At 35.3% G+C, this 72,089-nt stretch overlaps 3 protein-coding genes across 3 annotated transcripts; all 3 read right to left on the bottom strand.

Annotated features, from left to right (window-relative positions):
* Positions 1-12,161: 12,161 nt before the first annotated feature.
* Positions 12,162-13,112, bottom strand: LOC308417536 (olfactory receptor 9I1-like; the record flags this gene model as incomplete). The annotated part of the gene is made up of 1 exon (XM_080912913.1): positions 12,162-13,112. One exon carries the CDS (start codon positions 13,110-13,112, stop codon positions 12,162-12,164), a length of 951 nt encoding a protein of 316 aa, XP_080769039.1.
* Positions 13,113-33,664: 20,552 nt separating this feature from the next.
* On the bottom strand, positions 33,665-34,600 carry OR9Q1 (olfactory receptor family 9 subfamily Q member 1; the record flags this gene model as incomplete). The annotated part of the gene is made up of 1 exon (XM_080911932.1): positions 33,665-34,600. The coding sequence occupies one exon, from the start codon at positions 34,598-34,600 to the stop codon at positions 33,665-33,667; it is 936 nt and encodes a 311-aa protein (XP_080768058.1).
* A 6,502-nt stretch (positions 34,601-41,102) lies between these two features.
* On the bottom strand, positions 41,103-42,050 carry LOC308416828 (olfactory receptor 9I1-like; the record flags this gene model as incomplete). Its single annotated transcript, XM_080911922.1, has 1 exon — positions 41,103-42,050. The coding sequence occupies one exon, from the start codon at positions 42,048-42,050 to the stop codon at positions 41,103-41,105; it is 948 nt and encodes a 315-aa protein (XP_080768048.1).
* Between the last annotated feature and the right edge of the window lie 30,039 nt (positions 42,051-72,089).

Raw genomic sequence — 72,089 nt, 5'->3', positions numbered from 1 at the left:
GAAAAGATAGATACCTTTGCTGATGAAGAATTCTCGAGAAAAATATACAAATGGAAGTAATTGATAGCTCTCAAAGAACTGTCGATTAATGTGGTAACTAGGATACTTAAATTCCAGACAGACTTAGGATTTATATCAAACATTTATTAAAAACAGTCAATATGGGAAATCATAAGATGAAGCCAAAGGACAATATTTTTGGTTATTGAAGCAAATTTCTCCGGAAGCTAATCACTTTAAATGTTATAGCAACATATGCTGATGAATTTCATGTTTTATTTTATGGTAGTATGAATAGAACAAACCACAAGTCCTAGAAAAATATCTAAGTGTCCATAAGAAGTTGTTCTAAGGTGAAGAAGGTATATCACTTAAGTCAGAGAAAAATTACATATTTGATATCTCATAATGGAGAGGTCAGTAAATATTTGGGGAAAGATATTTAAACAATACTTAACAGAATAAAAAACTAAATATATCCTCCTTCACCACATTCTTACCAACATGTGCTGTCACCTGAGGTTTTGATCTTAGCCACTCTAATTGTTGTAAGGTGGAATCTCGTGGACGTTTTGATTTGCATTTATCCCCAAGTTTTTAATTGGTTGTTTGGTTTTTTGGAGGTTAGATTCTCAAGTTCTTTATACATTTCTGATATTAGCCCTCTATCAGATTTTTGATTAGTGAAGTTTTCCCAATCTGTAGGGTGCCTAATTGTCCTCTTAACTATGTGCCTTCCCTTACAGAAGTTATTCAGTTTTATGAGGTCCCATTTATCAATTCTTGATCTTAGAGCCTAAACCATTTGAATTATGTTTAAGAAATGACCCCATACCAATAAATATGAGACTTTTTACATTTATTTTCTATTAGAGTCAGTGTATCTAGCTTTATGTTGAGGTCCTTGATTCATTTGGACTTGAGCTTTGTGCAAGGTGACAAATATGGATCTATTTTCATTTTGCTACATACCAACTTCCAGTTGGTTTAGCATCATTTATTAAAGATGTTTTCTTTTTTTCATTGTAATTTATTTACATCTTGATTAACAATAAAGTGTCCTTAAGTGTGTAGTTTTATTTCTGTATCTTCTACTCTACTCCACTGATTAACTGTGTCTGTCTCTAGAGCAATGCCATGCAGTTCTTACCACTCTTGCTCTGTAATATAGCTTGAGGTCATGGATGGTGATTCCCCATATGTTTTTGATTGCGAAGAATTGTTTCCTCTATTCTGGGTTTGGGGGGTTGATATAAAATTGAGAATTGTTGTTTTCAGGTCTTTGAAGGATTGTGTTGGAAATTTGATGGGGAATTCTTTGAACTCTTCTTTTTCTGGTGAAATTGCAAACTGGTAAAATCTCTCTGGAAATCAATCTGAAGGTTCCTCAGAAAACTGAAAATACATGTACCTGACCATTCTCAGGCATATACCCAAAAGATGCCACACCATACCTCAGTGGCATGTGTTCTACTATGTTCATAGAGGACTTATCTGTGATATCCAGAAACTAAAAATATCCTAGATGGTCCACAAAAGAGGAATGGATACAGAAGATGTGGTTCATTTACACAATAAAGACTGTTTAGCTAATAAAAACAAGGACACCCTGAGTTGTGCAGAAAAATGGCAGGAACTAGAAAATATCATCTTGAGAGAGGTAACTCAAAACCCAAAAGACATGAACGGTTTGTTCTTACTAGTAAGTAGATACTAGCCAAAAATTACAGAATACCTGGATACAACTTACATAATTCAAGATTAACAAGCAGAAGAGCCCAATTGAGGATGTGTCAATCCACTTAAGAGTGAGATAAACAATCACAGGAGTCAGAGATTGTGAGGGTTCAGGGAGGGAGAGGAGAAGGAAGGGGAAAATGGAAACATCATCAAGGCTCTGAGGGACAGCAGAATAAATGGAAATGTGTGACATAAGGGAGTAGGAGGGGTACCTTCTAGAAAGTACCAGAAACCAAGTAGGTAAAAGACTCTCATAACTCAAAGTGGGGGACCTTAGATAAAATGCCCAACAGCAGAGAGAGGAAAGGTTAAGAGTTCACCTGCAGTAGAAAGACATGGCATCAAGTGGACAAATGGGGTTGACATCCCACAGAGAAAAACTCCAACACAAAATTGTTCCTCTCTTTAAAAAAAAATGCAGGAAAAAAATGGAAAACAGATTGAGGAAAAGGCATTCCAGTAGCCAGACCAATTTGGAATCCATCTCAAGGGGAGGCCCCAAGACCTGACATTATTACTGATGCCATGGTATGTTTACAGAGAGGAGCCTAGTGTGGTTGTTCTTTAAGAGGCACAACAAGCAGATGAGTGAGACAGACACAGACACTACACACACCCATTGGACTGAACTTAGACATCACTGCAGTTGAATTAGGAAAAGTCTGGAATAAGCTGAGAAGAAGAGTGACCAGCAGTCTCAACTAACAGAGACCAATGAGATCTCTCAGACATTCAGCCACCAACCAGGCAGCATGTAGGAGCTGATCTGAGGTATCCCAACACATACAAAAAGAATACTGCCTTGTCTGGCTTTAGTGGGAGAAGATGAGCTTAATCCTTAAAAGATTGGAGGAACCAGGGAGTAGGGAGGCCTACCAGGGAAAGGGAGACATCCAAGGTGTAAAATAGCATATTCTCTATTCATTCTTGTCTTTTGAACCATTTGAGTTGTTCCAAGCTTCTGGCTATCACAGACAAGGCTGCTATGAACATAGAGGTATTGATACCCCTGTGGCATAGTGGGGCATCTGTTGGGTATATGTCAAAAAGTGGAATAGTTGGGTCTTCAGATAGATCTACTTCCAATTTTCTGAGAAACTTCCAGATTGATTTTCAGAGTGGTTTGACCAGTTTTTAATCCCACCATCAATAGAGGAGTGTTCCTCTTTCTTCACATCCTGGCCAACATGTGCTGTCTCCTGAGATTTTGAATTTCATTTTTCTGACTGGTGTAGGATCTCAAGGTTGTTTTGATTTGCATTTCCCTGATCATTAAGATTGATGAACTATGGACTGAAAAAACAATGATTAAAGAAAAATCTTTAAAAACATTAAAAAAAATATTTTACATACACCCACTTACCAAAACAGAGGGTGAAAGAAATGTTGATAATAGCTGAGTTACAAAGCAACCATGAGATAATGTCTTACACCTTCTCCTCACACATATGTTCATATCACACAACACCAATTTGAACACAAAAATATCATTTATTCATTCTCTGTACTTCATTCAGCTAAGCTAGAGTAAGAAACAGGGAAGAAACTTAGATTTATACCACTCAGCACATGATCAGTTGTCAGAAATTTACTCCAAAAAGTAATTAAAGTCAAAAAGACCAATACTGTTAATTCTATGGTATGATTTGTACATATTGGATATATTCAGAAGTTGTGCTTTATTTCACAGTTAATAATTTATTCTGCAAGCAATAGAAACTCTCTACAAGGCACCCTGCACTCCTGAACCAATAATAAAACTTCTAAACTATGTACCTCAACTTTCGGACATTCTAGCCCACCTGAATATTGAAACTATTTCAAAAAAAAATAAAGCAGCTGATTTAATACAGCAAGCAACAAAATAATATCACATTCAGAAATACCAGTTCTGTAATATAGGGAACATTCAAGTAATTCTTCTAACAATTCTTAATCCCACAGTAAAGAATTTTAATACAAAAGAAATAATAAATGAAATTCAAAACAAATAATCTAATATACACTCACATATACTAAGAAAGATAAATAATAAATACCAAAATGAGAAAACCAACTACATGAAATAAGCAAGTTGGTGTAAGAGCTGAAAAAGAAATTCAAAAAATATTAAACTAAAATATTTTATTTTATTTTTTTACATTGAACAATTTATTTTAAAAACAAAGATAAATGTACAGAATTTAAGAATTTTTACATAAAAGTATACAAATATATTTTTGTCAGTACTTGATTTGTTTTGAAGGTTTGATAGTATGCATTAAAATCTTACAGGTTACAATGAGCATAATGTACATGTAAAACAAGATGTAACCTGGAAATAGACAAAGTTTTCTTGGTGTGTAAAAATTAAGCATAATGGTTTTTCATTTTCTATTTTTTGTTTTGACCTTTGTTTTCTCTTAAACTTCATATATTCTGTGAGTTGTTTCTGAGGTGTTCAGAGCTGTTTTCTTAATTTTTGATCTTAGACATTCTGGTTGGTGTGAGATGGAATCTCAGGGTTGTTTTGATTTGAATTTCCCTAATGGCTAATGACATCAAGCACTTCCTTAGATGCTTCTCAGCCATTCAGTATTCCTCAATTAAGAACTTTTTGTTTAGTTCTGTACCCTGTTTTTTAATAGGGTTGTTTTATTCTCTGAGGTTTAACTACTTGAGTTCTTTGTATACCTTAGATATTATGCCTCTATCAGATGTAGGGTTGGTAAAGATCTTTTCCCAATCTGTTGACTGCCATTTTGTTTTCTTGGCACTGTCCTTAGCTTTACAAAATCTTTAAACTCTCATTAAGTCCCATTTGTCAATATTTGACCTTAGAGCGAGAGCCACTGGTGTTTTGTTCAGGAAATTTTCTCCTGTGCCTATGTGTTCTGAAGTTGCTAGTGTATGCTCTCTCCAGTTTCTTTTTGGAAGTACTCAGAGCTGTGAGTTTTCCTCTCAGTATTACTTTCATTGAATTCCAAAGATTGGGTATGTTGTGTTTTTGTTTTCATTAAATTCTAGAAAATCTTTTATTTTTTTTTTTATTTCTCATTTGACCATGCTATGGTTTAATAGAGCATTGTTTAGTTTCCATGTTTATATGGGCTTTTTGTTGTCTTTGTTATTATTAAAGACCAGCCTTACACCATGGTGATCAGATATGATGCATGGGAGTATTTCAATCTTCTTATATTTATTGACAATTGTTTTGTGACTGATTATATGGTCTATTTTGGAGAAGGTGCTTTTATGTACTGAGAAGAAGGTGTATTCTTGTGTTTGAGGATCATAAGTTTTGTAGATGTCTATTCATTCCAATTGGTTCATAACCTCTGCTAGTTTCACTGTGTCTTTGCTTAGTTTCTGTTTCCTTGAACTTTCCATTGACGACAGTGGGATGTTGAGGTCTCCAACTATTATTGTGTGGGGTGCAATGTTTTTGTTAGCATGAGTAGGGTTTCTTTTATGAATAAGGGAGCTCTAGTATTTGGAGCATATATATTAAGGATTGAGAGTTCCTCCTGATGATTTTTTCCTGTGCTGAGAAGAAAGTGTCTTTCCTTATATTTTTGATAACTTTTGGTTGAAAATCTACTTTATTCGGTATTAGAATAGCCACTCCAGCGTGCTTCTTGGGTGTTTGCTTGGAAGGTTTTTTTCCCAACCTTTTACTCTGAAATAGTGTCTGTCTTTGTCTCTGAAATGAGTTTCCTGTATGCAGCAGAATGCTGGATTCTCTTTACGTATCCAGTCTGATAGTCTATATTTTTTATTGGGGAATTGAATCCATTTATGTTAACAGATATTAAGGAATAATGGCTGCTGTTTCTTCCTATTTTTGCTTTTAGAGGTAAAATTGTGCCTGTATGTCTTTCTTCTTTTGGTTTCCTTGCTTAGGTATTTTCTTGTTTTTACTAGGATGTAGTTTCTCTCCTTGTATTGGGTTTTCCAACTATAATACATTTTAGTGCTGTGTTTGTGGTCAGATATTGTGAAAATTTAGTTTTCTCTTGGAATATCTTGGTCTCTGCATCTATGTTGATTGAGAGTTTTGCTTGGTATAGCAGCTTTGTCTGACACTGTGATCTCTTAAGGTCTGCATGATCTCTGCCCAGGATCTTCTAGATTTCATATTTTCTGTTATGAAGTCAAGTGTGATTTTGATTACTCTGCCTTTATATTTTACATGACCTTTTCCCCTTACTGCTTTTAGTATTTTTTCTTTGCTTTCGGCACTTGGTGTTTTGACTATTATGTGTTGGGAGGAATTTCTTTTCTGGTTCAATTTCTTTGGAGTTTTGTAGGCTTCTTTTATGCTCATGGTCATCTCCTTCTTAAGGGTAGGGAAGATTTCTTGTACAATTTTGTTGAAGATATTTATAGTGCCCCTTAGTTGATATTCTTCACCCTCTCCTATTTCTATTATCTTTAGGTTTGATCTTCTCATTGTGTCCTGCATCTCCTGGACATTTTGGGTTAGGAGCATTTTGGCTTTTGTGTCTTCTCTGACTGTTTTGTCTATGTTTTCATTGTTTTCTTCAGCCCCCGAGATTCTCTTTTCCATCTCTTGTAGTCTGTTGGAGATGCTTGCATTTGTGACACCTGATTTCTTTTTTTGGTTTTCTATCTCCAGAGTTGTCTCTTTTAGTGTTTTCTTTATGGTTTACATTTCCATTTTAAATTCCTTCTTCATTTCCTTCAACTCTTTGGTTCTGTTTTTCTCTAGTTCTTTGATTTCTTTGAGTATTTTCTTATTTCCTCTTTAAATGCTTCTATTTCTTTATGCTTTTCCTCATGTTCTTTTTTAATAATCTCTATCATCATCTTGAGGTATGATTTTGGGTCTCAGTTATCTTTTTCTGAAGTGTTTGGAATTCCACTGTTTGCTGTGATGAGAGAGCTGGGTTCTGGTGTTGCCATGTTGTCTAGGTTTCCATTGTGCAAGTTCTTTATTTTCTTCTTGCCATCTTGTTGTCTGTGATTAGACACAATCCTGTTGTCAGTGATTTGTTCGTGTCTCTCCCGTGTACCTGGATCTCCGCTCTTCCTGTTGGCAGATGGCCTGTGTGCCTGTCCTGCACACAAGGGCCCACCAGTTGAAAAATGAAACCCTATAGCAGTATTCTTTCCCCCACTGAACTAATTGGGGATGGTGCACTTTTTGGATGCTAGGCCCAGACCTCTCTGTGCCCCAGCTACTGACAGATCATTCTCATCTGGCCTGGGTCCATTGATATCAGCTGTGCCTGGTGGCAGATAGCCTGAGTGCCTGTTCTGCGTGCAAGGGCCTGCCAGGTGGAAACTGAGACCCTATGGCAGAGTAATTGGTCCCCTGAACAAATCAGTGGGGGTGCTTTGGGCGCTCATTTCAGACCTCTCTGCACTCCAGCTACTCACAGCACAGTTTCACCAGCCCTCTGTCCCTGGATCTCAGCTCTTCCTCAAAATATTTTAAATATAAATTATACAATGTCAAAAAATAGAGAATATAGAAAGACACACCAGAAGAACATACAGAGAAAATTATAGGAAATATGACCTAAAAGACAAAATAAAAGAATAAAAACAATCCAATGGTGACAGTGGGACAATATAAATACAAAAAGTTGGGTCAGCAAAATGGTTCAATGGGTTAAGGAGATTGGTACAGAACATTACCTACCTGATTTAATTCTCCACAATCCACATGGTAGAAGAAAAAATACATCTTTTTGCAAATTTTTCTCTGACCTCAACAAATATTGTTAACATATGCTTGTAAATTTAAAATTCTTCAAAGAAACTATACAAGATATAGCACAACTATGGGAATACTACACCTGATAATGATGGTTCTTAAAATGGATTATTTTATTCTAAAAAGGCATAAAAATGTTTTAAAACATTCTGAAAAATTATCCAAAGTTATGGAAAGTTATACAATCTAAATAAAAGAAGCATTTAGAACACAAACAGATAAGACCTAAAAGAATCAAGATTCCATATCAGGTAATAATTAAACTACTACATAAAGAGCAAAAGAAAATATATGTTAAATGATAAGAGAGAAATACCAAGTAACACATAAAGGCTTATTTATAAATTTCTCAATAGAAACTTTAAATACCAGAGGTTAGAACGATATATATCAAGTTCTAAAACACACCTGTCAATCAAAACTATTACAAGTAATAAATCAACATCATCATTAAAAAATAAACTAAAAAAGGCCATGATCAAAATAACTTAAATATGTTTAGTACCACTAAGCTAGGTGTTCAATAGTTAAAAGAAACCATTGAGTGGCCAAAAAGAAATAAAACATAAAAGTTTAGGAGACTATAAGAAATAAGAAACCACATTGGAATAAAACCTATATTACAGAAATAAGAGAACACAGAGCTCTACAGAATCAACAAAATGACAAAAAATAATGTACATCTTTCTTTTTATTTTTCCAACTTTATTTGAAAAAACAAAGATAAATGTACAGATTTTAAGCATTTTTCCATAGAAGTATACAATACATTTTTGTCAGTACTTGTTTTTTTTTTTTTTTAAAGGTTTGATAATGTGATTAAGATCTTACTAGTTACAATGAGCATAAAGTACATGTAAAACGAGATGTAACCTAGAAATAGTCAAAGTTTTCTTGGTGTGTAAAGATTTTTTTTTTTTACAATGAGCAAACAGTACATGTAATACAGGGTGTAACCCAGAATTTGTCAGTTTGTTCTTAGTGGGTAAGGATTGAGCAAAACTTATTTTTGTTTTGTTTTGTTTTCTTTTTTTCTTGGACTTCACACAGTCTGTGAGTTGTTTCTGGGACAGTGCAAGCCTCTGGGGTCAGCATCCCACTATCAGTGACTGCATATTATGTCTGTTCTTTTGAGACTGGGTTATCTCACTCAGGATGATATTCTCTAGATGCAGCCATTTTCTTAAGAATTTGGTTAAGTCATTGTTTCTGGTGGCTGAGTAGTATTGCATTGTGTAAATGTACCACAATTTTTGTATCCATTCATCTACGGAAGGAAATCTGGGTTCTTTCCAGCTTCTGGCTATTATAAATAGAGCTGCTATGAACATTGTGATGCATGTATCTTTGTTGTGTATTAAAGTGTCTCTGGGGTATATGCCCAGAAGTGGAATAGCTGGTTCTTCAGGTAGTACTATGTCCAATTTTCTGAGGTATTGCCAGACTGATTTCCAGAGTGGTTGTATGATAACTCTGAACATGAGTTTCCTCAATTCCCAGTCAGAAGACTGAAACTATCACATTGGATCAAAAAGCAATAACCACCTTTCCTTGCCTCTAGGGTTAAATGATGAAAAAATGGTCCAAGGAAATTCATGTAGGAATCAAACAATAGTTTTGATTTTACTATCTGGAAAATGAACTTCAACCAAAAAATTTAGAATAAATTATATATATATATATATATATATATATATATATATATATATATATATATATAATTAATAATAATAAAGTTATAATTATTTAATAAAATATAGAATAAAAATATAATTATAATTATAAATAATAAAGTTATATATATATATAACTTAAGAATGATTAAGATAAAAAAAAACACAACCCAAATATTTTAAGTTGAAATACATGTACTATGAATGTGGGTGTACCCCACATAACAAAAATACTAACTGGTGTGCAGTCACAATAATATTAGTTGACTTTAAAACTCTGCTTAAGCCAATTGATATTTCAACACAGAAAAAAATATACTAAAATGTGTTGATGAAATTAGAAAGTATATCAAACAAACTTAATAGACACTTACATACCATTCCATTAAAACACTACAGAATTCAGTTTCCTTTCAGTGGGCCATAGAGCTTTATCTAAGGAGATGACCTATTAGGACCCAAAACTGTATGATAAATAGAGGATAATAATGAAATATTTATTTTCATTCTGTGTAATAATCACAGCAGTGTAATCAAGCTATAAATCAGTGGCATAAAAGACCATAGAGTATACAGAAGTTCATGATGATCCTAACAAATAATGTTAGAGTTGTTAAAGAAACAAAAGTTGAAACTCAAAAGATACCCTAGGACTGACTGAAAATATGATATATCAAACCCTACAGGGTAAAATTAGAGCAGTATAAAAACAAGTATATAATATCTAAGTACCTACATTGAGAGTGAATGGGATAACTCAAATAGCTAATTTTTTGCCACCTATGTATTGATTTCATTATCAATGTCATTTAATATTCTGAAACGACATCTGGTTCCAGCCAGAGTATGTATATATACATACTCAGAAGTAAAAGAATTAACATGGAAGAAAATGTTCCGACTGATTAGTTTCCACAGTAACATTTCATAAATAATAACCATTATGAATATAAAAATAGTTGTTTTTAGTACATATCTAGGTTACATTGCTCATTGTGTGGTTTGAATTTTTATATAAAAATATCAAACTGTTCATTAAACCAATTTATATCCACCAATATAATTACCTTTGCCAATATGAAGACATGGTGCTTTTTAATTTTTATAAAGCCAGTTAATAAATTGAAGTTTTAAATGTGAAAGTCATAATTATTGTAAAAAATTAAGGATTTCTATATAATTTTACTAGCTATTTATATATTATTTGCCTGAATCAACTGTTTCCCTAGTCTGATTCTCTTTTTGTTTCTGCATTCAGAAAAAAACTTACAATATTTACTTGCTTCACATGGGCCAAGTACTTAACACAGATTCAGTTAACAGGAAGCTTGGTAGTCATCTATCTTAATTCCATGGTTATTTCACATGGAGGGAAAAGAATTCATTTCTCTAAATGACAGTCAGGTATAAGAGTTCTGTGTGCACAAAGCAGTATGATCAGCAAAGAAGACATCTTTGAAAACAGAAAGATGAAACTGCAGTTAGGACACATCTAATCCTATAGAGGTCTCAGGTTCAATTTCCAGCAGCTCATAGCTGATTGCAACTCACAGTCATCTGCAATTACAGCCCCAGGTTATGTTATGTCCTCTTTTGCCTCCACTGGATACAGCACACACACCCATGGATAACAATATGTAGAGAAAATAGCTAAAACACATGAAATAAAAACTAAAACAAAAGAAAATTTAAAGAATTCACCATTTAGTTAACTTTGATTATGTGATGTGCAATAATTATATTTACCCAAATAAACACAAAAGTTTGTTTGATTTCTTGGTGGATAGAAATAATTAATTTATCTCCTTCCGTCCCCTGCCTTTTACCATCATTGCATCATCAACATTGAACTTGTCAATGTCCACGGAATTGTATCAAGAATATTGGGTTGATATTAGAATTTTAAGGAACAAAAGGGAAGGAATAACTTTTCTTTAACACTTTACTTGTGCTAAAAATGTCCTTATTATTATACATAATTATTATAATATATTTGAATTAGGAATTGCTGTATTTACTTTAGTCCTGAGAAAATAAAATATTTACCCAGTAACTGAGAATTAGAGGCAAAATAAAATTTTTGTTAAAACCATTCCTTGACTTACCTACTAGTGTGTATTTTGAGTACTTGGAGTCTGAAAGAAATGTATTCTTAATTACTAAATGGAAATTTCATATGTGACAATACCTTCTCATCTGCCTTTGAAGTTGACATGAAATGTAAATGGAACTCTATGTTTGACAACAAGGTAATCTCAAATACAGTTGTTGAGATCTCATCTGAATTTTGACATGAAAATGAAGGAAACAAAGAACATCTTATGAAGCTTTTTAGACTAGTGTATAAGTTGATATATTCATAAGTCATCACGTCTACCAGAAAGACTGTGTCTATACTTGCTCACACTGCTAGCCCTAGAAGAGCATATCTGAATGCTTCCCATGAAGTAAGAGATATGATAAGGAGAAGTGAAGACCTTCTGAAGATATAAATGGCCATTATAGACACCTTCTCATAGGTAAGGTGCCACGTTCATTACAAAGATATCAGCATATAGATACAGAGAGCAGAAATCAGTGAGTTATCAAGACAATTTAGAAAGTCTTTTATCTGGCCTCAGCATTAAGAAATACAAAACAACAATGAAGGAAGAAGAGTTATTATTTTCTTTACATATAAAAAATCAAATTAACTCAATTCATAGGAGTCATAAAATGTATTATTTGACATGTGAAGTATAGAAATATAAGTAGCAACAAGATGCAAATTGTAACAGAAATTAGAATTCAAACAGAAAATCTCTTAACCCTCCTGTACATAATGGTATTAAGAGCTCTAGGAGACTGAGACAGGAAAAATGCTACTTCAATGGCGGAATATAAAATTTATGACAAATCTTTCCTGGAGCATTTTGGCAGCATTCTCTCTGTTCATGGGAGTTATATAAACCAATGTTATATATACTGATATCTATTTGAATATTAAAGGTGTGCATACAAAACTGATAAAAGACAAGTCATCTCACTCAGTTGTAAACACTCTGGGGCACCTGTAGCCGGCTAGTAAGCTTTCTGAAGGCTGCTTTAACATCCTTATTTCTCAAGCTGTAGATCATAGGGTTCAACATGGGGATTATTACAGTATAGAAGACAGACACAACTTTGTCTTCCTCTAGAGATTTCCCTGAACCACTTCTTATATACATGAAGGTGAGGGTCCCAAAGAAAAGAGCCACAGCGGTGAGATGGGAGACACATGTGGAGAATGTTTTACCTCTGCCACCTGAAGACTTCATCCTCATAATTGTCATAATGATGAGCAGGTAGGAAACGAGTATGACTGAAGCATTCACCAAGATGACAAAGTTCCCAAACAAAACAATTATAATCTCAGCATTTGTTGTGTCACTGCAGGCCAGCTTCAGCAAGGGTGGAAGGTCACAAAAGAAAAAGTTGATCTTATTGTCTTCACAGAAAGAGAGGGAGAAGGTACATGTGGTTCTTTGAATAGACCCAGATAACCCACATACATAGGCTCCCAGTACCAAACTCCAGCGTTTTGTAGGACTCATGGACACAGTGTACAGCAGAGGATTGCTAATAGCAACATACCGATCATAGGACATCACTGCCAATAGGAAACATTCTGTACTCGCACAGAAGGTGAAAAAGAAGAACTGGGCAGCACAATGACCATAGGAGATGACTGTTTGCCCTGTGGCCAGCATGGCCAGTATCTGAGGGGTGATGACACTGGTATAGCAGGCATCCATTACAGAGAGATGGCTCAGGAAGAAATACATTGGGGTCTGAAGCTGGACATCCATCTGGATAAGAATGACCATGCCCAAGTTTCCCAGGATGGTGACAAGATAGAAGCAGAGAAAGACTAGAAAAAGAGGAATCTCCCACTCTCGATGGTCAGTAAAGCCCATGAGAATAAATTCTGTTACTGTGGTGAGGTTGTTATTGTCCATATTCAGTGTGAACTGTTTACTCATTGGCAAAAAAAAATGTATTATAAAGATTCCAATACTGAAGATCACTCTTTTCTCTGTAGTAGTTAAGTTTGTTTTATCTGTCTATTAATATAAACTGTATTTTCAGAAATTGCTTAATCTGAATGACTTCTTTTAGACATTTCCAACAGTCTTGTGGTAGCTTTTCAGTTGCTATTTCTGATTCAAATTAATTCTCATTTACATTTTGAAATTTCTGTGAGAAAAAGAAAGCTAATTCTCAGGTTTGGGGAAAACCAAGATGCCCCTTTTGTGCTTTCATTCTAATCCCATTGGAGGCAGGAATCTTTTTGATGCACACCAATGTGTGTTCATCCACTATCTACGTGAGCTTTTCCATCTTTAGCCAAAAGCTTTCTCATCATTAGTCAGTTTCACTGTTCATTCTTTTCTTGAAGCTGAATTCTGTATCTCTTTCACTTCCATACACTGACCTTAGCTTTTGCCCTTATATTCAAATCAATTTAACCCTTTCTTCCATTAAAAAATTAGGGACTTGTTCTGCCTGTTATTTTGTGCTGAATAATCCCTTATTACATGCATTACATATATTCTTCTGGCTGTTATTCTATTTTCAAGCTTATTGCCTATACAAATAATAGTAAATATAACTTTTTCAACTCCAGCTTTTACCACTCAACTTCACAGATCATATTATTTAAGATACTCTACGTCAATATTTTTTCAGTATATAGCACCCAAATTTAAAAAGTAAACTCAGTCTTCCTATACTTTAGTTCTGTGCCTTGGCTCACATTTTCAATTACTATTATGCCTCTATTACTTTGTGTATTCAATCATTTTTATTGTTAATCATTTTATCATTATTGTGAAAAATGAATAAATGTACACCTTTGTCCTTTGATGTTACATCATTGAATATTCTTTCATGTCCTTTTCTTGCTATACTGCTCCTTCCCTCAGATTAGGATATAGGCCTCAAATATAAAAATAAAAATGTGTTTCCTTTCCCCATACCTCTTCCTGCTTCAAATCTCTTCTCCATCCAGACACCATTGTCTTCCCTTGCAATCTCCTTTGTGTGTGTGAGTGTATGTGTGTGTGTGTGTGTGTGTGTGTGTTTGTGTTGTATACATATATAAGTAAACATATATACATATATTATACATAATATATAGATAAAAGATACATTAAAATATGCAACTGTATATCATGTAACAATATTATATATAAGCACATAAAATATGTTTACATATTATGTGTTTAACTATATATTTATATCCCATAATTTTATATCTATTTAATAAAAATAAAGACCTTTGTCATTGGGGTATTGTCAATATTAAATAATTTAATACTCAAAGCAGAGTATAACATTGCTCAGTATAAAGACCTAAATAATGTTGACCAATTTTTTTATTCAATTCATCTTTAGATAATATCTACTAATTTCTAGCTAGGGAAATAATGTGCTCCTTTTACATAAATTTTTGCTATATTGCTCATAATATATCTTTAAATAAGACATGTTTTGTATATATATATATATATATATATATATATATATATTTCAATATCTAATACAAAACTTGTACTATCACTAAATAAGTTAAATATTCTTCTCCAATTGTTTCGTACTTTTTATACCATTTTAACAAATTTCATTCTTTTAGTACTTTCAGGTAACTGTAGTTACTAGTTTAGAAAAATCCTCTACATTTTGTTTATGAGTTGGTGGTTTTGTTCATAAGGGACTGGTATTTCTTTATTATTCTCGAAGATATTTTATACGTTAAAATGGTCATCATGTAATTGTGGCCATAGAGGGAGATCTGATACACTTCTGTTACTTCTCAAGAGAGTTTTTAAACTTAATTGGAATTAGGGTTTTTTCACTGTACTATATGGATAACTTAAAATTCTATCTAATTTTCTTTATGATGAGTCATGGCAATATTTGTATTTCATAAATTATCTTGTTTCTACACAACATATATCTGATTCATATCACAGCACATGTTCATTGCTGACCATTCTATGAGTACAATCTGGATTTTAATAAAAATCACCTTGAGCATAACCTTCAATGGATATTTACAGATGCTTGCAAAGACATTGTTACTGTTCTAGCAAAGATATTGGTACTGTTCTAGAACCTTCCGTTTTAAATATTTTCTAGATAATTGATAAAAACTGCAAGGTTAACATCAACCTCAGTTATGGACATAATATTGAGTCCAGACATAAAATTTCTTCTGAACTAATTTGAGGCAGAGCAGGGCCTGCATCTGAGAATCTGATTTCATTGACCAAGAGTGGTCCTCATGAACTGTTTGCCATGTGTACTGACAGCACATTTTCAGCTACTTCAGATTAAAATTTGCTAACTCAAAGTCCTTGAAATTATTAATCAAATGCCTGAATAACAAAATTAGATAATTAAGACAATCTTTTCAAGTCAAAATTTTATTTGGTTTAACAATATAATTTTTTTAGTCTATTTTTCCTAGGGGTTTATTTCACGATAAGAAAAATTTCCCCTGTAAGTAATTGAAAGATTTCATTTTCAAAAAATGAAAGAACTTGGTTAATTTTAACATTCTTCTCACCATCTAATCTTTAAAATGTACAAGCACAATTTCTGTCTGAAGACTCAGGACTGGTTTGTGGAATCATTATGATAGATTTACTGTTCAAAGTACACTGGGTACAGATACAGCCACACTAAGATTATGTATGATTGCTTCTCTCTCTCTCTCTCTCTCTCTCTCTCTCTCTCTCTCTCTCTCTCTCTCTCTCTCTCTCTCTCTCTCTCTCAGACACACATCAAACCTACATCATATTTCTATGAAGAGTGCATGCTGGTAATAGACAAGACTATTTTATGAACAAACAGTACATGCAAGACAGGCTACAGAACTTGTTCATCATCTTGTATTTGAACATAGAACTTTCTAATGCCAAACCTCATATTCTTTCTACCATGGTGTATCTCTCTAACTTCAAAAAACATAATTATCTGTATAGGCCAGTCCAAAATTTAAACACATGCATATGATTCTAATAACATTAAATAAATAATGATTAAAGTTGACTTTGAACTTCTGTGGTATTTGTAAGTTGTTTTTTTCTCTTTCATGTTTGTGAGTTGACATGGCTCAGTTGCCCTGTCTCTTCCTTGGTATGTCTTCAGGACAATTGCTTAACTAAGAAGCAAACATGAACAATTTTTCAACTAAGAATAGATTCCTTAAAAAACAGACAGGGCTTGATTCTGTCATGTGAGAACTTTTTTTACAACATTTTAAAGAAGTAAGATTTGAAGAACCCAAGTAGTATGAGCAAACTTTATGAAATGGTATTTAATAATGGGTTTGGAAATCCACAATATTGAACTGTGGCCAGAGTAGAGGAAGGCAACAAACTCCTTAAATACAAAACTGCTTACTAAAAAGAAATAAATATTTTGCAGCTAAGAACAGTTTTGATTGGTTCTTTGAGAGATTTGTCAAATACAGTTTGATCACATACATCCTCCTACTTAAACTCCTCCTAGAGTTACATTCTTTCCCCACCTCTCTAATTTTACGTCCTCTTTTTTGTTTAATGCCATGGTGTCTACTTTGTACTGCATATCTACTTTTGAATATGCAGCCTTCACTAGAGTATGGTTTTCAGACTCCCTCTCCCAGCATCCATTAATTCCCAATTATTTCTGAAGCTTTTTTTCAGTAGAAAGTAGTGAACACAGAGATCTACAACTGGTTAATGTACAAAAATAAGAAACTTAATAATTCTCAAGCATATATCAGAGATTTATAGCACAGAACCTTTCCTAGAAAGGCACAAGAATTATTGGAAAAAAGGGACAGAAACCTTAAAAGAGCCAGATGTGGTGGGTGACCACAAGGTTAATGGTCATGTTACAAAAGTCTAGAACACAATGGGGCTGACAATGTTACCTGTCAACATGCCTTTATTATTATAACACAGAGCACAGAAGACATTGGATTCTCTGGGATAGCCGTAGAAAAAAAGAAAATGTCTCAGCTAAGAATAATGCTGCAGAGAAGAGCAGTCCTTCTTGTACATTAAAGGCTTTCATTTTTAAACAATGAGAGAACCTGAGAAATGTTTAACATTCTTCTTTCCATCAACTTCTTAATGTATAAGTACATTTTCTGTTTTGTGACTGATTTGTAAAGTCATTGTGATAGATTTACTGTTTAAAGCAATCCTCTCATTTTAATCTTATAACCTTATATCAAACTTCTTTTTTCTCTTCCAAAGGATGAATATCACTGATGACAATAAAGCTCAACAATGCTAAATTCCTCACTTCTGGAATTAATGTCTCAAAACTGTTCTGTGTGTGTATTGTGCTCTTACTCTGTTTTAGTCACATTCAACTGGGAAAGAACATTATAAGGTAGCATCAGTCAGCCTTAATTTAGGTATAAAAATCCTGAGCTTTGGACATAGAACAACTAAAAAGAAAAGCAGTTTTGATTCTACCTTGGTTCTCAGACTCATGTTGAACTCATTTAGGCCATATTGATTTTCAAAATGGGCAGGTGTTTCTGCTGTTGTGGTTTTGCTTTTGGTTGTTGTTGTTGTTTGTGTGTTTGTTCATTTGTCTGTTTGTTTTGGTGAACACCTGTTCTAGACTAACCATAGTGTGGCACATTATGCATTAAGATACACACATAATCCTATAAAGGAGTTATTTTGTTGTAGAGGAGTCTTGGACTCAGGGTACCTAAATAAGTTATCCATGGCTAGTCTGAGAAATGATCTGCAGTCTCACAAATATGCCTAAATTCAAAATCAGAGATCAAATGGATGCGGTTGGTTCCCCCTAGTGGATGAATACAGAATGCAATAATTTACAAGGCAAACTTTATCCAAATTCTGTAGTTTATTACCAACCTTGTTTGCATGAAACTATGACTTTTAGGTTCAGTCAAATGTTTTAGAAAAGTGACTTACCTTACATGTTAGATTCCTAGGGTGAATAAAGGTTCCACAACATAACTGTTTTCAGTAGGCAAGGCCAAATATTCTCCAAGCTCATATTTTCTACTTTGTGTACTCCTTATTTTAGAGCCAGTATCTTTCCAGGATTTCAGTGCCAAGAGTTGTATGATAATTACTTGTTAGAATAATCTGGTTTGTTTACAAATATTTGAATTCAAAATTAATAAATGTAATTAAAGCACTTTATACAAAGCATCTAAAAATCACTCATATTGTTCAATGTAATTCATAGATTTTTATGTTTTCTTCATCTGAAGCAAATAAATGGTATGAAACATGTTTTGGGAAATGTATAAGAGTAACAAGATAGAAAGAGTTCACATGATTAAAAATATACTCTAGAGACAGCCTTTGGGGATGTTAGGGAAAACCAATCTCCAGACAGAAAATACACCTTTGAAATCACTACTGTCACATCCACTCTACTTAGAGGATAAAAACAAATCATTTGGGAAACTCCTAAATATTCTTTGTCATGCAGCTTAATAGCAACACATTTGGGAAATGAACTTTTTGGGAGTGACTTATATTCTTCTCAATGTGTTATTAAAGTTGAATATTGTCTCTCAAGATTGGAGCTGAGGACTTTTCATGTCTATGCACAACATTCATCCTTAGTCTTGCTTCAAACTCACATTTCTGGGCCTAAAACCCAGTTGTCTCATCTGCTGAATATTTCCTGAGGAGATGTGACTACTGAATTGAGAGAGACTAAGTGTCATATATTTCAAACACACTTTATGTGGTTCTATGAGTGCATGTTTGTTCACTTGGCTTAAAGAGGATATGTTTTCATTGTATTTTTAGTCACCTCCTCTATTTCATTTTCTGTCTTTTCCTTGTCTCTGAAACCCACAAATTTTGTTAGAAACATTCATTTAACTTGGGTGTAAATTGTTCATACTTGATTCTTACTTATTCGCCTCCTTCGGTACATAGATGATTGCTAGAACATCTTGCTTCTTCCTCTCTGCTCTGTTCACATTTCTGCACTTACTATTGAGGCCTAAGAGATTTCAGTAGAAAGAACTCTCAAAGACACCATGTACCTCATTTCTTTCTAAATAATAGCATTTGGATAAATTTTTGGTGATGAGCAATTACTCAAACTAGATAGTGATTTACAACTGCATATCCCAACTGGAATAAGTGTGTATTACAAAGAACAGAAGCAATCAAAAATATTGTAAAAACTGACAGTTAACATGGGTTATTAATTACACATGTCAATAGTTTTTTGACAATACTTTTGTCATGTTCTGAATCTAATTATTGAAACAACTCAGAGTTTGTTAATTTCTTAGAAGTACACAAAGTACAGTGTTAATTTGGGACTGAGAAGAGGAAAAATAGGAGGTTCTTGTTATTAAAATCAAACATTTCATTAAATGTTCTGTCTGAAATTTAAGGAAAAAAATACATTTTACATTATTTACTTTCAAAAATACTTGGAACAAGGACAGTGAATGAGTGTTCAACTGATAAACTGCTCACAGGAGAATCCTCTACTCAAGAAAATAAAGCAGGGAATGATTAAGCAAGTTTTGTCTTCTAAAGTCTAGGGTTGGCCTATTCTTTAGGAAATTATTGAATATAGATTTTAGCAAACAGTCTGTCTACAAATTAATGAAGTTTTAACTCTTTGAACTTAGAAAATTTCAGCCTCAAATCTCACACATGGTAATATCTATAACATATATACTATGATATCAAATATATACACAAGACATTGTAAAATACATGATTTTCATCAACTTTGAATGAAAATTTGCCCTAAAATGGCATAGTACTAGTTATCATGTGTCAAAACAGAAAACAATGCCAAAAATATAAAATGAGTAAACAAAACCAAAAAAACATGTAGAAATAAAAATAAAGAAGAAAGATGTGTATATCTTGTGGATATGAAAGTTTTGTGAGAACCAAAAAAAAGTGTATCTTGTGTATCTTTTAAAGAATTGACTACATACACACACACACACACACACACACACACACACACACACACACACACACACATATATATGTGTGTGTGTGTGTGTGTGTGTGTGTGTGTGTGTGTGTATGTGAAAATAAATATGTTCAAGGGTGTGAAGAAGCAAGTGTACCGAGAAGATTGTGCTTTGTATCTGTCAAAGAAGAAACATTTATTGAACCTTAAATAGAAGTACAATTTATTAATTCTTTGGGTAAATGAATTGGTGGTTTATATTATAAAGTAAAAAGCAATTAAGTTATATCCAGGGCTATAAACAATAGAATTAAATCTTGGTCCTTTCTTACCATTCAGAAAAAAATTCTTTTAAAACCTAAAACTAGTAGAATAAGTTTGACTCTTAGTAGTCATAATAAGGCTTCAGAGTGAGACACCACCCATACCTGGTCTGACACCCCCTAAAGTGCCCAAGAAACGGACCCTGCCTTAAACATATCTTCCTTCAGCCACACAATTCTGTCTGGATAAGAGCTGGGCTCCTGTCCCCATCCTACACTCAGAGAAAACATGATTCCCAAGAAGATTGTCAGAAAAAGGCTCACAGATAGCCTCCTCCTTTGTCCCAATAGCTGGCCTACCTGGGACCTCAATGTGGCCTAGCAAACACAGGACATATCAGCGCTTCTGGAGACACATTATCTTGTCCACAACTATATATGGGTGCAAGATTAGGGATTCCAACACATCCATACATGCCCCCACACTCAGAGAAACTTAACTCCAAGGATATCCATCATAACCAGGCACAGAGGCCTACAGGAGGGAAAGGATCTAATTAGAGACAGCAAGATCAGTTTACACCAGAGATAACCAGGTGCTGAGAAACAAGCTCAAGAACAAAACAACAGAAACCAAGGTCACTTAGCACAATCAAAACCAATTCTCCTACCAAAGAAATTTCTGAATACACTAAAAAAAACCTACAAAGCAAGATTCTGACTTAGTCATGAATGGAATTATCATCCTCATGAAAATAATAGTGAACATTAAGAAGGAAATAAAGTAACTACCATTATGAATACAGGAAAACACATATAATTAGATAGAATCCCTTAAAAATGAAAGATATAAATCACTATGCAGCTATAAACATTGCTGTATAATATAGGCTTGTTTCCAAACAGAAATGAGGTGACTCTGGTCATATTTTTTTTCTCTAGGAAACATTGCAAAATATGCAGATTTTAAGCTATATCACACTTGGTATTTACTAGTAGATCGAATTTCACCATAAAAGGAATGAGAATGTTTGGGCACTGGCTATGACATTCACATGCCCAGAATCTTCATGTCATGGGTTTAGTCTTGGAACCATGAGGGAAAAAAAAGGTTTGTGTATCAAAAGGAATAGGAGTTATTTAGCAAGAATAATTATTAAATAAGAATTTCAAAATAATATAGTTCTATAAAATCACTAATTATAAAATTATAACTTTTTTCCCTAAACACTCTTCATTAAAATTTATAGAAAGGTTTGTCAATCTTGCTACAGAAATAATGCTTTAGCCTCAGTGGGCTCATTACCCTATGGTTGATTTGGATTGTGAAGACTTGAAAATAGGCTTGACAAATAAAGCAGGAGCCTTTGCAAACATTTTATTAACTGATATAGCTTCAAAACACAGAAAAGAAAATGAATCTATTTGCAGTGAATTTGAAGTAATTAAAGAGCATGCTCTACAAGTTCCCGAGACAACAGAAGAAATGATGGACCAAATCGCTTTCATAGAAAGAGCTCGAACCATAAGAATTCATGACTTGGCTCTAAGAATCCAGGTATCTAAACAACAAATGAGTAACTTTTAAGATGCTTTTATATTGTCTCAAGAAGACTTAAATTTAAATGCAACTGCACCCTTGTGGCCTACTAAAATTACTGCTGTCTTTGATGAGAATGATGAACTCATTGAGAGTTCTAAACATGCCAAATAAAATGAACTCATAGCCAAGAGAAAGAAACTGATTTTGGAATTAAAAAAGAATTTTGCTGCATGGAAGAGTTCATAGAGTTTGCAGAACTGGACAACTTGCAACAGTACATAGAATATGTAAGACAACTACAGAAATGTATTCAGGAATCAGAAGACATGGTTCAGTTTATTAATAAAGAAGAGGAACTTTTCAAATGGGAATTGACAAACTATCCTGAACTGGAAAAGTTAAAAGTCACCATTGAGCCCAACCAGAAGTTTTTTTTTTTTTTTTTTTTTTTTTTTAATTTTGTTCTGAAGTGGCAGCGAACAGAAAAATGGTGGATAGATGAATGGTTTCTGGATCTCAGTGGAGAGAGCATGGAAGCTAACATAGATAAGTTTTCCCAAGAAGTTTTTAAGATACTGAAGTTCTTCCAAACTAAGCAAAAGAAAGAATTACAAGAAAGATAAAAGGCAGCAAGAAAACAATCTTTGGCAGGTGAGAAACCTGAAGAACCAAAGGAGAGTCTTACAATTGCTATGTGTACTACAGAAATGGAGCAGATAAAAATTTTTAAGGTATACATGTGTTCAAATGGCATTGAGATATTATGTATCTCTTCTCAATATTAAGTTGTATATTATATAAAGTATAAAATTCACCCTCTGATCTTAAAAAAAAAAGGAAAACACAATCAAAGAGATAAAAGAATTCAACAAAACTCCCTGGGATCTAAAATGGAACTAGATACAGTAAAGTAGTTACAAAAGAGGACAACCATGGAGATAGAAAGCCTAGGAAAGAAATAAAGAGTTAAAGATGCAAGCATTATCAACAGAATACAAGAGATAGAAGAGAGACTCGCAGGTATAGATGATACCAAGTAAATTATTGACACAACATTTGAAAAAAATACAGAATGCAACAAGGTCCTAGGCCAAAACATCCAGAAAAGCAGAACATGATGAAACTATAAAACTCAAGAATATTAGGGAGAGTGGAGACTGGCCTACCTGCCACCCAGATCGACGTCTCATAGAGGCTGAGCAACTGCGATTGGGAACAGAAAATTAGAACTTCTGTTTCCACCCAGAGGCGACTTCCGGACGCAGAGCGGAGCCTGGCCTACCTGCCACCCGGATCGGCGGCTCATAGAGGCTGAGCAACTGCGATTGGGAACAGATAATTAGAACTTCTGTTTCTGCCCGGAGGCGACATCAGGACACAGAGCAAAGCCTGGCCCATCTGCCACCCGGAACGGAGGCCTGAAGAGGCTGAGCAACTGGGGGGTGGGAGACCTGGGCTGCAGGGGAGCAGAAAGATCTCTGTGGAATACACACGGAAAGTGCACTCCATGCCTTGCCCTGCCCTACCATGCCTGATCCAGCAAACAGAAACAGAACGTTGGAACTTCTGCTCACACCCGAAGACTCTAAGGCATAAAACAGGGCTCGACCCATCTGACACCTCAACCAGTGGAGAACCAGGGACACAGACCAGATACAAGGGAAAGGCAAGAACATATCACTGACAACAAAATGGCAAGAGGAAAGAGAAAGAGTACATCCCAAGGGAACCAAGACAATCTAGCAACATCAGAGCCCAGCTCTCCCATAACAGCAAACATCGGAATTCCAAACACTCCAGAAAAAGAAGACACAGACCTGAAATCATGTCTCAAGACGCTGAAAGAGTTACTTAAACAAGAAAGGGAGGAAAAGCAAAAAGATTCAGAAGCTTTTAAAGAGGAAACAAGAAAAACACTCAAAGAACTCAAAGAACTAGAGGAAAACAGAACCAAAGAAATAAAGGAATGGAAAAGGGAAATTGAAACAGAGATTGACACAATAAAGAAAACACTAAAAGAGATAACCCTAGAGTCAGAACACCAAAAAAAAGAAATCAGGAGTCACAGAAGCAAGCATTTCCAATAGACTACAAGAGATGGAAGAGAGAATCTCGGGGGCAGAAGACAACATTGCAAACAGAGACAAAACAGCCAGAGAAGATGCAAAAAACAAAAAGCTCCTAACCCAAAATGTCCAGGAAATCCAAGACACAATGAGAAGACTGAACCTAAGGATAATAGGAATAGAAGAGGGAGAAGAGTATCAACTAAGAGGCACAGTAAATATCTTCAACAAAATCATAGAAAAAAACTTCCCTACCCTCAAGAATGAGATGACCACGAGCATAAAAGAAGCCTTTAGAACTCCAAATAGGTTGCACCAGAAAAGAAATACCTCCCGACACATAATAGTAAAAACATCAAGCGCCCAAAGTAAATAAAGAATACTAAAAGCAGTAAGTGAAAAAGGTCAGGTAACATATAAAGACAGACCAATCAGACACACACCCGATTTCTCAACAGAGACTATGAAAGCTAGAAGAGTCTGGACAGACATCATGCACTCCTTCAGAGAGCACAAGTGACAGCCCAAGCTGCTATACCCAGCAAAACTATCAATCACCATCGATGGAGAGACGAAGATATTTCAAGACAAATCAAAATTCACACAATATCTGACCACAAACCCAGCACTACAACGAATTAGAGGTGGAAAACCCAATACAATGAAGGAAAATACAGCCTAGTAAGAACAAGAAAACTCCTAAACAAGAAAACTAAAAGAAGAAAAAAAACACAGACACAACTCAACCCAAAAAAGCAATAATGGCAGGAAACAGAAACAACAATTCCTTGATATCTATTAACATAAATGGTCTCAACTCCCCAATAAAGAGACATAGACTATAAGACTGGATACATAAAGAAAATCCAGCCTTTTGCTGCATACAGGAAACTCATCTCAGAGACAAAGACAGACACTATCTCAGAGTAAAAGGGTGGGATAAAAACTTCCAAGAAAACAGCTCCAAGAAGCAAGCTGGAGTGGCTATTCTAATATCGAATAAAGTAAATTTCCAACCAAAAGTTATCAAAATAGATAAGGAAAGACACTTTTTACTCATTACCGGGGAAATCTGTCAGGAGGAACTCTCAATCCTTAACATATATGCTCCAAATAAAAAATCACCCACATTCATAAAAGAAACCCTATTAAAGCTCAAAAAATACATTTCACCCCACACAATAATAGTGGGAGACTTTAATACCCCACTCTCACCAATGGACAGATCAGGGAAACAGAAACTGAACAAGGACACTGCAAAACTAGCAGAGACTTTGAACAAACTAGAATTAATAGACATATACAGAACATACATTCCCAAAGTAAAAGAAAACACCTTCTTCTCACCACCCCATGGCACCTTCTCGAAAATTGACCACATAATTAAACACAGAACGAGCCTCCATCGATATAAGAAGATTGAAATACTTCCATGCATCCTCTCAGATCACAATGGTCTATGGCTGGTCTTTAACAACAACAAAGACAACAAAAAGCCCACATACACATGGAAACTAAACAATGCTCTGTTAAAGGATAGCAGGGTCAAAGAAGAAATAAGGAAAGAAATTAAGGATTTTCTAGAATTCAACAAAAATGAAAACACAACATAACCAAACCTATAAGATGCAATGAAAGCAGTATTGAGAGAAAAACTTATAGCCCTAAGTGCTTCCAAAAAGAAACTGGAGAGAGCTCACATCAGCAACCTGACAGCACAGCTAAAAGCCCTAGAACAAAAGGAAGCAGATATACCCAAAAAGAGTAGACGGCAAGAAATAATCAAAATTAGGGCAGAAATAGACCAAATAGAAACAGAAAGAACCATTGAAAAAATCAACAAAACCAAGAGTTGGTTCTTTGAGAAAATCAACAAGATTGATAAACCCCTAGCAAGACTAACTAGAGGGCAAAGAGAAAGTATCCAAATTAACAAAATCAGAAAGGAAAGTGGGGACATAACAACTGAAACTAAGGAAATTCAAGAAATCATCATATCCTACTACAAAAACTTATACTCCACAAAATTGGAAAATCTGGAGGAAATGGATGAATTCCTAGACAGATACAAGGTCCCAAAGTTAAACCAGGCCAAGTAAACCATCTAAATAATCCTATAACACCTAAAGAAATAGAAGAAGTCATCAAAAGCCTCCCAACCAAAAAAAAAAAAAAAAAAAAAAAAAAAAAAAAAGCCCAGGTCCAGACGGGTTCAGTGCAGAATTTTATCAGACTTTTATTGAGGATATAACACCAATACTCGCCAAAATATTCCAAAAGATAAAATCAGATGGAATATTACCCAACTCATTTTTTGAGGCTACAATAACCCTCGTACCTAAACCACACAAAGACCCTACAAGGAAAGAGAACTTCAGACCAATCTCACTTATGAACATTGATGCAAAAATACTCAACAAAATCCTTGCAAAGCGAATCCAAGAACACATCAAAACAATGATTCATCATGACCAAGTAGGCTTCATCCCTGAAATGCAGGGATGGTTTAACATAAGGAAATCCATCAACGTAATCCACCATATAAACAAACTCAAAGACCAAAATCACATGGTCATCTCACTAGACTCTGAGAAAGCATTCGACAAAATCTAACACCACTTCATGTTAAAAGTCATGGAAAGAACAGGAATCCAAGGCCCATACTTAAGCATAATAAAAGCAATATACAGCAAACTAACAGCCAACATCAAACTTAATGGCGAGAAACTTGAAGCAATCCCACTAAAATAAGGGACTCGACAAGGCTGCCCACTCTCCCCCTACCTATTCAACATAGTACTGGAAGTCCTGGCTGGAGCAATTAGACAGCAAAAGGAGATCAAGGGGATACAAATCGGAAAGGAAGAGATAAAAACATCACTCTTTGCCGATGACATGATAGTGTACTTGAGTGACCCAAAAAATTCCACCAGAGAACTCCTACAGCTGATAAACAAGTTCAGCAAAGTAGCTGGATACAAAATTAACTCAAACAAATCAGTAGCCTTCCTGTACTCAAAGGAAAAGCATGTGGAGAAAGATATTAGAGAAAACATACCCTTCACAATCGTTACAAAAACTATGAAATGTTTGGTGTGACTCTAACTAAGCAAGTGAAGGACCTGTATGACAAGAACTTCAAACCTCTAAAGAAAGAAATTGAGGAGGATCTCAGAAAATGGAAAGATCTCCCATGCTCACTGATTAGAAAAACCAACATCTTAAAAATGGCCATTCTACCAAAAGCAATCTACAGATTTAATGCAATCCCCATCAAAATTCCCACCCAGTTCTTCATGGAATTGGAAAGATCAATGTACAAATTCATATGGAATAACAAAAGACCTAGAATAGCGAAATCCATCCTCAAAAACAAAAAAAATCTGCGGGAATCACTATCCCTGACCTCAAGCTATATTACAAGGCAATTGTGCTGAAAACTGCATGGTACTGGTACAGAAATGGCATGTGGATCAATGGAATAGAATAGAAGATCCAGAAATGAGCCCTCATGTATATGGTCACCTGATTCTTGACAAAGGAGCAGTAAACATTCAATGGAAAAAGGACAGCCTATTCAACAAATGGTGCTGGTCCAACTGGCACTCAGCATGCAAAAGAATGAAAATAGACCCTTTCTTATCTCCTTGTACAAAGCTCAAGTGTAAGTGGATCAAAGATCTCCACATTAAACCAGATACACTGAAACTATTAGATGAGAAAGTAGGGAAAACCTTAGAACACATAGGTACAGGAGAAAATTTTTTGAACAAAACACCAATGGCTCAAGCTCTAAGGTCAAAGATTAACAAATGGGACTTAATGAGATTGCAAAGTTTCTGTAAGGCTAAAGACATTGTCAAAAAAACAAAATGGCAAACAACAGAATGAGAAAAGATCTTTACCAACACCACATCAGATAGAGGCCTAATATCCAAGGTGTATAAGGAACTCAAAAAGCTAGACATCAGAGAATCAATAACCCTATTAAAAAATGGGGTACAGAGCTAAACAAAACGTTTTCAGTTGAGGAACACCGAATGGCCAAGAAACACCTGAGGAAGTTCTCGACATCCATAGCCATCAGGGAAATGCAAATCAAAACAACCCTGAGATTCCACCTCTCACCAGTCTGATTGGCCAAGATCCAAAACTCAGATGACAGCAGATGCTGGTGAGGCTGCGGAGAAAGAGGAACACTTCTCTACTGTTGGTGGGGTTGCAAGCTAATACAACCACTCTGGAAATCTATCTGGCGATACCTCAGAAAATTGAATATAATACTACCTGAAGACCCAGCTATTCCACTTCTGGGCATATACCCCAGAGACACTTTAATACCCAACAAAGATATATGCACCACAATGTTCATAGCAGGTCTATTTATAATTGCCAGAAGCTAAAATGAACCCAGATGTCCTTCAGAAGATGAATGGATACAAAAATTGTGGTACATATACACAATGGAATACTACTCAGCCACCAGAAACAATGACTTAACCAAATTCTTAAGAAAATGGCTGCATCTAGAGAATATCATCCTGAGTGAGATAACCCAGTCACAAAAGAACAGACATAATATGCAGTCACTGATAGTGGGATGCTAACCCCAGAGGCTTGCACTCCCCCAGAAACAACTCACAGACTGTATGAAGACCAAGAAATAAAACAAAAAAATATACATATATTTACAAAACAAGAAGACTTTGAGTATTTCCATGTTGCGTTTTGTTTTGCATGTACTTTACGCTTATTGTAACTATTAGGTTTTCAATGCATATTGTCAAGCCCTTGAAAAAAATCAAGTACTGACTAAAAAAATATATTCACATGGTTTTATGTAAAAATTATTTTAATGTCTGAAAAAACAGTACTGACAAAAATGTATAATTTTAAGCAAAAAATATTTAAAATCTGTACATTTATCTTTGTTTTGTAAAATAAAGTTGTTTAAAAAAAAAGAAACAAGAAACAATGGAATGCTGCGGCTATAGGTTGATAGCAATAGAATCATTTTCTTTTTAGGAAAAAAAAAGAATACTAGGAATATTATCATGTTTAATCTTTTTTTACTGAACATTTTTATTTTAAAAAAAAAACAAAGATAAATGTACAGATTTTAAAAGCATTTTTGCATGAAAGTATATGGATACATTTTTGTCAGTACTTGACTTTTTTTAAAGGTTTGATAGTATGCATTAAAATCTTAATAGTTACAATGAGCATAAAGTACAAGTAATACAATAAGTAACATGAAAATACTCAAAGTTTTCTTGGTTTGTACAGATTAAGCATAATGATTTTACATCATTTTAGGCCTTTTTTCTTAAACTTCATATTATCTGTGAGTTGTTTCTGAGGTGTTCAGAACTTTCTGGGGTTAGTATACCATTATCAGTGACTGCATATTATGTCTGTTCTTTTGTGACTGGGTTATCTCACCCAGGATAATATTCTCTACATGAATCCATTGTCATAAGAATTTCATAATGTTAATGTTTCTGATAGCTGAGTAGTACTCCATTTTGTAAATGTACCAAAATTTTTCTATCCATTCATCTACTGAAGGACATCTGAATTCTTTCTAGCTTCTGGCTATTATAAATAGGGCTGCTATGAACATTGTGTTACATGTGTCTTTGTTGTATGTTGGAGATTCACTGGGGTATGTGCCCAGATGTGGAATAACTGAGTGTTCAGGTAGTACTATGTCCAGTTTTCTGTGAAAGAGCAAGACAGATTTCCGGAGTGGTTGCAACAGTTTACAACCCCAACCACAGTGGATAAGAGTTCCTTTTTCTCCAGATCTTTGACAGCATCTGCTGTCATCTGATTTTTTGATCTTAGCCATTCTGACTGGTATGAAGTAGAATATCAGGGTTATTTTGAGTGCATTTCCCTGATGAATAAGGATGTTGACCACTTCCTTAGATGTTTCTCAGACATTCGATATTCCTCAATTGAGAACATTTTGTTTAGCTCTGTACCCCATTTTGTAAATAGGGTTGTTTGGTTCTCTTTGGTCAAACTTCTGGAGTTCTTTGTATACATTTGATATTAGGCCTCTATCAGATGAGGGGTTTGTAAATATTCCCAATCTCTTGGATGCCTTATTGTTTCCTTGACCATGTCAGTAGACTTTCAGAAACTTTGCGATCTCATTAAGTCCCATTTAACGATAGTTGACCTTTGAGCACGAGCCATTGATGTTCTATTTAAAAAAAATTTCTCCTGTGCCTATGTGTTCTAAGGTTTTCCCTACTTTCTCTTCCAATAGTTTCAGTTTACATGGTTTAATGTGGAGATCTTTGATCCACTTGCACTTGAGCTTTGTAAAAGGATATAAGAAAGTGCCTATTTTCATTTTTCTGCATGCTGAGTGCCAGTTCAACCAATGCCATTTGTTGAAGAGGTTCTCTTTTTTAAGTGGAATGTTTATAACTCCTCTGTCAAAACTCAAGTGACCATATATGTGAGGGCTCATTTCTGGATCATCTATTCTATTCCATTGATACACATGACTATCTCTGTAACAGTAACATGCAGTTTTTAACAGAATTGCCTTGTAATATAGATTGAGGTAATGGAGGCTGATTCATGCAGATGTTTTCATGATGTTGGGGATGGATATCCCCATTCTAGGTCTTTTGTTATTCAAGATGAAATAGCACATTGCTTTTTCAAACTCTATGAAGAATTGGGTTGGTATTTTAATGGGAATTGCATTGAATTTGTAAATTGCTTTTGGTAAAATGGCCATATTTAAAATGTTGATACTTCCAATCCATGAGCATGAGAGATCTTTTCATTTCCTGAGATCTTTGATTTTTTCCTTCAGAGATTTGAAGTTTTGTCATACAGTTCCTTCACTAGCTTAGTTAGAGTCACACCAAGATAGTTCATATTGTTTGTGACTATTGTAAAGGGTATCTTTTCCCTAATTTCTTTCTCCACATGTTTGTCCTTTGAGTAGAGGAAGGCTACTTATTTATTTGAGTTAATTTTATATCCAGCCACTTTGCTGAACTTGTTTATCAGCTGCAAACATTCTCTGATGGAATTTTTGGGGTCACTTACATACACTAGCATGTCATCTGCAAACAGTCATGTTTTTACTTCTTCCTTCCCAATTTGTATCCATTTGATTTCCTTTTGCTGTCTAATTGCTCCTGGACAGGACTTCCAGTACTATGTTGAATAGGTAGGTGGAGAGTGGGCAGCCTTGTCTAGTCCCTGATGTTAGTGGTATAGCTTCACGTTTCTCACTGTTAAGTTTGATATTGGCTATGGAATTGCTTTATATTGCTTTTATTATGTTTAAATATGAGCCTTGGATTCTTGTTCTTTCCAAGTCTTTTAACATGAAGGGGTGTTGAATTTTGACAAATGCTTAATCAACATCTAGTGAGATGACCATGTGGTTTTTTTCTTTGAGTTTTTTAATATGATGGATTACGTTGATGGATTTCCATATATTAAACCATATCATCCCAGAGATTGAGCCTACTTGATCATAGTGAATGATTGTTTCAATGTGTTTTTGAATTCTGTTTGCAAGGATTTTGTTGAGTATTTTTTCATCAATGTTCATAAATAATATTGATCTGAACTTCTCTTTCTTTTTTGTATTACATAAGGCAGATATTAGTTTAATATAATAATAGTAACTACAGTTTGTTATATGTGTACATATACACTCATATACAGCAAACAAACATATACTGTAAGAACAGGATATGCAAGTCTGTGGTACAGATACAAGGAATATCATAAAGAGCAATGGAGATGTGTGATCCCATCAAAGAAATTTCAAAACATTCAGCAGAACAGGAGAAATCTAGAATAGATGGATTGAAGAAGTAACAGGACATGTTTTGAGTGGAAAAATGTGCTGACCAAGATTTTTCATGGAGTTTCTAGTAAAACACCATGGCAAAAACAAAAAGAAGCAAACAAATATAAAACACAATAACAACAACAAATAAAAACTAAAAACCTACTAGGATCAGAAAAATAGTTTGAATAAGTCACCTTCATTAATTGGGCTATTGAACAATAATGATTTAATAACTAAAAGTAATTAAATAATTAAAAATAAAATGTTTCTCTGAGGAGATAGTTCAGTGATTGAGTATACTTATGGCAAAATCATAATAAAACAACTGACATTATCACCTGGAGTTGCATAAGTGCTGCAATACCACCTCTAGTGGTAAAAGACAAGAAAATCATAAGGATTTCCTGGCTTCCAGGCTAACCCAGAAAAAGCAAACATGGAAAAGATTCTTTCTCAAACAAAGAGGCAGAGTATGATAGAATAGGTTACCTGATAGCCCTTTTGGACTTACACACACACACACACACACACACACACACACACACTCCACCTATTTGCATGCACACACATGGATAGAAATAAATGAATATATTTACATGTCATGTAGGGAAAGAAAATAACTCACTTGGATAAGTTAATGTCTTCCTACCAAGCATAAAGTCCTAGGTTTGTTCCTAATAATTGCATAAGCCGAGCAAGTAACAGGGAACTTTAATTATAGCAATTATAAGGCAAAGAAAGTAAGATCAAGAATACAAGCTTATCCTTCCCTACAGACAGTTTGAGGTCTGAGTTGATTACATAGCACCATGTCTTTGAAGGTTTTTATTTAAAATTAAAATTAAAAAAAATTTTATCTCAAACAAAAGCATGATTTAAAGATCATAGTGGTTGTGTTTTAATGTTTTCTGCAAGTTATATTGAAGTGAATAAAACATATCACAATAAGATAGGCAACTTGATAAATGGGTATATTAATAAACTGATCATATTTTTAATAAACTACATATAAGAAAGTGATAAAATGAACAGAATCTAACTATTAAGCATAATGAGTTGATTAAATGAGATTTTCAAAACTTTCTTTTTATTAAAACTTTTGCAAAATTACAATTGTTTTTTAGTGAGCACATTGCATTTTTATTAGAAGAAGATAAATAACAAGATAATTATAACACTTGCTAAATGTCATGTGATTTGTTTTTGAAAACATCATAGCCACTGGAGAGCTTATTTTCCTAATACAATTCTTAATATGTGATGGTCATGTATGCTAAAGTTGAAATCTCTCCTGAGGGCACATCTGCCCCTCAAGGCCTCATGGGGAATTGCAGTTGAGGAGGTGTGAGTCAGAAGGGTCCTTCTAAATCCTGAAAGAGAATGAAACTGAGACAAGTAGAGTGTTATCCTTCCCTAAGAGCCACCCCCCTTCAGTCTCTTCTGCTCTTTCCCCAGGTGTGGTTAGCCACCTTGGTTGTGTTGTGACTCTAAACATTGGCAGTCACTAAGTGTCCTGGAGCTTTTGTTTGGCATCTTGTGGACTTCCACACAGGCCATGGTAATGTTTGTTGTCCACTCCAGGGTTGTGTGATTCTATTATCACAGAGAGTAGTGAGACCTGCCAGATTTAAATTGCACAAGTTCTGAGAGCCATAGTCCATACTCAAATCTCTTCCTCAGCCGACATTTTAATTTCTTCTTGTCTCTCGCCAGAGTTGAAGATTGTCACTTTTTAAAAAACCATGTATTATGATATCCAAGTTGAAATATTGAGCATAATGTAAATAAATAAATTCTAAAGTGCTGGAATTTGAGAATGGGTTCTTCTTGGAACTCCCAAGGTGAGAAGAGGCTAGGAAGTCTTGACTCTGTTGAAAATTTTCCTTAGTGCTTCCTTCACTTCCTTGTTCCTCAAACTATAGATGAGGGGATTCAACATGGGAATTACTGTTGTGTAGAACACAGACACAACTCTATCCTTTTCTGAGGCCTGACCAGAGTTATCTCTCAGGTACATAAAAATGAGAGTCCCAAAGAAGAGTGACACTGCAGTGAGATGGGAAGCACATGTTGAGAAGGTCTTGGCCCGGCCTCCTGCTGAAGGGATCCTCAGAATGGCCACAATGATGAACAGGTAGGAAACTAAAATCACCACCATGCAAGCAGGGATGACGAAAATGGCGAAAACAAAAATCACCAATTCTTGAATATAGCTCTCACCACAGGTCATCTTTAACAGAGGAGGAAGGTCACAGAAAATGAAGTCGATTTCATTGTTTCCACAAAAAGATAGGGTAAATGCTGAGGCTGTCCTTACCAAAGCACTGAGGAAGCCAGCAATGTAAGCCCCAGCCACAAAACTTAGAAGGGCTTTCTGTGTCATGATGGTGACATAAAGCAAAGGTTGGCACACAGCCACATAACGGTCATAGGCCATGAGTGCCAAGAGGTAGCAATCAATGGATCCAAAAAAAGTAAACAGGAAAAACTGAGTGACACAGCGCCCATAGGATAAAGCTGCCCCATGTTCCAGCAGCACAGCCATTGTCTGAGGAACAGTGACAGAGGAGTAGCAGATGTCCATAAAAGAGAGGTGGCTTAAAAGGAAGTACATTGGGGTATGGAGCTTGTTATCCATGCGGATCAAAACAATCATGCCTGAGTTTCCCAGCAAAGTAAAGAGATAGATAAATAAAAACAGATGGAAAAGAGGGAGCCCCCATTCTGGGTGCTCAGTGAATGCTATGAGGAGGAACTCCGTCACCAAAGTGAAGTTCACCTTGGCCATAAAGCCAGTGGTACTTAAGAGAGCATCAGAAAAAGGCCAGGATGGCGAACATAGGATACCCTTGCAAGAACAGTGTATATTTTTGAACATATGGAAATATTACAGGTACTAGAGAGAGGATTTCCTAAGTGATGCATTCTAATTCCTGTCTTCAAGAGAGTTCTGTAGTAGTCATCCTAGGATTTTGAGAAAAAAGAATGGATATTGAGAAAAAATAAAACACGTGTGAATTCATGAAGAACAAGAGAGTGTGTAGTCCCAGTTGAAATGCAAAGTAGCCGTACAAGTCCTGTGATTCAACCTAAGCTTATACAGCTGGTATGTGGTCACTTTTCTAAGATGCATTTGAACATCTAAGAACCCGCTAACTCCTCTTCCTTACCCCTGAGTCAGATTAACTTTTTGCCAATTAGTGCTAATTATTTGAATTCAGGTATCAATTGACATAATGATATTTATAAAAGTTTAATTTTATTATGGTTTACCCCTTTGACCAAAATCTATCCATGGAAAGCTGTTAACAGTAGGCTATTACTTAGCATCTTCAATATGTTGGGACTAACTATCTTAATATCCCTACTTCTTTTCTTATGTACCCATTTACTTACCAGTCCTAACACACATAGTGACAATTCATTCTCCCACGATTTCCCCAAATATACTAAACTATTGGCACCTTTGATAAGTCCTCCATTCTCTGATGGCTCTGTGCTTCAGGCTGAACATCACTTCTCCCTAGAAGATCTTATGCTTTCCTGTCTCCAAGTTCCTCCCCACTGCTTACATTACCAACATATGGCTATTTGTACCACAGGTTTTACAAGAAGGATATCTTCATTATTCCTTCTCCAGACAGTAAATGTTCCCTGTGAGTTAAGCACTCAGTATGGGCTTAATATGATTTATAAAACAAAGTTATCCAATAAGATATGAAGCATCTTACATAAAGAGAACAATATTATAATTGTATTTCAGTTTCAAAATCACAAAACACACTAAACATAAGAAATTAATTGAACGCACCTAAAAATATCAGTGCTTTTCATAAATTCTTTCTAGGTTTCAGACTTCTATTTCTTATCTTAAAATGTTCAACTTAACAGAAAGAAATCGTTTGGTTTTATAAAAATATATTTTTACAAAAGCAATATTGATAATGATAAAAAACATTGATAGACTGTATTCTGCATGACATGTATTCATTTCATCCTCAAATCCACTTTGTAAATAAATTTTCTTCTTCCTATGGATGAGGCAGCTGTGACCACATTTAAGGCTAAAGACAGAACAGCTAAAAAATAGTCTAATTGTCATTGAGAACAAAGCTGTACACATCATAGATAATGCTTACCTTGATAATGATTCCACAAGATTTCTTCATTTCTTTCAGTAGCTACTGTTTAACTCAAATGGTAATGCAGGCTTAGAGGATTTGAAGCCAGAGAATAAATTGTCATTTGGCTGAAACACAGGGAAGCATGGCAGACAAGGTGCTGAACAAAATGAAAACCTAAATTTTTGGTGGTTGGGCCAGCGCTGAATGAAAGTGCTGGGAAGAATGATAAAGAAATTTGGTTCAGGTTATTTGGTTTGATACTTACTGGTCAAGAGAAACAGGCCAGTTTGATCAAATTTGGCTTTACCAACTGATATTCTTTTTCTCTTTATTCATTGCCTTTTCTCAGTCTAAATAAGGTCAATTTGCTCCATTGACAGGATGGAGAATTATCTTTAGGGCATACAGGGGCAACACTGCCTTAAGCAGCAGGGGTTTGCTGACTTCTTTTGACCTCCCCACACTATTAGTTACCTGAGAACATCTTAGGTCCTCAATGTCCTTTCCTTTCATTCAAATTCACACACACACACACACACACACACACACAGAGAGAGAGAGAGAGAGAGAGAGAGAGAGAGAGAGAGAGAGAGAGAGAGAGAGAGAGAGTCACTCTTCCCTTGACAGTCTTTCTGCAATAACTCCTGAGATCCCTCTAGTCATCTGCCCTACCAAAGACTCTCTTTTTTTTGTTTCCAGAAGCTACTAAATCTGGCCAGAACATATTCTTCATCTTGAGTGTAGATCAGTTGGATGAAAAAGTTGGATAACAGCCTTTTCTTATATGCTTCTAAGTCTAACACAAACACTTTTAAGAGAAGGCATTAATTTGTGGCTACAAAACACTGAGATCCCCATAGAGTGATTAAAATGGTCTCTGAGGAGAGATATTTATTTCCTGGGGGCCTCTTAACAAGGCACCTGGTCTCTGTCACAAAGTACAAAAGATGACTGTTCCCCCATCTCCAAATCTCAAAGCCTTACTATTCATCTCATACTCTACAAACAAAATTATACAAGCAATTATGAAAGGGCACAGGATCATGAGTAATATGGGTCATATGCCTTCATTACCCATTAAACCCTGCTCCTAAAATGAGATCAATTATTGTGGCCTCATTTCTATACTCTTTGATATCTATGTATGTATGTATATATGTATGTATGTATGTATGTATGTATGTATATATATATATATATATATATATATATATATATATATAATTTTTGACGTATTTTTTTTTAATTTTTATGCTTTAACCGTTTTGTACACTCCAAACTCTATTTCCCTCCCAGTTGAACCACTGAGTGTTCCATATACCATACATATATCCTTTCTCTCTTCCCACCCCTGTCTCTAGTCTTCAAGAGGATGTCCTCATCCCACTCCCACCCACCCCACAAGACATTTACATTTTGTGGGGACCCAAGTCCCTTGAGGGTTAGGTTCATCTTCTGTGACTGAGTACAGACCCAACTGTCCTTTGATGTATATGTGTTGGGGCCTCATATACGCTAGGGTATGCTACCTGGTTGATGGCGCAGTGTCTGAGAGATCTCAGGAGTTCAGGTTACTTGATATTGCTCGTCTTCTTACGGGGTTGCTCTCCTCCTTAGCTTCTTTCATCTTTTCCCTAAGTCATTCAGAAGAGTCTCTATCTTCTATCTGTTAGTTGGTTGTAAATATCTGCATCTGACTCTTTCAGCTGCTTTCTGGTCTTTTTAGAGGGTAGTCATGATAGGCCCCTGTTTGTAAGCACACCACAGCATCAGTAATAGTGTCAGGTCTTGGGTCCTCCCACTGAGTCAGAATGAAATTCGCCCTGTCACTGGACCTCCTTTTATTCAGGCTCTTCTCCATTTTTGTTCCAGCAGTATTTTCAGACATGAACCATATGGGTCAGAGTTTTTGACTGTAGAATGGCAACCTAATCCCTCTACTTGAAGCCCTGTCTTTTTACTGGAAGTATACTCTACCATTTCCCTCTCCCCCACTGTAGGACATTTCATCTAAGGTCTTTCTCTTTGAGTCCTGAGTATCTCTCACCTCCCAGGTCTCTGGTACATTATAGAGGGTCCCCCTACCTCCTATCTCTGAAGGTTGCCTGTTTCAGGGGATTCAGTCCTGTACACACACACACACACACACACTTGATTGAGTTCCTCTCTTCCTTTCCCACCCAGGTTCCTCTAACCTTTACCCTTTCCTGTAAATTTTTATATTTTATAAAAATTTATAAAATTATATTATTTTTCTACCCTCCAAGTTATATTTTTCTACCCTCCAAGTGGGACTGATGCATCCTCACTTAGATCATTCAGCCTCTTAGTCTTTTTGAGTTCTGTGAATTGTATCCTGGGAATTCTGTATTTTTTGGCTAATATCCACTTATTAGGTGAATACATACCAATTATTGCCTGGAATTTTCATACATAAATATAACAGTTTCAGCAAATTAAGTCTTTATTTTATCCCTGCTAATGTTCTCCCTGTGTTCCCCATCATATTTGCCTCCCTGGTTTTGTTTAGATTTGCCTGTATGTGTAGGATCGTCTACTAAAGATTGAGTAGCTTTCAGGGCCCACAACTAAAAACAAAACAGAACAACTTTTTTTTCTCCCTACCTTAGCATCCATCAATTGCCAATATCTCCTTAACTAGGAGTGGAATTCCATGCACCACTCTAAATCTATGCTGGGATACAGACTAGTTTGTTACTGTGCTGGTCTTCTATACATGTAGTTGCAACCACTGTAAGTGACACATATTAGAATTTTGTAAGTGATGAGAATATAGACTTTAGTCATTGCCAGTTTTAAAAGTTCAGTTTGAAGGTTTACTTTATTCAAATTTCTCTCTTGAAAATTAAACAAACTGACCTTTGTGGCTAGGCAGATTGTTCAGTAATTATGAGAACTTCTTGTTCTTATAGAGACTAGGGTTCAATTTTCAACATCCATACAGCAGCTCACAATAATCTACAACTTCAGTTCCAGGGAATCTAGCACTGTCTTCTAGCCTCTGTGGAAACTGCATTAGCATGTTATCTATATATGTGTGAATACAAAACACTCTTTATATAACAATAAATCAGAATCTAAAATAACTAAAGCTTCATTTCTCTTGGTTTAATGTATTCTAGAAGCAATTATACTTGGATCAAATACTAAGAAGATCATTTTGTTTTAGATATTTTAATAAGCATACATTTATTATACAAAATTATTCAACTATAAGTAGAGTTGACTTATACTTACAAGGTAGAAATTGGGAGGGGAGAAGTGGGGTAACTAATTCCCACTACCCCCAAGACAGAACACCTTAGACCAATATTTTGTACATTTGCTTTTTATTTAAAATCCCCCATGAAATGAATGGTTTTAAGCTCCTTATCACAGTATAGCATACAGAAAACAACCACTTTAAAAACTGGTGTTGTATTTTTGGTTTTATTGAATTAAAGAGACCCCATTACTACAGAAACACATATAAAGGAAAAAAATTGGAGCTAACTTATAGTTTCAGAAGTTTAGTATGTTATCATTATGGTCTTTTATGTTTCTACCAGGATGTAACATAAATCCCCACTTTGATTTTCTAATCCCAGATTCCTTTAGTTTACATTACTCCAAAAAATTATATATATATATATGGCTTCCCAAACCAATGTCCTACTCCTGGTACCAACTTCTGCCATTCTGTCTTAGTTTGGGTATCACTGCTATAAATAAACACAATGACCACAGTAGCTTCTATACAAGATTTAATACATATTAATTATATACATATAATTAACAGCATTTAAAGTTTCAGAGGTTTAGTCAATTATTTTTTATGGAGAAAATCATGGCAGCATGCAGGTAGAGATGGTTCTGGAAAACATGAGAGCTCTACACTTTGATCAAAGGACAGCAGAAATAGAATGTATGCCACACATGGCATAGCTTGATCATTAGAGAGCTTACATCCCACAGTGACACATGTCTTCCAACAAGACAATACCTCCTGCAACAAAGCCATACCTCCTAATAGAGACCCTCCCTATCCACTGAACACTCAAATGCATCAGTCTATGGAAGCCATATCTATTCAAACCATCACAATTGGCAAGTCTATATACCTGATATTATGCAAGGGAATGTGCGCCAACATAAAGGCAGACATTATCAAATTATGTTTGTAAGCTTCACTATTTTGCTAAAAATCAGTACTAATTCCACACCATAGTCATTTGCCTCCTAGTTTTCCCTTTACTAAAAGTAGAATGAGAAGCATTAGATGGTATCTCAGAAATACATTGCTTTTCACTAGAATATTAAAGCTATGCTCCTCTATCTCCATCACCACTAGACTCCTTTCAGAGCCAGCCAATTACAGGAAAGGGGGCTTCTGAAAATTTAGAACTAACATTTCCCATCCTGCTCTTGGAATAAAATTCACAAGTCCCTAGGTAAACTTGCAAGTCTCTGTGCCTGACCTCCTGAATTCACGGCTTGCATTTTACACTAAGATTCCTTCACACTTGTTCTACATCAGAGCATTCAATTTCACAGAATTTTTCATTAGCAACCATCCCAGTCTCTCAATGGGAGAAGATGCACCTAATCCTTGAGAGACATGAGACCCCAAGGAAATGGAATGCATGGTAGGATGGGAGGGGAAACATCCACTTAGAGGCAAGGGGAATAGGAATAGAATAAGAAACTGGGGAGAGGAACCAGCAGTGAGGAGGGGAGGCAAAGACTGGAATGTAAATAAATAAATAAGTTTTTTAAAAGTCAGAGAAAATATCTTTATTTTTAATCATGTAATCATGTAAGTTGTATGTGAGAGAGATGATGGAGGAGAGAGACAGTCTACACGAAAGCCAGAAGATTTCCATAAATCCAGAGCTATATGTAACATCTTAGATGTATGTTGGGAACTGAATTCGAGTGACCTTCACAATTAGGATACCATCTCAACCACTAAGCCTTCTCTACATCCTTAATAAAAGTGCATTTGTGTCAGGAAATAATACAAAACATTTGTTGCTCAAAATCATACAGCTAATACAGTTCTGGAAGCCAAACTTACATTTTCTGCTTTAATATACCAGTGCAATTCTGAGAGCAAAGGAGACAAAGTAAAGGCACAGTGGATAGAAATTTCTGGACTGATGATCCTCAAGTCTTACTATCGTGAGAAGCCTTAATTCTCTTGAAAGCTTTCTTCAGAGCCTCCTTAACTTCCTTGTTCCTCAGGCTATAGATCATTGGGTTCAGCATAGGGATCACCACCGTATAAAATACAGACACAATCTTGTCTTCCCAGAGGGATTTACCCATGTTACCTTTCAAGTACATGAATATGAGTGTTCCAAAAAAAAGAGCCACAGCAATCATGTGAGATGCACAAGTAGAGAAGGTCTTGGCTTTGGCGCCTGCTGTACGAATCTTCAGAATAGCCCAGATAATGAATAGATAAGATACAAGTATCACTGAAACACTAGTGGTGATGACCAAAAAAGCCAAAAGAAAGATCACCTGTTCCCGTAACTTGGTCTCGCTGCAGGCAAGCTTCAGCAGAGGTGGGAGGTCACAAAAAAAGAAATCCACCTGGTTAGATTTACAGAAGGATATGGAAAAAGTACATCCAGTCCGGACTACAGTATTTACCATTGCACCAGAGTATGCTGCAGCAACCAGCCCCAGGCGCATCTGTGGTGTCATGGCCATGGCATATAGGAGGGGGTTGCATACAGCCACATAGCGGTCATAGGCCATCACTGCCAAAAGGAAACACTCAGTACTAGCATACAAGGTAAAAAAGAAGAATTGGGTAGCACAGCGCTCATAACTGATGACCATCTTATTATTCCCCAAGGTCTCCAGTAGCTGAGGTACAATAACAGATGAGTAGCAAATGTCAAGGAAGGACAGATGGCTGAGAAAGAAGTACATGGGAGTGTGGAGCCGTGGGTCACTCTGAATTAGCATGATCATGCCCAGGTTTCCAACAATGGTGATAAGATAAAAGGCCACAAACATGAAGAAGAGAATCAACTGTATCTCTGCATGAAGCTGGAACCCCATCAGAATAAATTCTGTAAACCTGGTGCCATTGTCTGCCATAAAACCAAAGTCACCTGGAGAAATAAAATAAAAGTAATAAGATTTTTCTTGATATTAGCATAACTACAAACAACTTGGTTTTCAGTAATAAGCCTCATTTGCAAAACACTTTTCAACTTTTACAAACTTGGTTTCACTTGAGTTAAAAATCCTGTTATTCCCACTATTGAGTAAAGAATGACAAGAGATAAAGTTACTGAGACACATTACAAGGTCTCTTAAATAGGAAATGGGCAAATTCAGATACAGTGCTAAGTTTCTCAAGGACTTTCAAACTCCTGCAGGTCTACTACTGGGGCTGTATATTCACTTCATGTGAAGCCAGAAAAAGGTTTCACAGAAGCAATAATGGAATTTTATATATATATATATATATATATATATATATATATATATATATATATATGTATGCGTGTTTATGTGTCTCTGTGTTTGTGTGTGTGTGGATGTATGTGTATGTGTGTGTGTGTGTGTATGTGTGTATAATCTTTATAGACTTTGAAAAAGTCCATTAATGTTTCTGGACCTTGTGCTTCTCCTTGTTTGCTAAGATTTCAACTCCAAGTCAAAATAATAAATAGAAATACTAAATAGAAACACCAAATAATAGGAGGTGATAACTTTGGCATCTTTCATCACCAAATGTAACCTTCTATACTGACAATAGTTTACAACTTGAGTTGTTGAACAACAAAAGAAGAATGAAAAGCCCAAAAAACTCACATTACTGTTGAGAAAATTGATTTCTTTCTCAAATTGACATTAAGATCCTATTTGCAGAAGATAACACCTACATAAACCATTGAACACAAAGAAGTCTAGCTAGTGCCTTTTTAGAAGCTTAACTCCAACTGAACAGTGTTCATGATACAGAAAACAACTCTGCATGGTACCAGAGGAGAATGTAAGCACCAACTAGCTACAAAGCCTTTGATCTACAATAGTGACTTGCCTATAATAGACATTGTTGCAATAGAGATTCAAAAGTACTGCAAGTTTTCAACCAACCACTACATGATTGGATTTAAGACCCACTCCATGAAAAATATTTCATACCTGACCCTTCTCAAGTGGTCAAATACATGAAATCAGACAAGCAATGCATGCCAAGGAAACCAAATACTACTCTTCTACTAAAGCAATGTAACAATAAAATGACCCCTGACTACTACAGATCACAGCACAAAGATCAGTGTCTTGCTCAGCCAACATCACATAAACTTCCTTCTGCAGTAGATAGGAACAAATACAGAGACTGAACAGTATACAGAGATTGGGACATCTTGTAAGATTCAAAAATACACAGTAAGTATCCATCAAAATATTCCCTTCAGAGATCTGGGACTTCTGGAGAATAGGAGGAAGAAAGATTTATAGAATCAGTGGGTATGGAAGACAAAAAGAAAAGAAGGCCTTTTAGATACAAGTGGACTGTCGCACATGTGAACTCAAGCAAATAATGGCAGCGTGCACAGGTTTAAGCCAGATGGTCCCAACACCAAGAAGGGAAATAGTTACAACTGTCTGTCCCTAACTTAAAACCTACATTCAATACAGAATCCATTATATATATATAATATATATAAACATGTATATATAAACAACCAACTAAGAAAACAAACGAAATTCCCTCTAAAAATATCCCGTTGGGTTTATAAAACAATCCTGCAAGCTAGATCAATATCAATGATGGAGATGCAGGGATCAGGTAATTCCAGCACTAGTATACAAAACCCATTAAGAGACTGAGGTGACATAATAAATTATAATTCTAACAAAGATGAGGTTCTCTCTGAACAGCAGAACATACCTGGCTCTGTGCCTTTGTATACTTAACATTTGGGGCACTAAAACACTGGAATGTGGACAGTTAAATTTCACTCAGCATAAGTGAAATAAGAAAGATAGGTTTAAATAAATAATAAGGTAAAACTTTGATGATTAGCAAAATAATTACTTAATTATTCAATAATGGTCAGTGTCTGGTGGTTCATGCCCAATTCTGGAATATCTGCTAATATGAATGTTTTATTTCTTTCTTGTATTCTTAGGGCATAATCTTATGTTTACCTTCTCTTAAACCAAGAACTTGCTCTGTTCTCAGGAGTTTATGAAGGTCCAGAGAGGTGCCTCAGCAGTTATAAAAGCATGCACTGCTCTAACAAAAGACCCAAGTTCAGTGCCCAGCAAAATAAACAAGTAGCTCAAAGCTTCATGAAAGTTTACCTTGAGATTTCTATCAATTTCTTATATTCTTTGAGAAACTTGTGCAAATACACACACACACACACACACACACACACACACACACTATATATATATATATATATATATATATATATATATATATATATATATATATATATATATATATATATATATATATATATATATATATATATGTTTACATTTTACAAAGTCTGTATAAGCAAGGGGGAAATAATTTGTATTCTTGGAGCTTCATTGTCAGCCATCTATGTTCCTGAATTCATCAGGTCCTCAGCACCAGGAACATCCAGCTTAGCTCTTTCCCCTCCAACCATTGAACAAACCATAGAAGAAAATTACCATAAATCTAACCTTATAAAGATGATAAATAACTTTAAAAATTAATGTCATTTAAGGAAATACAGGTAAATACAATTAAACAGGTGAAAGAAATGAATGAAACTGTTCAAGGCATAAAAACAAAAATAAAAACAATAAAGAAGATCTGGATCTGCCCGCCTGGATCTGGATCTGCCCACCCAGAAAAGCTTTGCTGGAAGACTTGACATCACCTAGATCAGCAGGTAACCTGGGGTACAGACACAGTGCTTGGAGGCATTGCCCGGGACTGTGTCAAAAGAATCATGATCTACCTGGGAAAGGCAGTTCTGGAATATCAGCTTCATGGGTGCTTTTATACTTGAACCAGACAAGAACCTGACATGAAGGAACAGGGAGGGCACGCTATGAATTCTCAGTGAGAAGAGTGCTGTATTTGCTCAAAAGGGGTCAATTTGGGCCTAGAGAAAGAGCCAGATCCCCAATATTACTATTCAGGACTAGTGGAAAAAGAGCCAAGCCCAGAGAGCAGCCTCACAAGAGCTCCCCGACCAGAGCTCCCCCACCAGAACCCACAAAGACAACTGAGAACCTGCCACCAGAACTCACTGCTCTTCCACAAAAAGCTGAACACTCAGAAGCAATTTTTTTCGTGAGCCCACAGGTACTCAGATCCACAGGAGAGACAGGTGCTAGTCACTGACAACAAGACCACATATAACCACAGACAAGAAGATGGCAAGAAGAAAGTGAAAGAAATTAAGCAGTGGAAACCAAGACAACCTGGCAACATCAAAACGCAGCTCTCCCACCACAGCAAAAAAAAAAAAAAAAAAAGGATTGCTAAACACTCCAGAAAAAGAAGACTCAGACCTGAAATCATACCTCAAGATGATGATGGAGATCTTCGAGAAGAGTGGGAATAACTCCCTTAAACAAGTACCAGGTGACAACCATAAACAGAGAATCTTTATATAGAGGAAACACAAAATTCACTCAAAGAACTCAAAGTACTACAGTAAAATACAAGCAAAGAGATGAAAGAATTGAAAATAGAAAGAGAAACAATAAAAAACACAAAAGAAGACAACCCTGGAGATGGAAAACCTCTAAAAAAAATCAGCAGTCACAGATGCAATCATCTCCAACAGACTACAAAAGATGGAAGAGAGAATCTCAGAGACCTATGAAATCATAGACAAAACATTCAGAGAAGATAAAAAAACCAAAAAGCACCTAACCCAAAATGTCCAGGAGATCCAGGAAACAATGCAAAGACCAAACCTAAGGATAATAGGAATAGAAGAGGGCAAGGAATATCAACTAAGAGGCACAGTAAATATCTTCAACAAAATCATAGAAGAAAACTTACCTACCCTTAAGAATGAAATGACCATGAGCATAAAAGAAGCATACAGAAAACCAAATAGAGCGGACCACAAAAGAAATTGCTCCTGACACATAATAGTCAAAATGCCAAGTATCCAAAAAAAAAAAAAAAAAGAATACTAAAAGTAGTAAGGGAAAACAGTCATATAACATATAAAGGCAGACCAATCAGAATTACACCTGACTTTCCAACAGAAACTAAAAAAGCTAAACAATCCTGGGCAGATATCATGGAGACCCTAAGAGAACACAAATGTCAGCGGAGGCTACTATACCCAGCAAAACTCTCAATTATTATAAATGGAGAGACCAAGATATTCCAGGACAAAACAAAATTTGCACAATATCTGACCACAGATCCAGCCCTACAAAGAATAACAAATGGAAAACCCAACATAAATAGGAAAATTATAACCTAGAAAAATCAAGAAAATAACTAAGCAAAAACCAAAAAAAGAAAGACACACAGACATAATTCTACCTCTAAAAGCAAAAATAGCAGGAAACAGCAACCACTGTTCCTTAATATATGTTAACATAAATGGACTCAATTCCCCAATAAAGAAACATAGACTATCAGACTGGATACATACACAGAATCTAGTATTTTGTTACATGCAGGAAAGTCATCTCAAAGAGAAAGACAGACACTATCTCAGAGTAAAAGGCTAGGAAAAATCTTTCCAAACAAATGGCCCTGAGAAACAAGATGGAGTAGCCGTTTTAATATTGAATAAAGTAGATTTCAAACAAAAGTTATCAAGAAAAGATAAGGAAGAAAACTTTTTACTCATTACAGGGAAAATTTATCAGGAGGAATTCTCATTCCTTAACATATATGCTCAAAATACAAGAGCACCCATATTAATAAAAGAAATTCTACTAAAGCACAAAACATACATTGTACCACACACAATAATAATGGGAGACCTTAGCACCTCACTCTCATCAACAGACAGATCATGTAAGCATAAACTGAACTAGGACACAGTGAAACTAGCAGAGGTTATGAACCAAATGGAATTAATAGTCATCTACAGAACATTTCACCCTAAAACAAAAGAATACACCTTCTTCTCAGCACCTCATTGCACTTCTCCAAAACTGACCATATACTCAGTCACAAAACAAGCCTCAATAGATATAAGAAGACTCCCATGCACCCTATCAGATCAACATGGACTAAGGCTCGTTTTTAAGAAAAACAAAAACAAAAACAAAAAAAGAGAGAGAGAGAAAAAACATACACATGGAAACTAAACAATGTGCTAATCAACAATAGCGTGGTCAAAGAAGGAATAAAGAAAGAAATCAAGGATTTTCTAGAATTTAATGAAAATTAAAGCACAATATACCAAAAGTATGAGATGCAATGAAAGCAGTACTAAGAGGAAAACTTGTAACTCTGAGTGCCTCCAAAAGGCAACTGGAGAGAGCAGACAGTTGCAACTTGACAGCACAGTTGAAAGTTCTAGAACAAAAAGAAGATACAACTAATAGGACTAGATGGCAAAAAATAATCAAACTCAAAGCAAAAATTAACCAAATAGAAACAAAAAAAAACCATTCAAAGAATCAACAGAACCCAGAGAGAGAGAGAATAAGTATATCTATAATATCATATTATATATATATATATATATATATATATATATATATATATATATATCCCTAATATAATACATATATTAGGGTAATGTGCTGTTTATATTGGTTTCAGATGGACATACTTATAATGTATTTAAAAATTATTACCTCTGTTCAAAGACTTGACTGTGTTCATCTATCTTTCGATCTTTACTGACATCTAGTGGTGATACTGTAGGATTTCCCCTTGTGTGAAAACAATAAAACACAGTAGAACTAGTAAAACTGTTTTGTCTCTCTAGGGCTGACAGTCTAGTCCAAGACATATTTGTAAAAGCATTTATGAAAAGTATAAGATTATTATAGGAAGCTTATGATAGAAAATATCAATGGTGGAGAACATTATGCACTAAAATTGAAGTAGAGATAATTACTATTGTTATGTGCGGTGTATATATGTATGCTGTGTGCATGAGTGTGGATCAGAGGTTATGGGGGTGAGAGGATGACTTCTGAAATTGAGCTCTGTCCTTTCAGTTTGAAGTTTGAGCTGAGATTGCCAAGTTTCACGGGAAGTTCTTTTACCTACTGCACTATTTCATTAACTCTATATTATACATTTGTATATGGAGTAGTGAAATATGAAATAATGGTTTCTACATGTGTGCTATTTTTATTCAATATAAACTATTAATAAACTCATATCTAAAAAGTATTAAGTACTGAGAAAAAGATATCCATATAATATTATGCCAAAATGCCTTTAAAAATCTGTACATGTACCTCTCTTTTTAAAAATAAAGTTGGAAGAGAAAAAAGCAATAAAGAAAACACAAATTGAGAGAATCCTGGAAATCAAAAACCTAGAGAAAAGAAGAAGATATGTAAGCATCCTCAAGTGAAAATAAAAAAGAACTGTAAGAGAATCTTAGGAATACAAAACATAATAGAATAAGAATATGATACTTCAGTGAAAGCAACACAACAACTCTCTATACAGTGATTACTGAATCAGGGAAAAATCCTGAAAGAAATTGAAGAGTTTCTAGAATTCAATGAAAATGAAGGCACAACACATTCAAATGTATGGGGGACAATGGAGACCAGTTAAGAGGAAAGTTCATAGCACTAAGGGCCTCTGTGAAGAAATGGAAGACATCTCATACTAATACCAACATATCTGGAAGCTCTAAAACAAGAAGCAAACCTACACGAACTGAGTAAATGTCAGGAAATAATCATAAAATTGAAACAAAGAGAACAATACAAGGAGCCAACAAAACCAGAAGCTGTTTCTTTGAGAAAATTCAGTAAGACAGATAAAATCCTCAGCTAAACTAAAAGGCAGAGATGGCATCCAAATTAACAAAATCAGAAACTAAAATGAAGACATAACAACAGACACTGAGGAAATTCAAATGGTTGTTAGTTATTACTTCAAAATTTGTACTCCACAAAATGAAAAATCTAGATGAAATAGATGTTTTAGATAGACCCCACTTTCCAATGTTAAAAAAAGGATCAGTTAAAAATATTTAAATAGTCCTAAAACCTTTATGGATGTATAAGTAGTTATTAAAAAATTTTCAAACCAGGATAATTTCAGCTGCAGATTGTTTTAGCCCAGAATTCTAACAGACTTTTAGAGAAAGAACTTATACTAACATCTCTCAAACAATTCAACAAGTAGAAACATAAGAATTGTTGCTAAACTCAATCTATGAAGCCACATTCACAGTGTAACCTAAATCACACAAAGACTCAACAAAAATGTGAATTTCAGACCAATTATCCTTATGAATATCACTGAAAATATACTCAATAAAATACTCTTAAACTGATTCTGAGAACACAAGAAAATATCTTTTAATTTGATAAAATATGCTTCATTTAAGTGATGTGGGATAGGTCCGATATATGAAAATCCATAAACATAATCAGAAATGTGAACAAGCTAAAAGAAAAATACTTACATGATCATGCCCGTACATACTGAAAGCTCTTTTTAGAAGATCCAAAATCCCTTCATGTTAAAGGTCTTGGAGAGATCAGGGGTACAAGATGGATATGTAAAAATAATAAACTCAAAAAGCAGCAAACCAATAGCCAACAGCAAATTAAATGGAGAAAACCTTAAAGTAATTCCACTGAAATCAAAGACAAGGCAAGGTTTCTCAAACTGTTTTATGTCTATTCAACTTGTGTTTGAAGTTCTAGCTAGACAAATAAAAGAGATCAAGGGGATACAAATTGGAAAGAAAGAAATCAAGGTATTGTTATTCATTGATGATATCTTATCAATAAATAACCCAACTCAGAGCAAAGAGAGTGCTTGGCAGTGATTGTGGAAAAGGTTTATTTCCAGCCCACAGTAAGGACCTGACTTCTGTCAGAAAGAATCAGGATCTGCCCAGAAAGGCTGAGCTTGAGACTAGATGCACAAGCTTTCTCCACCTGGACCAGGAAAGAACCTCTTTCACAGGCCTGGTGAGGTTATTTCATGAGTAGCCAGAGCACAAAGAGTACTTGGCGTACTTTTGGAAAAGGTTTTTTCCCGACCCACAGTTAAGCCCAGGCCTTTGTCAGAGGGAACCAGGGTATTCCCTGGAAAGACAGTGCTCAAAAATCAGCTCCACAGGCACTTTTACACCTGGACCAGAAGTGAACCTAACACATAGGCACAGGGAGGGCACATTGGAAGTTCTCAGAGAGCAGAGAGTGCTGTGGTCTCTGAAAATGGGTCTTTTTTTTGGCCTAGAAAAAGAGCCAGGTCACCACCAGTAGTACTCAGGACCTGTAGGCATAAGGCTGAGGTCCCAGAACAGCCTCATAAAAACTTCCACACCACTGCCACAAGAACTCACTGCTCGCCCACAAAAAGCCAAACACTCAGAAGCAATTTTCTTTCTGAGTCAACAGGCCCTCAGATCCACAGGAGAGACAGGCAGCACCATTCACTGACAATAAGAAATATAATCACAGATAACAAGATGGAAAGAGGAACGCAAAAGAACTTAAGCAATGGAAACCAAGAAAACCTGTCAACAAAAGAATCCAGCCCTCCCACCACAGCATGTAGTGGATTGCCAAACATTCCAGAAAAACAATACTCAGACTTGAAATAATACTTCATGATGATGAAGGAGATCTTGGAGAAGCCTGTGAATAACTCCCTTAAAAAAATTAAAGGAGAACAAACATAAACAAATAAGAAGCTCTTCAAGAGGAAACACAAAAATTACTCAAAACTACAGAAAAACACAACCAAGCAGGTGAAAGAATTGGAAAAAGAAAATAGAAACAATAAAGAAAATACAAAAAGAGACAACCCTGGAGATAAAAACCCTAAAAAAGAAATCAGAAGTCACAGATGCAAGCATCAACAACAGACTACAAGAAATGGAAGAGAGAATCTCAAGGGCCAACAACAACATTGAAAACATAGAAAAAAAAGTCAGAAAAGATGCAAAAACCAAAAAGCTCCACTCTCAAAATGTCCAGGAGATCTAGGACACAATGAGAAGACCAAATATAAGAATAATAGGAATAGAAGAGGGCAAAGACTATCAACTAAAAGGCACAATAAATATCTTTAAAATATTGTAGAAAAAAACTTTCCTACCCTTAAGAATGAGATGACCATGACCATAAAAGAAACCTACAGAACTCCAAATAAATTCGACCCGAAAAGAATTCTTCCCGACACATAATAGTCAAAACACCAAGTGTTCAAAACGATGCAGGGATGGTTTAATATATGGAAATCTATCAATGTAATCCACCATCTAAAGGAACTCAAATGGGGAAAAAAAAAAAAAAAAAAAACCACATGATCATCTCATTAGATGCTGAGAAAGCATTTGACAAACTCAACACCTTTTCATGGTAAAAGTCTTGGAAAAAACAGGAATCCAAGGCCAATATATAAATATAATGAAAGCAATATACAGCAAACCAATAGCCAACATCAAACTAAATGGTGAGAAACTTGAAGCAATCCTACTAAAATCAGGGACTAGAAAAGGCTGCCCACTCTCCCCCTAACAATCAACTTAGTACTGGAAGTTCTGGCCAGAGCAATTTGACAACAAAAGAAAATCAAAGAGATACAAATCAGAAAAAAAGAAGTAAAAATATCACTATTTGCAGAAGAAATGATAGTATACTTAAGTAACCCAAAAATTCCACCAGAGAATTTTTATAGCTGATAAACAACTTCAGCAGAGTGGCTATATATAAAATTAACTCAAACAAATCAGTATCCTTCCTCTACTCTAAGGACAAACATCCTGAGAAATGATTAAGGAAAAGATACCCTTCACAATAGTCACAAACAATATGAAATGCCTTGGTGTGCCTCTAACTAAGCAAGTGAAAGACATGTATGACAAGAACTTCAAATCTCTAAAGAAGTAAATGAAGAACATGGATTAAAAATATCAACATTATAAAAATGGCCATATTATCAAAAGCAATCTACAGATTCAATGCAATCCCCATTAAAATTCCAACTCAATTCTTCATAGAATTTGAAAGGGTAATTGGCAAATTCATCCAGAATAACAAAAAACCTAGAATATGGAAATTTATCCTGAACAACACTGGTCCAGAAATAGGCACATAGATCAATGAAACTGAATAGAACTTCCAGAAATTAACTCTCACATATATGGTCACTTGATTTTTGACAAAGGATCTGAAAACATTCAATGGAAAAAGGACAGCCTCTTCACCAAATGGTGTTGACTCAATGGGTAATCGGCATGCAGAAAAATGAAAATAGACCCTTTCTTACCTCCTTGTATGAAGCTTTAATACAATTGGATCAACAATCTCCACATAAAAACCAGGTACACTGAAACTATTAGAAGAGAAAGTAGAGAAAACCTTAGAACAAATAGGCACAGGGGAAAATTTCCACAACAGAATGCCCATGGCTTGTGCTCAGAGATCAAGGATTGAGAAATAAGATTTAATGAAATTGCAAAGTTTATGTAAGGCTAAGGACACTGTCAAGAAAACAAAACATCAGGCAACAAATTGGGAAAAGATATTTACAACCCCACATCTGATAGAGTTCTAATACCCAATATATCCATAGAACTAAAGAAGTTAGACTCCAGAGAATCAAACAATCCTATTAAAAATGGGGTAAATAGTTAAGCAAAGATTTCTTTATTGAGGAATATCGAATGGCTGAGAAGCACCTAAAAAATGCTAAACATCTCTAGTAATCAGGGAAAGGTGAACCAAAATAACTTTGAGATTCCACCTCATACTAGTCAGAATGGATAAGATCAAAAACTCAGATGACTACATATGCAGGCATGGATGCAGAGAAAGAGGAATATTCCTCCACAGTTGGTGGGGCTTTAAGCAGGTAGAACCACTCAGGAAATCAGTCTGGCAGTTCCTCAGAAAATTGGACATAATACTATCTGAAGACAAAGTAAATCCACTTCTGGCCATATAACCCAAAGATGCTCCAATATACAATAAGAACACATGTTCCACCATATTCATAGCAGTGTTATTTAAAATAGCCAGAAGCTGGAAAGTACGCAGATGTCCTTCAGTACATGAATTGACATGGAAATTGTGGAATATTTACATAATTGTGTACTAGTCAGCCATTAGAAACAATGACTTTATGAAATTCTAGAAAAATGTATTTATCTAGCGAATATTATCCTGAATAAGATAACCCAGTCACAAAAGAAGAGGCATAATATGCTGTCGATGATAATTGTATTGTAGACCCTGAAAGCTCTGAATACCTAAGAAACAACTCACAGAACATACATAGCTCAAAAAAAAGAAATAAAATAGTAGACCTTGAAAGCTCTGTATAACCAAGAAACAACTCACAGACCTTATGTAGCTAAAAAAGAAAAAAAAAAAAAACCAAAAAAGAAAAGAAAAGAAAGAATGAAAGAAAAGAAGGAAGGAAGAAATAAAGGCCAAAAAGTGGAAGCCTCAGTCCTTCTTGAAAAACAAAAGTAAAACAAAACAGTAAGTGTATATCACCCTCTTAGAATGGGGTACACTTATACCTTAAATCATTAATAACTCAAGAGCTAAGAATAGATAGCCTTATGGAAATTTTTGGTATTTAAAAATCATTAGGTTTAATCTATACACACCAATAAAACTTTGACAATTTTCACGTTACATTTTGTTTTACATGTACTTTATGCTTATTTTAACTAATAAGATTTTAATGCATATTATCATACCTTTAAAAAACAAGTACTAACAAAAATATATTCACATAGTTTTATGCTAAAATGCTTTTAAAAATCTGTACATGTGTCTCTGTTTTTATATATAGATTTGTAAGAAAAAAATTAAAATGTGAGAACAAGGTTGTAATAAAAATGATAAATGATACTAAATGAATTAATTAAATGTTATAAAATGTGGGAACAACCAAAAATAAGTAAATAACCTCTAGAATTTTAACAGAGAACTCCTACACCTAAAAAACACCTTTAGCTAAGTTTCTAGATATAAAATTAACTATAAATTTGTATAGCCTCCTTCTATACAAATGGTAAGTAGACTAAGAATGAAATTAGGAAAACAACACCTTTCATAGTAGTGACAAATAATATAAAATATCATTGTGTAACTCTAAACAAGCACATAAAAAACCTGTATGACAAGAATGTCAAGATTCTAAACAAAGAAACTGAACAAGGTATTAGAAAATGGAAAGATTTCCAATGCTCCTGGATGAGTAGATTTGAAATAGTAAAAATTGCCATCTTACCAAAACCAATTAGAAGATTAAATGTAATTCCCATGAAGATCCCAAAACAGTTCTTTACAAACCTTCAAAAAGCAATTCTCAATTTTCTATTAAAAAAAAAAAAACACCCAGGATAGCTAAAACAATTCTGTAATATCACTGATATGCAGATATTAGACTCAAAAGCTCAGAATACCTATAAAACAATTCACATCCCTTATGAAGCTCAAAAGGAAGGTGTCAAAGCCCACACTGTCACTGTCTCTGAGCCTTGGAAAGAGGCCTGGGGTATTGTAAAAGAAACACACACAGAAACACACATGGATCACTCAGTATGGGCTAATGCCAACCAGGCTTTACTAGGGACTGTTTCTATATGGGATGAACAATAAAGTTTGGGGAGGCCAGATGCAGTTAAGAGTGTACAAAACAGGATGTTTTCAGGGTAATGATAGCTGGGACGGAATGTTTTACAGATATAATGAAGGAATTCTTAGCAAAACAAGTCAGAGAAGGAAAAATAAGACCAGGCTCCAATGGTGGGTTACAACAGAAGAAAGGCCATAAGGTGGTTGCCTCAGTCCTTCTTAGAAGAGAGGAGAAAACACTCATGGGAGGAAATACAGGGATAAATAGAGAAGCAGAGATTTAAAAGTAGATCATTCAAAGACTGCCTAACCTGGGGATCCATCCCATATGCAGCCACCAAACCCACGTAATTTTGTTGACTGATGCCAAGAAGTGCTTACTGGCAGGAGCCTGATATGGATGCCTCCTCAGAGGCTCTGTCATACTGATACAGATGAGGATGCTTGCAGCTAACCATGAGACTGAACATGGGGACTCCAATGAAGAAGCTAGAGAAAGAACTGAAGAAGCTGAAAGGATTTGCAATCCCAAGGGAAGAACAACATTATCAACCAAATAAATTTTTGACAGTTCCCAGGGACTAAAACAACAAACAATAAGTAAGCTTAGAGAGACCCATGTATCTCTATATATAGCAGTGGATAGCACTGTCTGGTATCAATGGGGGGAGTGATTTGGTCCAATTAAGGCTCCTTTTTCTAGTGTAGGGGAATGCCAAGGTTCTGAAGTTGTAGAGGGAGGTTTGGAGAGGAAGCACTTTCTTGGACAAAAGGGAAGAGGGAGGGGAGAGGGGAAGGTAATGGTTGTAATGGGAATAACATTTGAAATGCAAATACAGAAAATATCCAATAAAAAATGGGAAAAATGTTTTCAATAAAAGTAAAATTTTAAAATATTTTTCTTATATAAATTAATGAAATAAATCCTCTAGGTATCAAGCTGTAGTACAAAGCATTAGTGATAAAAAATCTTGCATGATTTTAGCATAACAATAGACAAATTGGTCAATGGAATAGAATTGAAGACCCAGAAATAATATCACATAACTCTAGACACTTGATATTTGACAAAGAACCTAAAATCAAACAATGGAAAAATGACAGTATCTTCAGCAAATTCTGCTGGTCTAATTGGATATCTGAACGTAGACGAATGCACATAATTCCACATCTATCACTATTCAAAAAGCTCAAGATAAAATGGGCTAAACATCTCAACATAAAACCAGACATATTTAGGTCTAACCTAAGAGAAATTAGGGAACTGCCCTGAACACACCTGTATAGGAAACAAACATCAATATCCCAGTCTCCAAGACCAATAATTAATAAATGAGACCTCATGAAACTGAAAGGATTTGCAAGGCTCAGGACTTAATTAATATGACAAACTAGTAGACTACAGAATGGGATATGGTATTTACCACTTCTACAACTGACAGAAAACTAGTATCCACAATATGCAAAAAACTGGATAAACTGGAGATCACAAAACCAAACAACCCAGTTGAAAGAAAAAAAATCTAAAGTAAAACAGAGAATACTCAGCAGAGGAATCTGTAATAGCTGAGAAGAATTAAAGAAATGCTCAATGTACTTAGTCATTATGAAAACACAATCAAAATAACTATGCACTCCCATCTTATACCCGTCAGAATAGCTAAGATCAAAAACGGCAATGACAACACATACTGATGAGAGTTTGGAGCAAGGAGTATGGATGTGGAGCAAGGGAAACACTCTTTTAGTGCTGGTAAAAGACAGCATACTTCAACAACAATTGGCAATAGTTCTGCCCCAGGACCAAATTATACCACTCCTTACCATATAGATATCCTACTGTACCACAGGGACATTTGCTCAACTGTGTTCATAGAAGCATTATTTATAATAGCTAGAAACTGGAAACAACCTAGATGTCCCTCAACTGAAGAATGAATAAAGAAAATGTGGTATATCTACACAGTGTAGTCCTATTAAGCTATTAAAAATATAGACATCATGAAAGGTGCAGGCAAAGAAATGAAACTAGAGAATATCACCTTGTGGGAGGTAACTCAGAAAGACATGTATATATTCGCTTATTGACATTAACCATAAAGTAAAGGATAAGCATGCGAAAATCTAGAAACACAACAAAACTGAATAAAATGATGCTCAAGGGATGATGCATAAATCTTATTCAAAGAAGAAAACAATAAAGTTATCAGAAGTGGATTGAGAGAGAAAATTCTGTGTCTGTGGGAGAGGAGGTAAGGAGAATATGAATACAGATCAGGTGTGGGCAGGGGAGCAGGAAATAGCTGGGAGTGAAAATGGATATCAGTGGTGAAGCAACATCTATGGACTAGCTGGAGACCTGGGAAAGGGAAGGCTCTGGGGATTCTATAGAGATGACCCAGCTGAGATTCCTACCAGCATGAGATATAGAGACTGATGTAGCCACCTCTATTAGCAAGTCAGGACTACCAGTGGAGAGAAGGAGACATCACCCCATTCACAAAACCTTAAACCTAAAATGTATCCTGTGTACAAGATGCATAAGGATAAATCTGGATAGAGACCCAACCCCTGATATTATTAATGTCCTTATGCTATTCTTCCAGAAAGGAATCTAGCTTAACTCTCTCCTGAGAGGTTTCACCGAGCAATGGATTAAAACAGATGCAGAGACCCACAGCCAAACACCAGACAGGACTCTTGAGCAAAAGTGGGGGAATGAAGTTATCAACCTGGAAGGATCAAGGTTGTCACAAGAAGACTTACATAGTCAAATAACCTGGGCTCATAGGAGCTCAAAAATAATGAAATACCCACAAAAGAGCATGCATTTGTAGCAGATGTGCAGTTTGATTATGTGGGTTACCTAACAACTGGAGCACAGGACATCTCTGACTTTGTTGCCTGTCATTGCATCCCCCTTTCAGTAACTGGACTGCCTGGTTGGGACTCAATGCAAGGACATTTTTAGTCCTGCTGATACACATGTCCCAGAGTAGAGTGATATACAAGGAAGGAATTCCTTTCCTTGAGGAGAAGGGGAAGTGGTAATGGTGGGATGAAATTGTAAGGGTGGAACTCAGAAGAGAGAAAAATAAGCTGTGATAAGAATGTAAAGTAAAGCATTTAGCGACAGAAATATCTCTAATGTCTGCCCTGCACAAAACAACAGACACTGTGAACTTTTACAACCATTCCCCAACCCTCTGAATAAAATGTTTCAAAAAAAGAAATAAAGATAGAAAGAAAAAAAGAATGTGAAGTGAATACTGATTACAAAAATAAAAAAATAAATTATTGAAAAAAATTAAAGACTTGTGCCAGTACCACCAAATCAATATATAATTTTAGGAGAATAAAATTTTATTTTAATAAATCAGATTTTGTTTAAACATTAAACAAATATGGTTTACAAGAAGATCTAAATAATCTCATACATTCTATCATATCACCATGGACTAAGGCTGGTCTTCAATAGCAACAAAAACAACAAAAAGCCCACATACAAATTGAAGATGAACAATGTTCTACTCAATGATAACTTGGTCAAGGAAGAAATAAAGAAATTATTATTATTATTATTATTATTATTATTATTATTATTATTATTATTATTATTAGAATTTAACAACAATGAAGATATAAGCTACCAAAATTTATGGAATACAAAAAAAAGCAGTACTAAGAGGAAAGCTCATGGCTCTGAGTGCCTCAAAAAAGAAAAAAAAAAACTTGAGAGAACATACACCAACAACTTGACAGCACACATGAAAGCTCTAGAAAAACAAGCAGGTACACCCAAAAAAGTAAACAGCAGGAAATAATTAATCTCAGAGCTGAAATCAACCAAGTAGAAACAAAACAAACTATACAAAGAATAAACAAAACAAGAAGCTGGTTCTTTGAGAAAGTCAACAAGATTGATAAACCCTTTGCCAGACTAACAAGAGGGTACAGAGAGAGTATGCAATTTAACCAAATCAGAACTGAAACGGGAGATATAACAACAGAAACTGAAGAAATTTAAAAACTCATCAAATCCTACTACAAAACCCTATACACAACTAAAGTGAAAAATCTGAAAGAAATGGACAATTTTTTAGACAGATACCAGGTACCAAAATTAAAGGAAAATTAAATAAACTATCTTAACAGTCCCATAACCACTAAAGAAATAGAAGCAATATCAAAAACCTCCAAACCAAAAAAAAAAAAAAAAAAAAAAAAAAGTCTACCAATACTCTCCAAAATATTACACAAAAGAGAAACAGAAGGAACACTACCCAATTCATTCTTTGAAGCCACAATTTCACTCATCCCTAAACCACAAAAAGACCTTACAAAGAAAAAAACTTTAAAACAATTTCCTGAAGAAGGTATTTGAAGAAGATCTCAGAAAATGGAAAAAACTCCCATGCCAATGGATTGGAAAAACCAACAAAATAAAAGTGGCTATTTTGCCAAAAGCAATCTACAGATTCAATACAATCCCCATCAAAATGTTAACTCAATTCTTCATAGAGTTAGAAAGAGCAAATTGCAAATTCACTTCGAATAAGAAAAATCTCAGGATATCAAAAATTATTCTCAACAATAAAGAAGTTCTGAGGGAATAACATTTGCTGACCTAAAGTTGTACTACAGAGCAAGTAGATAAAAAACCAGATGTTACTGATACAGAGAAAAGCTAGTTGATCAGTGGAATAGAATTAAAAATCTAGAAATGAACTCATACTCCTATAGTTACTACATCTTTGACAAACGAGCAAAAAAAACATTCAACAGAAAAAGGATAGCATTTTCAACAAATAGTGCTAGTTCAACTGGCAGTCAGTATGCAAAATAATGCAAATCAATCCATTCTTATCTCCTTATACAAAGCTGAAGTCCAAGTGGATCAAAGACCTACACATAAAACAGGATACACTGAAATTAATAGAAGAAAAAGTGGAGAAAACTTAGAACACCGAGGCACAGGGAAACTTTTCCTGAACAGAACACCAATGGTTTATGCTCTAAGTTCAAAAATTGACAAATGGGACCTCATGATATTTCAAAGTTTCTGTAAGGCAAAACACACTATCAAGAGGACAAAATGGCAAACAACAGATTAAAAAGGATTGTTACCAATCTTACATCAGATACAGGGCTAATATTCAATAAAAATCTCAAAAAGTTAGACTACAGAGAATTAAATAATTCTATGACCAATTGGGTTACAGAGCAAAACATAGAACTCTCAAAAGAGGAATACCAAATGGCTGAGAAGCACCTAAAGAAATGTTCGATATCCCTAGTAATCAGGGAAATGTGAACCAAAACAACCCTGAGATTCCACCTCACAACAGTCAGAATGGCTAAGATCAAAACCTTAGGTGACAGCAGATGTTGGCAATACTGTAGAGAAAAGGGAACACTCCTACCTTGTCTGTGGGATTGCAGGCAGGTACAACCACTCTGGAAAGCAGTCTGGAGGTTCCTCTGAAAATTTGACATAGTACTACCTGAGGACCCAGCAATACCACTCTTGGTCATATACCACAAAGATACTCCAACATATATCCAGGACACATTCTCTACTATGTTCAGAGCAGCCTTATTTAAATTAGCCAGAATATAGAAAGAACCCAGATGCCCTTCAATAGAGGAATGGATACAGAAATTTTGGTACATTTATGCAATGGAGTACTATTCAGCTATTAGAAACAATGACTTTATGAAATTCCTAAGCAAGTAAATGGAGCTAGAAGCTATCATCTTGAGTGTGGTAACCAAATCACAAAAGAACACAGATGGTATATACTCACTGATAAGAGGATACTAGCCCCAAAAGCTCAGAATACACAAAAAACAATTCATAGACATTGTGAAGCTCAAAAACAAGAAAAGTCAGAATGGAAATATCTCAATCCTTCTTAGAACTTCTTAGAATGGAGAACAAAACTCACAGAGGGAAATACAGAGACAAATAGAGGAACAGGGATTAGAGAATAATTACTCAGCGACTGTCACACCTAAGGATCCACCCCATATGCAGCCACCAAACCCAAGCACTATTGCTGATGCCAAGAAGTGTTTACTGGCAGAAGCCAGATATTGATGCCCCTGAATAAGGTCTGCCAGTGTCATATGGATACTGTTGTGGAGGCTTACAGTTAAGCATTGGACTAAACATCGGGAGGCCAATGAAGGAGGTAGAGAAAGGTCTGATAGAGCTGATTGGGTTTGCAACCCCATGGGAAGAATGAAAATATCAAACAAACAAACCCTTCAGAGCTCACAGGCACTAAAAAACACCAACTAATGAGCACACGTGGAGAGGTTTATGTCTCCAGTTGCATATATAGCAGAGGATAACATTCTCTGGCATCTCTGGGAGAAGAGCCCATTGGTCCAGTGAGGGCATATTTTCCCAGTGTAGGGGATTGTTAAGGTCCTGAGGTGAAGAGGTTGTTTGGGAGACGGAGCACCTTATAAAACCAAGGGGAAGGGGAGATATATGGGAGTGGAAAGAAAGAGGATAACATTTGAAATATAAATACAGATAATGTCCCAAAAAAGCACAAAGGTTTTTATAAAATAATAAAATCTGGGCAAGTTGTTTATGGTATATAAAAAGACTTAAATTATATACATTAATGTTAAAATATGTAAGCTTTAATAAAATCCATATTAAAATCATTTATATTCATTCATGTATTAAGTGAGAATGTACTCATAGTGCATCAGAGTTCTTTAATTACTCTGAAGAAAATGAGGAACATTCATGCATTAATGAAGCTCTCAGTCTTAAGAAAACCAGACACAAACTATGTATATTTTACAAAGCAAATAATATCTTTACCTTGACATAAGATTCTAAGTTTTGTCATTTAGGGTATAAAGAGTCAAATTAACGTAGAATTTTATAAATCATGTATAAGGGGAGAAGGGTTGGTGTTTAATGGAAGTCTCATTTGCTTCATAAGAAGGATAACTTTGAAGTGATCACCTCAATTTGTTTTCTGTTTCTAAAGTTTTCACTGAGAAGGACAAAGCATCTCACTATGCTGCCCAGGCTGTTGTTCTTAAACTGACTATGTCACCAAGCTGATCTTGCACTCCTGATTCTCTAGTCTCTGTTCTCAAGTCTGACACATGGGAAGATGTGTGCAATCTCACCTGTTTACTCAGCCTCTTTTTATCTTTAAAACCATCTCTATTAGTCAGCACATTGAACAGAAAGAGGCTCAAATCTTTCAGGCCCATATAAAGGACCACTATATCTCAAATTCATTATTATTTTATCTATTAATAATAATAATAGTGACTGACCATTAGTCAGTTATGATAAATACTGTTACAGATATTTTATATAAATTGCCTCATTTACTTCTCACAATATTCCAGTACAATGCACTTCCTTATACCCTTATTTACAGACAAACAAACAGAAGTCCCTGGTGATGCATCAACTTAACTTAAGCCACTCACTAAGCCGGTAATGATGTCACACCCTATCAGTCTTCACTATTGTCATTCCATTCACTATTCCATTGTTCTCAGCATGAAAATAGTGAGCATTACCACACAATAAGTACTTTTTATATACAATATTCTTTTAGTGACTGTGCATGCATTAACTTCTAATACTTAAGGAGGAAGGTAGTGTTAATTAAACTCAAAAATTCTGGCAGATGTCTCCAATTCTGAGCTGAAAACACTGCATGTATTGCCTTCCTGTAACATCACTTTTCTTTACATATCTATGCTCAGAGAGATGTCTAGAACTGCCCTCAGAGGAAAATCATTAATTTCTCAGAGTAAACACTTTTTTACACAGAGTAAATAAACTCTTGTTCCACCTGAGACTTTCTGCTCCAAACAAGTACAAAATAAAGGTCATGTGAACAGCTTTGACCTGTTCCTTATTACTATCTGCCTACAGATGTTCTTTTTTCACCAAAAACTTACTCCCACTCCCCATTTTATCTTGCTACATGTTATGCATTTTGTAAGCTGCTTAAATATTTTGGAAGGACATATTGATAAGTAAGTAAATAAAAATAAAATTGCCATTGTGTCATTGTGTTTGCTGAATAATCAGTTCTGTAAGCATCAGGCCAATAAGAACATTATCAAAGCTCTTTGCAAATTGAGTTCTGTAATGATAACTCAAAAACTGATTCAATCAACCCATACTAATCAATGGATAGATTATGAGGAGAAATGTGAATATTCAGGGGAAAATGTGGAAAAGCTTAAGGAGATCACTAGTCATCACTAGTAAGACCAGCTTCTGAAATTTTTAATTAAGGGCTAACAAGATGACTAAGCAGGTAAAAATGCCAACTGACAAGACCAATGACCCAAATTAAATACCCAAGACCCACATGGTAGAAGAAAAGAACCAAGTCCTGAAAGTTGTCCTCTGAACTACACACATAGTTGGTGATATATTAGTCACTTTCTCCAAACTACTCAAATATATAGAATGTAATTTAACTCAAAATTGCAATTACATGGTCCCACTCTTACAGACAGATTAAGAAAAGTAGGGTGGATAGAGAGATAGCTTTCTATTAAGGGCACACACTACTCTAGACAACCTGAGTTCTTTTCTTAGTATTCACCTCAACTGGTTCACAACTGCCAGAAACTCCAGCTCCAGTGAATCTGACACTCTCTTATGATATTACTTGGAACTGCACTTACACGTTTATATCACCCACACAGATACATGCATAATTAAAAGCAAAGTAAATATGTTTTTTTAAAGAATAGTAGAGAGAGGGGCTTCTAATGCATACATGACTAAGTATAGTCTGAGTATGTTAATCATCATGTCCATTTGAAATTGCTAAAAAAATTATAAAAGTATTTAAATATTTATCAATGGCTGCTAAATGTCATATGAGCTGCCAAATGTTGTAAATACTACCTGCTTGCCATAAATGTATTGTCTGAATTCTTAAACTGGTCCCAAATGTTTTCTATTGCTAGGTGAAATAGCCAGTTAACTTATAGTAGCTAAGGGTATGAAAAACAAACAGTAATACCATAAAACCTCTGTGTAGGTAAAAGATCCATGCCTGTGTGAAGACACATTTTAAAAAAGTCAAGTAAGCAAGCAAACAAACAAATAACAATAACAAACTCTATTCTTGAAATTGGTTGCTAAGCGTGAACAAACAGAATATTTGAACATCAGTGTCCTATTTTTAAATCTCACACATGGAATTGCAGATTTTAAGAGAGACAACAGAAGAGACTTATCCTCAATGCCATTTGACCCCTCCACCCTTCATTGCACAGAGCAAGCTCACACACTTTCCATCCACAGTGCTCTGTTACTCAGTTGTTCACCAAATAAAGAAATGCTTTACTTCTGGGCCTCGAGCAGCAAATACCTGTAACTAGGCTCTTCTTTCAGGAACATCAGTCATGATTTACCAAATACCCTTGTGTTTTGCATGAGTATATGATGTACTTACATACAAATATATTTGTAGGCATGCATGTAAAGTGAAGGTGCATACATATGCAGGTCCATGTGGAAGTTGGATTCTCTTCTTCAATGTTTTCTTCAGTCACCTTTCACTTTATTGATTGAGGCAGAGTCACTCACTCAATTCAGAGCTCACAAATCTGGCTACCCAACTAAATCCTACCTCTGCCACCCATGTTCTAGAATTGCCACTGCCCACTATGCTTTTTCCCCTTAAGCTTCAGTCCTCACATTTGTACAATAAGTATTTTATCCATTAAACCTTCCGTCAGCTCCAGTTTTACATTATGCAGTGGTAAACATGCCTGAGATAAATAATTCCACACTGGAAATGCTGATAAAGACATAAAACAAGTGAATACAGATAACTGCCATTCTCCCTCTATTCTTAAAATTGGCATCATGCCTGGGCTGACTAAAGGGTAAAAGAGGGTAACAAATTACCAGCCAGTATGTTGAGTCTTTTTCTTAGTGTGTTGGTGACTATGGATATCCTCAGAATTTTAAATTGTGAGAAAGAGCACAAGTGTCTACACCATCCTGAAACAGATTAAGCCAGGGATAAAAATGATCTCTAATCAGGAGATGCAAAGATGTGTACATGGATTAATGAGTAAAATACTTGCCTTACATCATTCAGACATGAGTCTGGATTATCAGAACCCACATAAAAAGCCAACTGCAACTATGAATGCCTGTAATAGCAACATTGATAAGGTGGAGAGAGAAGAAACTTGAATATTGATAGCCAGCCAGTCTAGCCTGCTGAGCTCCAAATTCAACGAGATACTCAATTTAAAATATGAAGTTGAAAAGTGATTAAGATATTCACACATCTATGCATATATGTAAACTCCGGACAGATATATATGTACACACCCACACACATATACACACATGTGAACATATTTTCTTACATACAACACATAAAAAAGAGATAATTATTTCCCTCAGAAACTTGGTTAGAAGAAAATGACTATTGCTAGTCAAATAAAAAATCATTAAAAAAATGTTCTGGCAGCAGGTTGTCACTAGAAACAATAGACGTAAGACCATTGTTGTATCAGAGAACCAGAATCTTTTCAAGTTCTATCACACATGCTCAAATCCCAGTCAATTCCATCAATTATCGAAACATCTGCTTTGTGTTGTACAATACAGTCCTAATACTGTCCAACCCATGGGAATCTTTGAGGATGAAATAAAATATATTTAATGTTGAGCTAAACATAATTTTGTGGTATATAGTAGGGAACCCTCCCTTTTCCAAACTGTAAATTACACACATTCCCTTATTTTAGAATATTGTATACCTGTTTTCTCACCAGATCCTCATAGAGCACACTTTAGGAGGAAGAGGGTAAGAAACAAAGAGGTCAAGTGGTGTGTATATGAGCTATGAGAGCTATGAAGAAAAACCATAAGTTCTGAGAGACTAACCTCAGAGATTATTCCCCAAGTGACAAATAGATATGCATGTTCTTCAAGAAGTGGCATGGAGATGTGAAACTTTGATATCATGTATATCTTTGTCACTTTCTAACCCTGTGATAAGTCCTAGGGTAGTAGCATATAACATTTGAACATATGCTGAGCTCAAATTTCTTTCCAATTTTCCTCCATGTATCATCCTATACATGCTGCCTCATACTCTACTCATATTGAATGTGCATTAGAATCTTGATACCCAAAGAGCTTTTGAATATTGTTGCTACACCATCCCGCCTTCAGACAGATAAAGTACATTACCACCTCTCCTTCAGATGAGGAAAGGGGGTTCTTGCAATGAAGATAATCTTTTTCACATAAAATCAACCAATGGGAATATCTGGAACAATCATATTCCAGGTCCCCTGCATCCCAAGATATTTACCCACTGATTAGGTGTGAATCTTTTCAGTCTTAGAACAGTACTTCTGATCCAAGGGCTATCAACATTCCTGCTTCTCAGAAAATAAGAGAAGCAGATAACTTCACTCTGTAAGGGGTGGTTACAAAATAAGGTGCAGTTGTGGTGTGAATTCCTACAAATGGCAAGCCAAATTATTGTAAAATGGGTATCAGTCATCCTTAGTTTGTCCCTCTGAACCTTTATTCTCTTACCTCCTTAAAGTTTTTGTCAAAGGCAACACTTTTCTAAGAGTTTCTGTTAAAGCAAGCACCTATATGAACAGTTTCGAGAGGGCCCTTCTCAGTTCTCTATACCTTGGTGCACAAACTAAACTCAGAGAGAAGATTTAGGAACTTGAATGATTTGCCTTCCACCTACACTACAAACCCTAGTTAGAATTACTGGCAGCACATTTCTGAACTGACAGCAACCCTTCCTGACTAGGCACGTTCATGGAATCTCCACACTTCCAAAGATAGAAAATGGTTTTATTTTTCAGCCTATCTGGAACCTCTACTTCTCTTTTTTAACACTAAGGCCTGAATTGTAACACTGAATTGTTACAAATATACTTAAACTCTATAAGTTTCTCATAGATTCAACAAGAATCCATGAACAGCCTTCCACCTTTCTGTATAATTTTACCATTTGATCTCATGTCTTCTAATACCAAAAACAATAATGAAAAGCTGATATAAGAACAGTTACCAGCTATAGATGCATGGCACAAGAAGATCATTTTTAGTGTTGACATTGCTTTACAAAGGAACAAAAAAAAAAATACCTATTTTAGATGAAAGGGCAGCAAGACTCAGGTTATCTAGTACATTCGAAATCTGGGATATAATTTATTCTCTCTGAACTATAGCCATGCTCACCTTCAGCAAAACCAAATGTCCCTACCAGATACAGAAGACTCTGTGGGTATCTAACTGAGACTTTGAGAAGAAATAGGCATCTTTGGTATCTGCAGCCCCAGCACAACACAAACACTTGCTAATAGATGTGGGACCTTTACCCTATCCTGGCCTGGACCTTTCATTCCATCAAGGCAATTAGAATACTGAGGCTAGGGGATTACCCTGAGTAGAGTTTCTAATCAGACCCTAGGCTTCTAATTAGGATTCTCTCAGCTCTCAGAGGAAAGACACTTCATAAAAAGTCCCCTACAATATCAATCATAATTCTTCTCCAGCCAACCTTTATCCTATTCCCAAGCCACAACAGGATTCAATCTCATTTTGAGAAAGAGGGAGTTTCTTCTGTGCTTTGCTTTCTGGAGACTTCTCAGGAATCAAAATTGACTTACTTTGACCAATTTCATATATGAGATGTAGATGGTGTCTGGGTAAAACATTATGTTGATATCTGTGCAGTCCATCATGAGAGTGTCAATGAGTTTTTAAAGTTCTGTTTAATTTTTGTCCAAATTTTATGTCCCTTGGAGAAAGAAGGTTTTGAAATTACCTATTATTGATGAGTTGATATTAGTAGTATCATTATTTTTAAATTGGACTATCTAGAGTTTAATACATAAATGGTTATATTACTAATAATGGCTTGGTTACTATCTATTAGACAGGAGTGTATTTTTATCTCTACTCTTTAGGTTTTTTAACTTCTATTTTGTCAGACATTGGGATAGTGATGCCTACTTATTTCCTGGTTACATTTGATTGGAGTAGTTTTGACCATCCTGCTACTCTAAGGCAGTACTGTCCTTAAAACTAAAATGTTATCTTGCAGAAAACAGATAGATTTTGTTTCTTTTCTCTTTCAAAATAATTTCATTAATTATTTGGGAATTTTACCTCATATTCCCTAATCACACTTACTTACCAGTCTTTCTATGTTTATTTCTCAATGCCCTTGAGGTATAACCCTCCACAACAAATAATTTTAAAAGCTCTATGGGTTGTCCATATGAATATTGAAGCATGGTTAAGCTCCCAGTGGCCCACTTTTTAGGGAAAACTGAGTCCTACTCCACCTGCACAATTACCAGAAGTCATCATTTATGGAAAGCTATACTTTATCATCCCTAACAATGATTTTATGAGTTATCTTTATTGTCCTCCTATTTAGACTATTACTTTCAAAGGGAGTGGTTAGGCAGCTGGGGTCAGGGTTTTCACAGAAATTACTCATGTTTCTCTTTTGCAGTTGTGCATCTCAAGCCATAAATATTACAGCCAAAGTAGCCCTTGCTCTTTATATTTTGCTAGGACTCAGATCATAGGTATCTTCATGGTTTCAAGTAACAACACAAACCATGAACATGCTCCGGGGCTACAGTAGGACCATGAAGTAAAGAAAGGCCCTCAGAGGTACCCTGGACCACAAACACCATCATTATCCTAAATATAGCAAAGATTATGGACAACTATATAGCATTTATATACAGCAAGGGCCCTGCACATCAACACAGACTCCAGCTTCAGTAGGACCCCCAAGTCAGACATAGCCCTTGGTGGTAGAAGGCACTTGAACACCATCATAGTCACAGGAAAGTACAGGCCACCCACACCCATATGGTCTCTAAGAGTAGCATGGCCTATGAAGATCAGCATAGATTTAGGCTGAGGCATAGAACACAGACATCTGCACAAAGTTAAGTGGTAACCTGGGTCACACACATCAACACAGTTCCCAGCTGCATTATGACTACTAACCACATGGCCCTCAATGGTATCAAGGATCACTTTAATCCTTCAAGAAGGGCTAGCCCAGGAACTGAACCATTCCTCATCTTAGCCTAGATAATTGTCCAAAACCAGGGTTATCCTGTGCCTGGAGAACATTTTCAGAGGCTGGATTTGCATATGTGTAAATTGCAAACTATCATGTCTTCCACAGTTCACCTCAGCCATCTCTCCCCTGTCACTATAATTTTGTCTTGTATTCTGACTCCCTTTATAGCCATTCTTCCATCTTTACTACCTATCCATTGCATATTCATACAAACCAGTGGCCATGGCTAGTATGCAAGCCTGGACCTTCTTAAGGACTGTGCAGAGCAGCCTTCAGCTAGTCCAGCTTCCACTGCCCCCGCCCAATGTTTCTTGATCCATTGACTCAGCCTCTGTCTTTTTATTGGAGAATTTAGACCATTGGTGTTTAAAATTAGTAAAATGTATGTGCTAGTTGTGATCATCATGTTGTTCATACTGTTTTTGTTGTCAGTGGTATTTTGTGTTTTAATGGGTATTTCTTTTCACAGTCTTTCTGTTATAGGCACTCCTTTTTTAAGCTTGAAATAATATTTTCTGTATTTTCTTCAAGAATTGGCTGTTGTATATAAAATTTGTAGGGTGCTAATATTGTAGAGAGTTTTTCTTTCTTGTTCAATTCCGGAATATAGTTTTACAAGTTATTTTAATTCAAATCATAACACATTATGCATTCCTGCATCAATCATTAGCTAAGAAAATTTATACTTCAGATTTACCCACAGGAAAGCCCTGAAGGTAGGTATTTAAAACTGGAAATTCCACTTTTGAGATCATTCCAGCTTACATTGAGCTAAAAAGAGTTATCTAAAAGAGCAATAAATGTTGTAGGATCACTATTCAGTAAAATGTATTATTGTTTTGTATTCTCCTATTATTCTATGCTCTGTCTCAATTACCACACAACATCTTACACAATGAAGCCCTTCATCTCCACATAGGAATAATGACTGGATTAGTGTTGGGCATGTCTTTTTCAGCAAATGACAGATGCTGAGAGTGTCAATGCAATGGACCCGCCATATCAAGAAAACTTATTTTTACAATAGTACTCCCTAACCTTTGGCTCCTATGATCTTACTGTCCACTCTTACATAGTGAACTAAAATCTCTGGCAAAAAACATGGTATAAATTCCCCATTTGTTTCTGAGCACTCCATTGATACTCTCCTTGTTTTCAACAGTTTTTGTGTTTATTCATTGATAACCACTGATCACTACACAAATTACTCAGAAACTCAAATTGTATTCTTTTCGCAAGGAGACTATAAGTTACAGACATGAACATAAGACGAGAACTGCAATATAGTGAGCTCAACAAAGAATCCAAGGAAGTGAGTCTTTAAGGAGTTTGAGCTAAGAAGCTACTAGGTACAGAAGCAAATGAGATGTGTTCAGACCACGTGCCAAACTTATTCCACAGAGTCAATAATCACACTTTCTTATGGGATTCTGAGAAAACAAGGAAAGTGATTCTTGAGGCATAAAAGCCATAAGAGGACTCAGGAAGGTTATAGTATAAAATTCCTTCTCCAAAAATCTCCAGATTTATTTGAGTTACAATACCACTATTATCCTGGGCAAACCTCAGTCAGAGTATAATGATCAGTGACCAAGAACAAGTGTACTCCAGCAAGAACTGTTATTGAGTTCTGAGAGTGAACAGCTTAGGAGTAGTCATAAAATCCCAAAACGTTTTCTTATATCCCTTAGGATGTATAGAAAAGATGTGGAAATGAATCATGTCTCTTCAGATGTGTGTTCTCTCTGCAGGGACAGCTTTTCCCCATGGTCCTGGGGGATGTCCCTGGAGCTGCATCACATGATCCAGAGACATGTTTTCCACTGTATTGTTCTGACAAAACCATCTTCCTGTGCATTTTATATAACAGCCCCACTGTTTTATAAGAAAAATGCATATATACAACTTAGGTTGACCATCTGAGCAACTTACCTGCTTTCTCCAAAATGCTTAAACAAATACATATTAGTTCAAATTCAAACCAATTAAATTCAGATGTAACACTCCACCAGGCACTTACGATATGACTATGTCATGCCTGGAAATCCTAAGAAGACACTAGCTCCAAAGTAAGATCTATGCAAACCAAGGAAAATAACTATATAGAAAATCTAGCCTTTGCCATTGGGGTTGATAATTAAATAATGCCATGCCTATCCAGGAAGTTCAAGTTTTGCATGGGATATATAGGTAAGAATTCTTCACTTTTTTTGATAACTCCAACTTTGTTTTTATTTTATCCAATGCTTCTATTCATCACTATCAACTTTAGGAAAACTCTTGATTTTTTGTGAATTTTAATTGAAGTAATATTTTTTAAGTGTTTATCATCTCCTTCTTTCAAAGCAGAGTCTAAGTATATAATTATTTATATTTTGAGACATCAGTTCAAGTAGAGTGAACAAGAATAATATTGCTGAACTCTTTCACAGTCCCCAAGGAAATTCAATTTTTCAACGAAAGTGAAAGAGTTTGAGAGACAGTGGTAAGTTAAAATAAGTACAAGATGTGGGGAACATTCACTCCCTGAAAAGTTCTTAGATTAGAGCATTCTCATTATCTATATAGATATACATATCTACATAAATTACATAGTATTCTGTGATGGATAATACGAAAATATTAATCCCCAAAGCGTTCTAGGTAGAAATATGCATTGACCATAAAAGTTCTTATTTCCTCTTTTTAGGTGTTCTGTGTTTAGAAATATGTTACATGTTTCTACTGTAGGCTCATTAAAGGATAATGGTAACTAACACACCTTCCAGTAAGTACAATATGGTATAAAAATAGTTTACATTTGTCTGGTCTTAAATGGTTTTTTTTTTTCTGTAATATATTATAGCAATCATAGAAATAAGCAAACTCTACTATGTTGTGTAAATGTCCTGGGATGGGGATTTTTTTTTTTGTTTTTTGTTGTTCTTGTTTTGGGTATTTTGCTGTTTTTATTGTTTTACCATTACAATTACCTCATTTTTATCCATAAAACTAGGCTTTGTACTATCTAAGCAATATTACAAAATACAACAAACCACGGCAAAGCAAGAAAGAAGTAAAACAAGTTGTATTAAAGAAAAGTCCAAAAATCAACCTCAATATACTTCTCCCATAGAAGTAATTTTTTTTAATGGTATTGGAGGATTTTAATATTTACAATTTGAGGTTTTAGTCTGCATGAAAAGACATTTTATTCTCCAAAAAGGGCAAGATGGTTCGGTAGATTCTTTTAGGTATGAATTAGAAAGATTTACATCCAAATATATTC

The sequence above is a fragment of the Micromys minutus genome (assembly GCF_963924665.1).
Source record: "Micromys minutus genome assembly, chromosome: 2".
Lineage (NCBI taxonomy): Eukaryota > Metazoa > Chordata > Mammalia > Rodentia > Muridae > Micromys > Micromys minutus.
Note: the sequence above shows the minus strand (reverse complement) of the source record. Positions and strands in the feature narration are given on the sequence as shown.